This window comes from Colossoma macropomum, unplaced genomic scaffold, assembly GCF_904425465.1.
Source record: "Colossoma macropomum unplaced genomic scaffold, Colossoma_macropomum, whole genome shotgun sequence".
NCBI classification, from domain to species: domain Eukaryota; kingdom Metazoa; phylum Chordata; class Actinopteri; order Characiformes; family Serrasalmidae; genus Colossoma; species Colossoma macropomum.
Window position 1 is genome coordinate 22,951,283 of NW_023494795.1, and position 58,901 is coordinate 23,010,183.

The 58,901-nt window shown below is 38.8% G+C and overlaps 4 protein-coding genes across 5 annotated transcripts; 3 read left to right on the top strand and 1 right to left on the bottom strand.

Moving 5' to 3' along the window:
• Positions 1-215: 215 nt before the first annotated feature.
• On the top strand, positions 216-4,320 carry actc1a (actin alpha cardiac muscle 1a). The gene is made up of 9 exons (XM_036581900.1): positions 216-332; positions 1,437-1,587; positions 1,723-1,851; positions 2,104-2,214; positions 2,696-2,780; positions 2,922-3,083; positions 3,464-3,655; positions 3,794-3,975; positions 4,077-4,320. Exons 2-9 carry the CDS (start codon positions 1,459-1,461, stop codon positions 4,218-4,220), a joined length of 1,134 nt encoding a protein of 377 aa, XP_036437793.1. The 5' UTR covers positions 216-332; positions 1,437-1,458; the 3' UTR covers positions 4,221-4,320.
• A 7,365-nt stretch (positions 4,321-11,685) lies between these two features.
• Positions 11,686-15,074, top strand: LOC118815640 (neuroendocrine protein 7B2). 2 transcript variants are annotated; one of them, XM_036581901.1, is made up of 6 exons: positions 11,686-11,784; positions 12,220-12,459; positions 13,659-13,808; positions 14,083-14,195; positions 14,605-14,658; positions 14,783-15,074. In XM_036581901.1, the coding sequence occupies exons 2-6, from the start codon at positions 12,237-12,239 to the stop codon at positions 14,897-14,899; spliced, it is 657 nt and encodes a 218-aa protein (XP_036437794.1). In that variant the 5' UTR covers positions 11,686-11,784; positions 12,220-12,236; the 3' UTR covers positions 14,900-15,074. The 2 variants fall into 2 exon arrangements, with proteins under 2 accessions (XP_036437794.1, XP_036437795.1); XM_036581902.1 differs by having other exon boundaries at positions 14,086-14,195.
• Positions 15,075-15,564: 490 nt separating this feature from the next.
• On the top strand, positions 15,565-19,240 carry grem1a (gremlin 1a, DAN family BMP antagonist). Its single transcript, XM_036582680.1, has 2 exons — positions 15,565-15,689; positions 16,625-19,240. Exon 2 carries the CDS (start codon positions 16,627-16,629, stop codon positions 17,149-17,151), a length of 525 nt encoding a protein of 174 aa, XP_036438573.1. The 5' UTR covers positions 15,565-15,689; positions 16,625-16,626; the 3' UTR covers positions 17,152-19,240.
• Positions 19,241-19,863: 623 nt separating this feature from the next.
• On the bottom strand, positions 19,864-44,128 carry fmn1 (formin 1). Its single transcript, XM_036581903.1, is given in 18 exon segments — positions 19,864-20,475; positions 21,054-21,135; positions 21,931-22,080; positions 22,933-22,984; positions 24,737-24,829; positions 30,422-30,542; positions 30,638-30,697; positions 31,989-32,135; positions 32,316-32,445; positions 32,683-32,771; positions 33,076-33,137; positions 35,308-35,395; positions 37,029-37,170; positions 39,466-39,615; positions 39,617-40,191; positions 41,045-41,106; positions 41,729-41,834; positions 42,987-44,128. Coding segments are annotated over 18 exon segments (3,270 nt in total). The 5' UTR covers positions 44,103-44,128; the 3' UTR covers positions 19,864-20,430.
• Positions 44,129-58,901: the final 14,773 nt, after the last annotated feature.

Consider the following 58,901-nt stretch of genomic DNA (forward strand, 5'->3'; position numbering starts at 1 on the left):
AAAGAATAAAGACCCAAAGTAAAATAAGCAGCAGGCCACTACTTTTTTTTTTCTCTCAACAGAAGTGAATACAGTTCTCCACTGTTTATTTTTTGCTACAGGGAGGGCCATCTATCACCTAAGAAACCTCATTCCATTTTTGTGGCGTCCTGTCGCAGAAGATCTGGTATTCACTTACTAGTGGGCCATTTTTTAGCAGTTCTTATTTGGTCATGTGTGAACCCCTGAGCCCGCCTCTAGCCCCCAGCCCTCTGCCTACCGTCATATTTAAGGGGCATCCCTAACCCTCACCCTTTGTCCCAGTGGAATCTCCAGTCTTGCGGTACAACTTGGTGAGTGCCTTCTACTGACTTTATTTCCATGGACTGCTGCAGGAAGAGAGAGCTGAACAGGGTTTTCTACAGTGTTAGGATGCTAAACTCATCTACATGGGAAGAACACTCTGACTTACAAGTTAGGCCTTTTGTCGGTCTCTCTATGCACACTGGTGCAATGGTTCTTTGGACTGATGCCATAGAGGAACCACTTTTGGTTCCCTAAAGAAGCTTTCAATGGATGGTTCTTTGAAGATGAGATGTACAAACATGGAGAAACTTGAACAACCTCAGCATAAGGTTTTATAACAATTAGAGGTTTTTTTCTGTACTGTGCATCCAAGCCAAGAACCAAGCCAGGAACATTTATTGTTAAAACTGTATAAAGTCTAGTAGTGTTCTGTGGGGAAATGGTCTTCTATAAGAAGCAAACAGTAGAAAAAGAGGGGTCAGGAAAGAAAGATGAATCTGTAGACTCTAGAAGTGATGTCTTACTGACTAGCAGCTCTGCTATTCAGGCTAAATATGTAAACATTGTCTTGTACTTTAGTGGCTGAGTTACAGTTCAGCTCTGCCAGAAGTCTGGGCCTTATTACTATTGAGGATTTGAGTGAAAGAATTTGTCAATGGCAGCAGTAGTACAGCACATGAGTTAGTATGTGTGGACAGCTGAGCCAGGGGCCTGCTGTCACTTGTCAAGCGACAAACTCCTTCAGCTGTGAAATAACTTTAGATAGGGGGCTTAGTAGGGGGAATTACAGGAGCTAATGCCAAAAATAGCATTCTGCTCTGGGGGACTGTGCTATGCCCCTTTTTGGCCTTATTGTTCTGGACTAAAGTCATAGCTCACTGCATACTGTGAATTCTACAGTAGGCTGCCATTGTCGTGACTGCTTGAACAATAGCTGACTTCTTTAGACATTTAGTACATTTTAAGCCTTGTATTTTTAAGTTGCCCTACAACATTTGCACTATAAAAATATATTCAACTAATTTGGTCATTGTATTCATGCATAGCCAGGGTCAGCAAAGAAAGTTATGCTAAAAGAACTGTAGCAATTTTTGCTTGTCCTCCACCATTTGCTATAAGCATATTTTAATTTTATCTTTTTTGCTTTAAAGACCATCCCAGAACAGACCAATCATGTGTGACGACGACGAGACCACCGCCCTTGTGTGTGACAATGGCTCTGGCTTGGTCAAGGCTGGATTTGCCGGTGATGACGCTCCCCGTGCTGTCTTCCCTTCCATTGTTGGAAGGCCCCGTCACCAGGTAGGCCAGCAACGGCTCAATATAAGACCACAATTTTGTTCAAATTTAATGGAGAACATTTTAACACAAACTTGTCTGCACTAATCACCCAGCAAAATGCTCCATGATTTCTGATGTGTAACCTTTCCACAACAGGGTGTGATGGTGGGTATGGGTCAGAAGGACAGCTATGTGGGAGACGAGGCCCAGAGCAAGAGGGGTATCCTTACTCTGAAGTACCCCATTGAGCACGGCATCATCACCAACTGGGACGATATGGAGAAGGTACCGATGACTCAAAGACCTCTAGAACATCAATATGAACACACATACTAATTATTTTATAAATTACAAATAGCAATGTTAGTTCCACTACAGTCTGTATAGGCTGTTGATAGTTTTGATGCATTATCTCAAAAATAACTGCTTCCTAAGAAGAATTGCAAACCAGACTACATGAACCAGTCTGTCAGCTTTAGCCAAATGAATTGCAAGGTTTCTGACACTCTTTCTTCCTTTCTTGTTTCCCTTTTTCAGATCTGGCACCACACCTTCTACAATGAGCTGCGTGTGGCCCCTGAGGAGCACCCCACTCTGCTCACTGAGGCCCCCCTCAACCCCAAGGCCAACAGGGAGAAGATGACCCAGGTGAGAATAGACCTCCAGGGTATGCTAAACTAAGGGTGGACAGAATGGCAAAGACATACTTCAAGGCACTTTCACAATAAAACAATTTATAATATAATGTTTTATCTTTCTAAGATTTAACTGGACAAAATGCAAAAGCAGTGCTACATGTAAAACAGACTAAAACTACTAAAAAACACAGGAGTACTTTTTGATAATTCAATGTTTGCAAAGATAAACTGTTTGAGAAGGAACAAGAAGGAAAAATAAACAAATTATAAACATTTAATAAAATAAGCTTATTAAGCCAATCTGTTTATGGTACATGCAGTTGCTCGATGTTCTAGAAGTACAGACAATATCCATAATTGACTCAGAGAAGCATATTATGATGTGATTTATCATAATAACAATTACAAATCGTCATTTGTAATACGAACTTTACACTCTAATTGTTCACTGTTGACAGTACTGAAAATGACTGGCCTCCTGTTTCTTGTAGATCATGTTTGAGACCTTCAACGTCCCTGCTATGTATGTGGCCATCCAGGCTGTGCTGTCCCTGTACGCCTCTGGCCGTACCACCGGTCAGTATCCCTCAAAACTGAAACGCTTACATTCAATCATAAACCTGGTTGTACTTCATACAGAATCTGATTGTATTTACATGACGTTTGTACTGCTCATATGAGCCCAACTTTACACTCTCCTGTGCTGCTGCTTCACAGGTATTGTGCTGGACTCCGGTGATGGTGTGACCCACAACGTCCCCATCTATGAGGGTTATGCTCTCCCTCACGCCATCATGCGTCTGGATCTGGCCGGTCGTGACCTGACTGACTACCTGATGAAGATCCTGACTGAGCGTGGCTACTCTTTTGTGACCACTGGTGAGTACAGAAAAGAGTAACAGGCCTTTACAACACCCATACAATTCTCTTCAGATTAAAGGGGCACTCTGGCCAAAGTAGACGTTTTTCATCTGTTGCAAACATGGCTACCCATCCTTTTAGTGTGCCAGACAGTGACAGTTCAGTATTAAATGCTAAATGCTAGTGCTACATGCTAGTTTTAGGTCAGAATGCCTCTTTAAGCAAACCATAGGGACATATGAATTACATACCTAGCTTTTTAAAATTAACTTTAGTTCTAAACTATTTAGAAGGAATGTCCAGTAGAAAACTTCAAAAAAGCTTAATTATTAAGAGACAGAAATGCTGTCTTCATGTACAGAGCCTGTGAAGTAACTCATTGACACATGTTTCCATAGCTGAGCGTGAAATCGTGCGTGACATCAAGGAGAAGCTTTGCTACGTGGCTCTGGACTTTGAGAATGAGATGGCCACCGCTGCCTCTTCCTCCTCCCTGGAGAAGTCCTATGAGTTGCCTGACGGCCAGGTCATCACCATTGGCAATGAACGTTTCCGCTGCCCTGAGACCCTCTTCCAGCCTTCCTTCATTGGTGCGTCTTGCCTGACCATGAAACTTACTTCATCAGACTGTGGCCTGCTGTTGGTGTGGCCAATATTCTATATATTATCAGACATGGTTAATTACATGCATCACTGATGTGCTTTTCTCTGTTGGTCTACGCTCATAGGTATGGAGTCTGCTGGTATCCATGAGACCGCATACAACAGCATCATGAAGTGCGACATTGACATCCGCAAGGATCTGTACGCCAACAACGTCCTGTCTGGTGGTACCACCATGTACCCTGGTATTGCTGACCGTATGCAGAAGGAGATCACTGCTCTGGCCCCCAGCACCATGAAGATCAAGGTAAGAGGCCAAGCAGATTAATGAAGCCACACTTCAAATGAGCGGTGTGAATCTTATGCCTGTTTCGCGCCCTCTCTGATAATTTCTCTCCTTGTATCCAGATCATTGCTCCCCCTGAGCGTAAGTACTCCGTCTGGATCGGTGGCTCCATCCTGGCTTCCCTGTCCACCTTCCAGCAGATGTGGATCAGCAAGCAGGAATACGATGAGGCAGGCCCCTCCATTGTCCACAGGAAGTGCTTCTAAACATCCTATCCCACCAATCCAACTACCTTTCTGTCTGCATTTGTACCGTTCCGTTTACTGTATATACATGTACTGTTGTAATAAAAATAGTTTCCTGTAACAGTACTCAAATCTCTCTGTCTCTTTTGTTTATGAGAAGGCATTAAAGGATGACTGCAAGAGATGCATACAAAAACGTATGAAATTTAAGGAATGGCTTTAATTTCTCCCCACCTAAACTCAGCCTTTTACCTCGATCTTCACAGTTGCATTTATAAAATAAACATGTTTGCAGTGAACTTATCTTTAACCCATAACAGCTTGTAAAGCTTAGTTAGTAGTATTTACAATTTGAAGAAATGCCATGTATCAGAGCTGTTACAATACATTGAGTGACAGCCATCTATATCCTTTGCCCACTAGTTGATGTGGAAGTAAATTTAAAAGAGAATTTTAAATCTCAAACTACTTCATAGCCTTTAAGGCCTAAAAAGTCTTAGTGCTTACAAACTGTTCATTTAATTAAATTATTTTGTAGTGGTATTTAAATGAATCCTTGTATCCTTGTATATCCTTGTAGCTGTCTAAGACTCGTGATACACTGCAAACATAATGCACACAATACAATAAAGCAATTGAAAAAATGCAATAAATTATTGTAATGGTAATAGAGGAGCAGAAGATGGGTCACCATCTGTCAAGTGGTCTGAAGATGGCAGAAGATGTCAGCTTCTTATGCAAATGTAATTGGCTATCATTTTTCTTTACAAGCAGTGTTAGTGCTGGTATTAAAGGGCCCCATGAAATACAAGTTACTGCATGTGTTGATGTTAAAAAACTATATCAAAATATACATACATTTTGAAAAATTGTAGTCATTATTTATGAATGGAAATGCCACCCCATGCCTCTGTTCATGGTTAAAATGGAATAATAATCCATGCTGTACATGATGACACAACTGCATAACTGCGTTTTAGTTGTTGAGAGGGAAAATGTTAGCATTAATGTTAGCACAGAGAACTTCAGTGTAAAGAAGTAATCCTTTACAAGATAACAATGGGATTACGCTACTTATTACTTCTCTGAAAAGGTAACCATCTCTCTACCGATTACTTTAAATCTGCTCTGTACCCAACTATCTCACTATATTGGCAAATAATTTTGCTCGTTTTAAGCACTATTTCTGAAAACAATCAAAATGAGCTGCCAAAATAGAGATATCATTTCACCAAATAAAATACTTATAATAAGTGAAAAATGTTAGAACAATCTCAAAATAAGAAATATTAAATATATACACTGCATTAAACATGATTTCACTTGCCAAAGTGTGTGTAACCATGAGGCCGAATTCCTGTTTTTTGTCCCAGAATCACTAAATCTGCCCCAGGTAGTTATTATAGTTATATGGCTAGATATTTGGCTTCCTAGCAGCAACATTAGCTATCTGCCATCTTTCTTCAATCACCAGTGAAAAAAAGAGAAAAGAAAAGAAAATTCAAAACAGCCTGCCTACTGAGAATCCACCCCAAAGCAGTTCCTGCACCTAAAACCGTGTACTACCACACTAAGTGTGTGAAAAATAGTACACCACCAGTATAAATCCATTCATTAGTGTAGTATGTGTGGTATTGTAGTATCTGTTTTGACGTTGCTCTAGTTTTCCAAGTTTCTCCCAACCTTAAGTAAATCATCAGAAGGGGTTTCATAGTCTTTAAACCAGAAAATAGCACTTATACTATCACTTACTTAAATCACTCAGTTTCAAGCACTTCCATACTAAAGTGATATTTTCTGATTGTTATTGTTATCAATATCAGAATTTTTTATTTGTGATTGTTATCTTGTTATTGTTATCAGAATTTTTATATTTTGATTGTTATCTTGAGATCACAACTTAATTTTATAATTAAGTTGTGATCTCAAGATAACAATCCAGAGAATTGTAACTACCTCATGGCCTCTCTGGATTTCCATACTTTAGAGACTACTGCCGCACTACGATGCACCTAAGCATATTTACAACTGATACAGTGATCACAACTTCTTAATTGTTGGCTGTCCCTTTAACATGAGTTACTTAAGCTGAATTGACAACATGCTGATTTTTTAACCTTGAAGGACATAAATGATCGTTTGCTCATTTATGCTAGTTAGCTACTGTGTTTCTGCTCGCTAACCATAACGTTTGGCTTCGGTTATTCTGTTGTTCGTTGCTCGGTTACTGACGACTACCGACATCTAGTACTCTAGCTAGTCTTCTTGTTTTGACTCCCTAGGTAGTGAAGTGTTTACCTGTATTTTTATAGTTAGCGCTTAGAGAGGAACGAAACGAGTGAAGCATTGTGAACGTAACCGTCTCCCTACAGAAGAGACCACGCCCTTATGATCACGTGAACACCACGTTAATTAGGTAGTTTGCCCTAGCATTAAGAGCGAATAACTGCTAACTGCAACACGGCAGCGTTAGCTAGTTAAATGTCTGCTGTGGGTGATATTTGCTTCATATTTTATTCGAGAAGAGAAAGAAATACAAAATAAAGTGCGATACGAAATGAAAACCCCCGACAAAAATGTGCTGCGAGTAGCTGTGTTGAGGCGCCTGCGTTCAGTATACGGAATTCACCTCAAGAAGAAGAGGATTTCTGAAAGGTTTGAAAGCAGGAAAACATGGAAGACATCGGCATCTCCACAGGTAAGTAGACCCCACAGTCATACAGCATAGGGATACCTAAAAGCATGACATGGAAGGCTGAGTTTGTTTATCCGGTGTATTTACATGAGCTCTCACCTTTGCTATCTGCTGGTCTTGATTTGGCCTGATCTGTAGTCCATAGTCTCACTAAATACATTGGCGGAGCAGGCTAAGCATGTGGACCCACATAACAGATCCGGTAACATAGATAGGAAAAGAAGGTTAATTAAACTGTTAGAACAAATGTGTCTTTCCACTCCTTTTTTCAGGTCAAGGTGTTTGGTGTGCCTCTGCATCACTTGCATATGAGGAACATAGCTGGTTATGGTTTGGTACCATGGTAAGTCCATTGCAGAGCACTGACACTACTTAAACTAGAATGTTATTCAGGTCACATAGCAGTATGATGGGTTTTTATTGTACTGTCACTTATTTTTTTGTTTTTTACTAGTTTCTTAGTAGATTCTTGTAAGCATCTGTTGAATCATGTTGGCTCTGAGGGCCTGTTCAGAAAATCCGGCTCTGTTGTGCGTCTGAAGGCTTTAAGAGTGAGTAACAGAGCATTTTTGTACATTGTAGCCAAAACTAAAGAAGCCTAGAGAGAAATGTACACATTTCTAATCTTCCAATAGGCAAGGCTTGACAAAGGAGAAGACTGTTTATCCACCGCCCTGCCATGTGATGTGGCCAGCCTGGTGAAGCAGTTCTTCTACGAGCTTCCGAGCCCAGTTCTTCCCACAGGTTTGCTCCAGGCCTTCACAAGTGCTCAGCGGCTGCCCACTGAAGAAGAGCGGCGTGCAGCCACTCAGCTTGTGTCCTGCCTTCTGCCTGAGATTAACTCATCTACTCTCCACTTTTTCTTCATTTTCCTCAAGAAGGTCTCTCTAAGGTATGTGGCCTCAGGTATGCTACCATCAAGAAAAGCTACATGATGCACAAGGGTTAACTTTTTGCTTCCTTTTTGCCGGATATTTGGCTTGGAAAAATAATTTTGAATTCTTTAAATCCAGTGTTTACTCTTTTTTTTATCTTTTAGGGCTTCTGAGAATAAAATGGACAGCTACAACCTGTCAGTGGTCCTTACTCCAAACCTCTTTCACATGCACAGTACTCCTGAATGGAATGATGTGCGCCACAGACTTCATATTGCTGTTATTTGCACCCTCATCGAAAATGCGCACACTTTTGGTATGTCATAGTGGTTTCTCAGACCAGTCAGAGCTAAATATGAGTAATAGTGGTAAACTTTTTTTTTCAAAAGGTCTGGTTCCTGACACTATTGTTGAGAACGAACTTACTGTAGTGGACTCCCATCCACCGTATGAGACAGACCCTCACTTTGGGTGGAAGAGCAAAGGAAGGAGACCTTCAGAAGGTAGTGCAAATGAGCCAAAATCTGATTTGTGATTCTTCTGTCAAGTTACAACTAGCAGCCCTCTCCTAATATTGTGCCTGACTGTCTGCAGTCCTGTCATTAAGCGCAGCTGGGACTCCAAACCTAAAGGAGAGGATTCTGTCCGATGGTGCTGGTGATGAATTTTCCTGCAGGAAGCAGAAGTTTTTCAGAAGAAGTTTAGGAATGCTGCCAAGTGTTTTGTTCGGCTGTTGTTACAATTCTTCCTCAAGTAAATATATTATGCTGTATGGAGTACTTTTTGGCTAATATAGTTATTTACAGAGAGTGCTTGGATACTGAATTGGAATATGTTTTCTCTGTAGAGGAACAAGATTCAAGTCCTCCTGCTGTCTTAAACAGGCAATTTAACAAATCAGCCCAAAGAGGAACCTGTGGAAGGGTGTGTAAAAATGTGAAAAGGTAGGTGTGATACCACAGTCTTATTTTCTCTCTGCATCACACATTACTTAAAGTTGTATAGAGGAGATACAGTATTATTTGTAAGGGGGGGCGGTAGTTCAAGGTGTTCAGATGTGCACAGCTTTTATAATCTCTGTAGAAAGTGTTGGCAAACATATGGGACACTCAGGAGCAGCTGTACGTAAGCCTAAGGCCTGTTTCACACATACTACCGTGTTACCTGAGCGAGGTGGCTATGTGACCACTTGCATGCATCGGTCATTCACAGTGTTTGTGCTGTGAAATGGTACAGCAAGCTTCTACAGACATCCTTTCTCTAAATGGGTAGATGGTTAAATTGGTTATTTTTCTCAGTAAAATAAAGTTCACAAGAGAGAATACACTTTTTATACTTAAGTACGTTTGCTTACACTTGACAGCTTTCTGACTGATTGGGCAATCGTTTCAAGTCTGGTAGATGAAAAATTGAATAAAGCACAAATTGTTCAGCTAATATTTTGTTTGTTCAATTGACTGTGTCTTGCTGCATGGCGTGTGTGGTACACAGGAAAAAATAAAGATTGCCAATTTTCTAAATGCTGCTGCTTTGGAGACACGTCTAGGATGTAATGCCACACTCTTCAAGCCAGCTGTGTAAATGTTGTGACCTCTTAACATGGGTGCCAAAATAAAAAGCAGGACATTCTGAGCTACTCACGCCACACAGAGGTGGATTGTGTGAAAAAGCCTGTGTTTTCTGGAGCGATGAAGCTCCTTGTAGTACCTTTAGGATAAGTTGGAGTGGCGTTTGTGATCCAGGACTAATCATCCAACATCAGTACACCAATGCTCTTGTGGTGAATGCAGTCAAATCCTCACAGTAATATTCCAGCATCTAGTATAAAGCCTTCCCAGAGCAGTAGAGGCTGTTACTGTAGCTAAAAAAGGACAAACTCCCTATTAATACCCTTTATTTTAGAGGAAGACTTGGACAAACAAATTTTTGCAAACTTTTGGACATAATTTAGTTGTGTGCTGGCCAAGTGCTCCATGTAATAACCTGTTTCTCCTGTGGATAACTTCAGTAGACTTTTGAAGTATTTCTTTGTCTTTGACAGTAATAGGTCACAAGTAGGGGTTTTATATGGAAAGCTTGATGAATATTGACCTCTCTGTTTCTGATAGAGCTATATCCAACACTTTTGGTTGTGTTACATCAAGTCCAAGAGACAAGACCCCTCCAGAGTCCCCTGTGGCTTCATGCTGGCTTCAGCCCTACCAGGACACACCTGTTGGCCTTTGTCTGAAGAAGCAATATCCTAAACTAGAGTCTGTCTCTAACAAACCGCAAGCCATCAGAAGTGTCTTCAGGACCCTTTTCTGCACCCCAGCCACAGTCGGTCCAGAAGACCAGCAGTTTCTTACTCAGGATGAGTTCTCTCCTCCACTGTGCAATTCAAATAGTACCTCCACATGTTTGGAAAATAATGTGATTAAAGACAATAGCACCACTTAAACCTGGAGGAACAAAGCACTCCAGTTGTTGCTGCTGAGCAAAGACAAGCAAACAGAGAAAAGGAATCTATCCTTCATGTGAAATGCTCAGATTCTAAGTGTTTGGGGAAATTGACCAGCAAATTTAATTTACTCTCTTCTTCCTCAAGCCCACTGGTAGCACTTGAGGGCGATGCAGATAGCCTACAGAATACTTGTGGAGTTCGTCTGATGGAACTGAGTGGCTCTAAACCATTGAATACAGCAACACCAAGGACTTCCAAAGTGAGGGTGGTGGATCATGTTGAAAAATTTGACAAGCTTCAGGTAAAGCCAATGGGGCCTAAAGTGATTCGGCCTCCCCTTAAGTTTCAGCGCACCCCTGTTTACCAATATGTGAAACGGATCAACTCTCGTATGAGAGAGGCAAAATGATCAGTGTTCAGCCATCAAACTGTGAATGTAGTTTTCGTTTCACCAGACTGAATTCTTGAATATGACCTATAAGGTATATCATAAAGTAGAACAGTGTATTGACTTAAAAACTAAGAATCAGAACCAGACTTATAACATCATTTATGCATGTGTTTAACGTATAGAGCCCACTAAGAGGGTGCAGAAAATGCGTTGTGTCATTTTAATGATATATATATAATGATGTCTGTTGATGTTTTGATGTTGAAAGCTGTGTATTTGGATTTCATTTTTATTATGAAGGCCATCATAAACAAACATAATCTTAAATATGGTTAGGCTATAGTTAGGTTGAGGTTTGCTGAAATAGATGGGGAACACAGCTTTTTTGTATGTCAGTGACTTTATTGTTTGCTCAGCATTGCATGTTAAATGTGATATAATATCCAAGCACCTTTTGTTTAAAATATTTTTTTGAAGGAAAAAAATTAAAATAGACAGATCTTAATTACAGTGTGCTGTGTAAATTCTGTTCAAACAGGTATATATGGATGCCATGTACTAATAAAAGCATGGCAAGTTATAGAGGTTATCCAGTAGGCAATCCTGGTTAGTTTAGAATAGCAGAGCGCTCCGTAGGGCTGTTCGATTCCAGAAATTGTGGAGTCGACTGCTTTTCTGATTCAAAGTGAATGAGTCGATTCAACACAATGATCTAAGAAGAACATCTGACATTAGTATAATATTAATTATTCGTTATATTGGACAAGAGAATTTGCAGAGTTAATGTTGGCTCAATTAACTTAGCTGACTACCGGGTGCTAGCTAAACTGTACATGGATCTCCGGTCAGGTTAGATGCGTCAGCACTGGCGATGTGTGTTCATTTTTGTTACAAATGAACTTCTGAATTTTACTTTGTTTTCTAAATATTTCAAGTAAAATACAGTTGGAGTATATATGTGCATTTGTGGAAGGACACGTTTCTCAGTCAGGTCGACAGAAGAATGTCTCACTCTTGAACGTCTCTGTGTGGAACCGAGTCCAAAGCTTTGGAGTCGACTCTCGATTCCCAAAGCCTGGATTCGGAGGATCGACTCGCAGCCCTAGTGTAGATGAACCGTGCTGGAGGATCAGCATCCTGAGCCTGCCAGCCTCTTCTCTTCCAAACAAACACAATACGTGGTAAGATTGTCGTTTTCCCTGTATTAGATCAGATTTGTATTATTTATTGCCATCGTAGTCACATTTTTCTTCAAGATAAAAAATAAGGATGACGCAGGCAGACGGCGCGGTGTGTATCTGCAGCAGCTCATCCAGCCTCTGTTTGCTAATGGCGGAGCTGAGGATGGATATCTAGATGATATCGTAAAACAGCGATGTACACCTTTTCAGTTTACCCACCTGCTTCATATTTTTGTACAAAAATGAAGGCAATTTATTGTTTACATTGTCGAAATACTATAAACAGGCTGTAGTCCAGTGTGTGCGCCTTGTTGCTGTCTCCAGGTAGGTTAGGTTAGCCCACCGAGACATCTTGTGAAAATAGCAGGTCTTGTTTATCAGCCCAGCAAAATCAGCATGTCGAACATTTTCTGTCGTTTTTCTTTCACTGCTCAGTGCAGTGAGCCCCAGCGATGGCTCTGGCTGCCAGGATGTCACACTCGGTCGCTCTGGGTCTCTTGGTCAGTTTGACCGCCATCGTGTGCGGCCGCAGCCCCCGCACGGCCGATCAGGTGTCCGAGGCCGACATCCAGCGCCTGCTGCACGGCGTGATGGAGGAGCTGGGCATCGCTCGGCCCAGGGTGGAGTATCCGGCGCATCAGGCCACTAATATAGTGGGTCCTCTCAGCATCCAGGGTGAGAAGAATCATTTAATGGAGATTATAAACCATGTAATTCATATTCAGGATCAGAAATCATAGATCTAAAATGATGAAAAGCAAAAATATCATAGTATATTTTAAATGACATTTTAATATTTTCTAATGTATAGTTGTCACATTTATCAGTATATTATAATTTTGATTAGTGATATTTGATTAGTAATATTACTGTTTAATACACTCAGTCCAAATGTGTCTAAACACCCCTTTAATTTGTGAATTCAGCTGGGTTCGTTGCTGACACAGGAGTCCAACTACACACAGGTTGTAAAATCTTCATACAAAACCATGTTCAGTACCAGTTGTTGGCTAGAGGGGTGTAAAGCCCCTCAGCATTGGGCCGTGGAGCAGTGGAACTGCGATCTCTGGAGTGATGGAGAGCTATCATCCAACATCATCTTGTGACTGAATGCAATCAAGTCCTCACAGCATTGTTCCAGCATCTTTGCAGGGGTATTGAATTTAATTTGTAAGGGGCCGGCGTGGCTGCAGGTTTTCATTCCAAGCAGGCTGGAGCACACCTGATTTGACTTGTTTTGTCAGTTGGTCTCTCATGCATGCCCTTGCTTTATTTGAATGAAAACCTGCAGCCACACTGGCCCCTTTGCAATTGGCCACCATTGGTTGGTGTAGTGTAGTGGGTAACACCTCTGCACTGTAGCCTGGGCTTCAGTCCCCTGCCTGGGTAAGCACCCTGCACTATACCAATGAGAGTCCTTGGGCAAGACTCCTAATACTACCTTCGCCTGTGTAAAATGATAAAATTGTAAGTCACTCTGGATAAGAGTGTCTGCTAAATACCGTAAATGTAAATGTCTCCTCTGATCTGGTGTAAATCGTTCCCAGAAGAGTAGAGGCTGTCACTGAACTCCCTATTAATACCCTTGATTTCAGAAGAAAGATTGGATGAGCAGGTGTCTACAAACCTTTGGACAGAGTGTGTACTATTAAATGTATTATTAATTAATAGTATTTAAAATAGTATCTAACACAACTGCCCCGATTTTAGGCAAGTGTAGTATATCCAAGGCTGTTTGACAAGAAAACTGTCATAATTGAATTTTAAATTTTGCCCCACTAACTGAATGTTTTGGAAGGAGCAGTGTCTGTCTTTGATAATAAACATTGCAAATTAGGTCTGCATTTTGGGTAATGTGAGTGCATGTCCACTAGGTGGTGCTCATGAGGGGCTTCAGCATCTTGGACCTTATGGGAACATCCCCAACATAGTGGCAGAACTGACTGGAGACAATGTTCCAAAAGACTTCAGTGAAGATCATGGCTATCCTGACCCTCCAAACCCCTGCCCTCTGGGAAAAACTGGTACATAATTAGTTCAGAAATCTTATCTCTTGCTACATTATTATACTTATCATTTCTGCTTTTATTATATCAACCATATGAAGCCAAAGAAGGTATTTTGCATTTTTATTATGCTGCATTTAGCTTTGTTTGTCTGTGATGCAATCAGAATAAGTGGAGATAAATTAGATCACATTTTCTAAGAGGACTAATTAGAATCCAGTACGTCAATGTGTGTATGTCTATACATTCAGTGCTACTCTCAGATAAAACATGGAAAATGCTGTGTTGTTAGCAGCTGATGGCTGTTTGGAGAATTCACCAGACACAGCCGAGTTCAGCCGCGAGTTTCAGAAACACCAGCACCTCTTCGATCCAGAGCATGATTACCCCACGCTGGCCAAGTGGGTGAGTTTTGATATGGGATCAGATTTTTCAGTCTAGGATACGGTTGTTGTTTTTTTTTTTTATACATCGGTGCCAAAGAGAAACACTTACTGGAGCTCACTACATGCTGGAGCGGAGTACGTGGAGTGAGACCAGCAGTGCTGTAATTATTTTTAAAGTTAATCTGCTTTTTCTCTTGATGTCCTCTCAAATCTGTTTTTTATTAGTTTGGGAATGGGAGTGGAAATTTCATTCCAGTATTATGAGCAATATAGAACATTTTGCATACTTCTTATACCGATTTGTCTTTGTCAAATATTTTCATGTTTTACCTTTTATGGAACATTTTCTTCCAGTCTAAAGTAAAATTTAAAGGAGAAAATCAATGTAAAATGAAAAATAATTGTTCTACCCTCTTTGTTTTCCGCAGAATAAGGAAATGTTGTATCAGAAACTGAAGGGAGGTCCAAAAAGAAGAAAAAGGGTGTGTTGAGATTTGAGATTTAAGTATATTTCTGTCCAGAATGTGGGATGTGAATTACAAGACAGTTTGTGTTTGTCTTATGTCAGTGAAAACCATTTATGGACAACCTAGTCTTTTGTTTCAGAGCACCAACCCATATCTGATGGGACAGAGACTGGACAATGTAGTGGCCAAGAAGTCTGTGCCACATTTCCCAGAGGAGGAAGAAATGGAAACGGCAACAAGCAATATCATGCCCTGAGCCTTGTATTATATAGACAGCTGTATAGTGGAATTGTGGTACTTCATCATAATTACAACCACTAAACCTAGACCATCAGATGTGATGGAAATGATGACAGTGGTGATTATTTAAATTGTTCCTTATCATAGTTTTTGCTTTGAAGAGTAAAATAAAAAGTATATGTTCATGTGCACGTTTTTGATGTGTATCTTTTCTCAGTCCTGCATGTCATGCTAGACGGGGATTTATAAGCCAGTTCTGTTCACCTTACAAAGTGCTCAGATTTTGGCTTGGAGAATTTGTTGACTTTTCAGTATTCTCACTGTTATGGTCTCCCAGTTGTTACACTTTGGGGGCACCACTGTTCTACCCAATTGTGGAGTTAAACAGCACAATAACATAATTCACAATAATGTTTTCTTGAGAAACCACTCTGTTTCAAGCAGTTTTAGGACATTTATGCTGTGTTCATTATATCGTGGGTTGGAGGTTCTTGCATACAGAAGAGGGCAACGTGCTGCCAGCCAGCCACTTCCATCAGCTTCAGTGTTTTGGGAAGTTTAGCCACAAAATGATCACTCTGAACCTCTGAAATCCCCTATGGTGTTGTCTTGTTGAGTTGGGGGCGTGGTGGACTGCCATCATCCTGCCCCATCCACTTAAAGGATGTTCCACACGCTCTGTCTCGAGTTCTGGATTTTGAATCAGTCTGCTTTCCGTTCGCCTACATTTTCCAAGGCTTCGTATTACAGTAAACCCAATGTAACTGGGACTTCACTCGGAAAGGCGACATCTGGCAATTTACACGGTAAGAGAACCACTGCACTGTTCATATGGAGAGAATATCAGTGTTTTTAAAAAGTGGACAACCTTTTTCATTATACTCTCCGTGAAAGCAGAAAAAGAATACAGAAACTGGAGGGACTCGAAAATTAGCCCTGATAGACTAACTAAAATGCACAGTGAAGGAGAGTCATTGTACGTGTTGGTACCGTTTGGTTTTCTCACACCTGTAGATTCGCCAACTTTTCTCGACACAGACTAAAATATGCGTCTAGATTTTTATTTAGTATTTAGCCCTTTGTGGGGACCAAATTAACATGTTGACGTCGTGGTGAGATTAGACTGGTCCCCATGAACTAAATGACCCTTGACACTTTGAAAAAGCAGCTTTTGTAATAAAAGGTAGCCTAAAAATCTCTTTTGGTTTATGAGGTTAAGGTTATGGTGGGTTAGGTGGTCTAGCACAGCGGCATTTAGCAAGTCACATAGAAGACGATGGGGAAATCCTACAAAGAGAGGAATACAAACCTGTGTGTGAAGCCAGTGCCCAGCTTCACTTCTAAAGTGTTAAAGACAGTATTTCTTTTCCTATGAAAGAAGTTTTATAAATATTACTATTGCTATTATTACTGTTAGTACTACTACTGCTAGTCGCAGCAGAAGTATTAAGATTATTAAAAGACGTTCTTTTCCTATGAATGGATGAGGTGTTACAATTATTGTTAGAGGCAGTAGTAAAATAATATTATCATTGTGACATTCTTTCTGTTTTTAAGAAAGAATTGTAATAATTATTAGCATTTATCGTAAAAATAAAAGTTGTAGTAGTATCGTTCTTATTATACTCTGTTTCAATGACAGGGTGTATAATAAGAATAAATAATAATTATTATTAATAGTAGTTTTTATTGTTATTATTATTTATGTTGTTGTTAAAGTGTTTCTTTCTTCTCTTGTAAGTCATGGCTGGCGGTGCTCCGGTGGTCCTCGCGGCTCTGTGTCTGCTCTGCAGTCCGCTGAGGTGTTTGGCTTCTTCGGGCTTCCACGGCGCCTTCCCGCACCCCAACAAACCCCCTGTGCCCGGCTGGGGGCAGCAGAGCGCGAGCAGCAGCAGCAGCAGCAGCAGCAGCGGTCAGGTCGCGGACGAGCCGCTGGACTCAAGCCAGGAGGCGCTACACGTGACGGAGCGCCACTACCTGAAGCGTGACTGGTGCAAGACACAGCCGCTAAAGCAGACGCTGCGCGAGGAGGGCTGCCTGCCGCGCACCATCATCAACAGCTTCTGCTACGGCCAGTGCAACTCCTTCTACATCCCGCGCCACGTGTACCAGGAGGACAGCGCCTTCCAGTCCTGCTCCTTCTGCAAGCCCAAGACCTTCACCGTGGTCACCTACACGCTGCTGTGCCCGGGTCAGATAGTCCGCAGCAAGAGGAAACGCGTGCGCCGCGTCAAACAGTGCCGCTGCACCTCCATAGAGCTAGACTAGCTCTGCTTTGTCGGTTTCACCCGAGAAAGCAGCCTGTAAAACACGCCACGGCTGGACACAAAGGGCGTGGACTGGTTTCTCTAAGCGAGCGCCCCCCTCTTCACTCTCAAACGGGATGCGTTAAAGAAATAGTTCAGTGAAAAATCTAATTTATCCAGTTTTTCTCCTCCTGCCCTGGTATCGATCAGCCAAGCCCAAATCTGGCTCCTGTAGTTTAGATCTGGACCAGCGAGGCTAATATTGCTAACGATCACTAAGACTCAGTAGTCACCCAAATTGCCCAAATAATTTCTGTAAAAATACATCATCGAAACTTATTTGGTCCTACACACACCACCATCACCCGTTCATTAAGGTTGCACAGACTTGTTGGTGGGGTATTAAGACACAGTTTGACTTTTACCAATATTTTACTATCATCACTGTTACATATAAAAACTCAGACGATAGTAAATTTAATTGGATAGTAAATTAGCTGGCTTATTGTATTTGTGTGGACATTGTGACCCCTGGTTCCTGTTACTACCAATGTAAACAAATCTGAGTGGGAAAGATTATCTACAATGAACCATTTTACATCAAACCTCTCTGAATGTCTTGGTGTACAAATCAATGATTGAAAGATGAAGAATTTTTTTAAAAATTGGTGGAATTCTCCTTTAACACAGAAAGCCAATACTAAACAGAAAGCTATTGGAATAAACCTCTCCCTCACTCCTTGCCAAGCTGGCTGACAAATTGAAAACAAAGCTTTATGGTGTTCTATAAAAGTGAGTTACATGGCGATTACAACCAATTACTGTTGGAACGTTTTTACCTTAATAAGGGGGCCTAAGGGGCCTGTGCTCACTACTTCAGACTACCCTACACAACTTCTTATCACTGTTTTCACATTTTGTGTCACATATTGTTTTTAACAGATTGGTTTTGAGAGTGTTAGAGAACTTTTATCTCAAGTGAAATGCAATGCATGCAGCGTCTGCACTTTTAGCTTTTTAACAGCCTCTGCTACTTTAGCCTGTTCCACACAGACTCTGCCTGTGTTTGTTGTGCACGGCTGATGTTTATTACATGTAAAAGTCATGTAAGCCATTCGGTGAAACAGCCTGTCAGTCTCCACTATGTGGACACAAAGTTTGCTGAATGCTGCAAATCAGCTTTTTTTGCCAAATATTAATTTATGTACATAGTGTATTTTCATAACTGAAAGATCAAAAGGTATTTTAAGCTTTGATATAGAGATATTTATTGCATTCAGTCTTGTTTCTTAAGTAAAAAAACAATTGAACAAAACAGATGTGTCGTTCTTTCTTAATATGAACAAAATGAATAGAAATGAAAATGGACATATCGGTCAGAAGCGTGTCATCGAGGCAGGTCAAATAAAATTCCATATTCATAAGTTTACTGTATGTACCATATCTCTGAGATATGACACTTTATGTCATGTGGCATGTTTTTGGTGTCTGAAATGTAGCTACACATTTCAAAAATGCAATATATTAAATCTACAAATAAAGATATCAATTGTTCTAAAGTTCTCTGTGTACATTCATAATTTGTGGGTCCTCGAGATCCAATCTGATAATGGTGAATGGACCTGGCTAGAGGAAACTGAAGACTATATAACATGCAGGTTTTCTTTGTATACACAGAAGAAACTGAAGATAATGTTCAATCTATGCATTATTTTAAAAAGCAATCTAGCCACTTCTAGCACAGCTAGAGCTTTTATAATGGGTCGACACTGGAAAAAAACAAGAGCGGTTAATAATGTTGTTCTGTGTATATATTAGCTCCGTTATTAAGATGTTGTGAAAATGTATAAAATTTACTGAATCTGCATGTAATTTCCACATAAATAAAATATCAACACAATAACTTTCAAAGGTAAATTGAGAGACAAAACTGTATAATATATTCTGTTCATTAAAGAGGAAATGCTGTACATAGGGGTGGGCGATATAGCAAAAATCTAACATCACAAAACGTTCACCCTAGACGATACCTATCATAATATTTTGTATTTCTGAGATTTGATAAACTGAAACTGAAAAAATCAGAACCAGTATTGCCACATTTAAAAATATTTTGAAAAAAACTGAATACAGTGATTTTTGTTCATTGTTTTGTTGCACTAAATACAATTAAACAGGACTTATTATGTTCTCCTTGTAATGAAACATACAGCTGGTCAGTGTTCTTGATGTACTGACGATATCCATTATATGCTCTGTAAAGCATTCTGTAGCGTAATGTCTCATGATAACAATAAAATACTGTCATACTGCCCACCCCTAGGTTTACACATTTGAAACAAGTAACTGCATCACTTTCTTTCAGTGTGAAGAACATTTACATTCAGCCCACATTTTAGGCTGTTGAAGTTACTTGATTAGGTTGCTCTCATAATTGGTCCTTACGAGTCTTATAAAGCTAGCCAAACAGCAAGGTAAAAAGTAACATGAAGAGTGAAAAATCTTTGGCTGGGTGACAAGTTGATCTAGCTTTATCACAAGCATGAGTTTGGGCACCCCTGGTCAAATGATGTTTTGTTCATTTTCTAAGTAAAACTATGTACACATCCTCTACACACTTTTGCACAATTACTGTTATTTTGCTGAATTTAAAGTATTGAAAAAAATAAAACAAAATGTAGCCATTGCAAATGTTATGGCACATTTTACATTTTATTTTTTCTAAGATGATAAACTCAGCAAATAAATAGAAATAGTGCCACAATTAAGTTTGCTTCCTGAAGAGGATGTGTTAAATCATTCACACTTAGAAAATGAACAAAAAACACAATTTAGACTGTGTTGATATGACTGCATTTCACTTAGCACCTGACATACACATGAAAATAATTAGTGTGACAAATGATTAAAGTCAAGTAATTTTGAAGAGTTAACACATCTCCCCATAGCCTACTTCATATAATGCTCACAGAGCAGCCCCTGGCCACTCCTTGGCTACACCCCTGTTAATGCGCAGGCCAGAGTTCTTAAACTCCATCCTTTAGCTCTGTTGGAGCTGGATTAGTTTTACCTGGGGTAAATCTAGGAAGAATCTTAAATGACCACAGTTTTATAGCATGACTTTTATAACTGTGGAGTGAATGTCCTTCTGTAATCGGCTGAATCCAGAGCACCCTCATATATAGCGGTCCTTTTCCAATCCATATGCAGTTCCCACAATACCTGGATCAAAACTGCCACCAATCCCATTTGTGAATGATGTAAAGTAAACCTTGCATTAGTGTGAAGAGTTGGTTACGTCTCAGGTGCTGCCTAGACTCGCTTCTTTCTGACGCAGTCTTTCCTTCTGTTAAGAAAACAAAATGCTTGTCAATTCGAAAATTACACATCCTTTCTAGCATAGGCATCTTTGTCATTCATGATTAAATAATTACATAAATCTCTACTTCTATGATGTTGACTAACTGCCATGATAGATTTTCCTTTTGCTTTAGAATCACTAACTTTGTAAGGGTCAAAGACTAGCTTGTTGTGTTACAAGAAAACCTTATTTTACTTTTGTAAAAGTTACATTCAGATATCTTTCTTACATTTTTTCCTTTCTCCTTCGTTGTATGAGTGTCTTTATAAGTGTCTGTATCTTGTCAAACTACAGAGCACTATGAAGAGAAAGCTAAGCACTTGATTCTGCCAGGTGACCATGAAAACGAGCCAAATTGACTCAAGTGTTGCTTATAAACAGTGTAGAGGGAGGACTTGTGGTCAAGTGTGTTTTTGCGATGAATCTCAAATGTGAATCTCAGTAGTTGGCTCATCACCACACTGTAAAGTCAGTGCATTTGGTAGGATCCCTAAAGAGTGTTTATGAGGCATTTGCATGTTTTATGCCTTTTTCCTCTTCTTAATATGAAGACTGACTCTTACCAAGCCATTTGCATGGGCCCTCCTGGTCTCCACTTTCTTCTCTGCTGTGATGTTACGCACTGACTGCTGGGCTTCTTTCAGTCTGAAGTTTGATAAGAATACATAGTCCATACATTACTGCTGGTCAGAGCGATGGCATATTTACATCATAAGAGGGGATATATAGAGTAATTCCACTCATTTACAAAACTTTCTGCGTGATGAAACCTTTAAGATGTAAACAGGTTATTCAGAGTGGTTTGATGTGAAATGCCCCATTCTAGAGAAACTCAGAGTTGTTCAGAGTGGTGATGATAGGAACCAGACACTTGAAGAGTTTAATGTTTATAAAAGCCAACTTACAGAAGGTTATAACATGAAATGGTTATGAATACACTTTCTGATGCTTCAGAGTTTTGAGATGAGCTTTTGGTGTAAAATATGTCTTTAAAAATACAATCAGGAGGGAAAGGTACATGCAAGACATTCTGAGGCAAAATAGTACCCCCAAAAAAACATATGTTTTTTAGATTTACCACTATTTTGTTTTGGAAAGTAAATAAAATGGCTGTATTTGTATTATAGACATTGCAACTCCTGGTTCCTATCACCATTATTGTAAAGAAATGGTAAGTCAGTTTTTCTACAATGCACAACTTCACATCAAATCACTCTGAATGACTTTGTTTACATCTAAACATCTGAATTATGCAGAAATTTGAAAGAGTTTGTGGAATTCCCCTTGAAAGATGAAGGTCAAGATTAAGTAGTTAAGAACTGCTAAAAACAAAGCTAAGGGTAGAGTCAGACTGCATTAAATAATATGAATCTGAATGTAGATGAATGTGTAAGTCTTGGTTTAGGCCTTGGACAGCTATGGAAAAAGTCACTTTTTCACCTCTCTTTGGAGATGACCTTGTTCTCCCTCTTCCATCTGGTCTTGAAGTCATTGCAGAACTCAAACCAGAGCATAAAAACATGGCCAGGCAGGATGTCCTGCTCTCCAGAACGTGGCTTCAGCCCAAAGTATTCCACCAGGTCACGGAAGCTAAGAAGAGGAGTCAGCAGGGATGGAGAAAATGGAAGAACAACAGTTCACAAGCTGCAGGGTTCCTCTCATATTATTACAGATGTACGATACACAAATGTCAGAATTTGATTCAATACGATACAGTAGTGTCTTGAAACTATGTATTTTTCAAAGCAGCAAAAATAAGGAGTGTCTGATATTACTATGGCAATGTTTGTATCATGCGTACAGCTACACACATTCACAGTAGAGACATTCTAATGCACATATGTTCAAGTTTAATGCAATTTTCAGTTCTGATGTGAAAATTCCAGTCGATTTATTTAACAGCTTATATGTTAAAAATGTTAAAAATGAGTCTACAGAGCTCTAATTCTATACTACAGATTGATTTGGCTCAGATAAATAAAAGTTCTTCAATGGAACTTCTTCAGTACCTGATCCATCACCCCCCAAAAAACTGAACCCTGAAAATCACAACCCCTACAATTTAGAATGGATTTATAAAAAAATCATTTGCGCTTAGATGTGTACATAGCCCCGCCCACTTTACTCTGATAGGATGCATCCAGAATCCTAGTTTGGATCACTGATCACGGTTTCCATGACAGGTGGTAAATGAGAGACGCTTGAAAGAAACCCAGGGGTGTATCGGCGATACAGTTTTACATTTTGATACACATTTCAAATTCGATTTTTCACAATGGATTGAAATCACTCCAGCCTTACATGTTATGCCAGCAGGTTATTTTGCAAATGTTCACAAAATCACTGTATGACACTGTAAACTGCTAAAAGCATCTAAAAGCATTGATGTTATAATTATAAAAAAATAGTACAGGAAATAAATGAACAAAAATAGTGACATACCTTTTTTGAGCCCGTATTAGATGGTGTTCAGTTGCTATTTGTTCATTTTGAGCTGCAAAAGCAAAAGTATTTTCATGCTGAGAATATATTCTTTACAATTGCTCCTTATAATTTAACCCATGTGTTGTTGCCATAAAAACCTTTTTTTTTCTTTTTTCTACATCTGAAAACATCAGCTACCCTTTACATTACGTTAACATTTCATGATGTATATAGACCAATTGATGTATAGACCAATAGAAATAGCCAAGAATGACTCGACTGAATGAAAATAAAATTTCTTCAATTTTTAAGTTAATTGCAAGCTAAAATTTCAGAGACAAGAAATTTTTGTTACACAATATATTATATTCTCTATATGTTCCCATATACAGCTGTACGCAAATGTTTCAACACTTATTAAATTACATTTTGTTGTTTTACTAAGTGAAAATAATTTAATGCATCCTCTACTGAGAACACACTTAAATATGTCATCTTTCTGCAAATTTTATCGCACAATTTGAAAGTATTTTCTGAGTTTAACATATTACAAAAAAAAATATAAATTTAAAATGTGCCATAAGTTTTGTTTTCCCAATATGTTAAATTCAGCAATTAAACAGAAATAACGCATTAAATTGTGCAGAAATTAGTTCTCTGTAGAGGGTGTGTTAACATATTTTCACTTAGAACAACAAAACATGTAATTTGACCAGGGGTGGCCAAACTTTTGCATATGACCGTCCTTTATTCTCTAATTTAATATTCAAAATGAGTCTCCATGTGAAACCCTGCTTTCTATTAAAAATAAACATTCCTGGCTTAGATGTACAGTTCTGTAAAGAACTTTTAATTGGTACAGAAACTTTACATTAAGGAGAGGTTCTTTAAAATGTAAAAAGGTTTTTCTCACTTGCACATTTACAACAAAGGTTCTTTAAAGAACCAAAACTTCTTTAGGGAACAAATGGTGGTTCTTCTATGGCTTTGCTCCAAAGAACCCTTTTTTAAGAGTGTAGTGAGCCATCTGATGAGAATACGGTCAGATTTTCATCTCTGCTTTTCCCGTTTGCTTCAACAGACAATACAATTTCTCTTTTCTCTGTTCACTCACTCACACTGCCTATCGCTCCATTTTCAGACTTTTTTCCCACTCTTTTATGAATCCTCAGAAACAGTGCTGAAGTAAAGTACAGTCTTGACTCAGAAGTCTCCTTCTTTGCCAAAGCCTTCCTGATCCCTATCTGTCTGTCTGCTTTCTGAACCTGACGGCCAGCTATCTCCCTCAGGTAAGGAAGACCACAGACACTTATCAGGTCCCCAAAAGGGCCAATCAAAGATATTCTCCATGGAAACACAATGAGCACATTTTACTATGCAGTAGAGATCATGGACAAGTGCATTTTACAGAGAATTGTTTTTTCAGTTATTGTAAATGTCACTGCAGTGTATTAGAAATAAAGCAGCTAAAACATATGTACTATAGAATGATATACTTGATAACAGTTAGTACATCTCTGGACCATTACATAGTGTCAGTTGCATTCAGTTGCTCTGCTCAGGAGCTGTTTCTCGAGTTTTAAATGAGCGTGTGTGCACATCCGTCCATTCATCTTGCTTGACGAGCGGCGAAACAAAACAAATCCCATATCATATCTAGAGACCAATCTGTATTCCTTCCCTACAACCTCCCCTGTGGAACCGTCCGTGCAAGCTGACAGCTACACCATGGCAAAGACGGAAAAGGAAGACTTACTCCTGAGGGTATTTTAACTTCATCTGTTCTGACATTAAGTGTCTTGTGTTCTGATGTGTAGCTCACCAGTTGTTATAAAAGCCTCCATTTTCTCCTTGAAGGGATGGATGAAGATCTGAGCTGTTTTGGAGCACACGCTCTGGACATCCTTCTCGCAAGCTGTAGGAAAAGACAAAACCTAATTAGTTCTTATTTCAAGTTCAGCTTTGACTACAGAATATCATCTTCAGTTCTTACACTGACAGAAGAACAGGGTCTTCATTGCTTACAGGGGAATTTCTAGAATAATTACATTGCTAAGGTTATTCATTATAGAGAAACTCTGTAAAAATCGTTCATAATGATGGTGTTAGGACCAGACATGCAAAGAATTTAACGCCTTTAAAAGCTACATCACAGAAAGTTATTAAATGAAATGAATTGTTTTACAATAGTTTTGAGATGAGGTTTTGGCCTAAAACATGTTTTTTCAAAGCCATTTATGGCAGAGAGGTACATACAGGATATTATGAGGCAAGATACTCCCCAAAGAAATTTAATTTTTTGGATTTACCATTATTTTGCCATTATCAACATTTTGGATAGCAAATACAATGGATATATTTGCATATTTGTACACATAAAGCAATCTGAGTAAGTCAATTTTTCTACAGTGCACTGTTCTGCATCAAACAATCTGAATGACTGAATGAATGTTTACATTATATTGACTGAATTATACAGAAACAGTGGCAGTGGCAGCCCCGGTGTAACTATGCTAAAACATCACTGATTCTTTCTAGAAATTGAATTTTTGCTATTTTGCTATTTGCAAGTTCGCTATTACTTGCTTCTAGCATTATGAAGACATAACCATATGAACAAACTATCATTCTAATTCCAAGTTATATCTCTTCTGCACTCGCTCCTCATTTACATTCTGAAAAATAAAGTTGTCAGAATGGTTCTCTAGGGTAATATGCATGTGTTTTGAGTTTTTGAGTCAGTGGGTTTTCTCATTTTTGAAAAAAAAATGCTGGAGTATTTATTTAAAAAAATCCACTGTAAGGATCTCTGGGGAAATGAAGATGGTTCCTTTATGGCATTGCTCCAAAAACACTTTTAATACATTTATCATTAAGAGTGTAGTCTTCTCAGTGCATGTAGAAGGTGAGAGTGCAGTGAAGCACTGGCTGGAGCTCCACCTGTGGTGGAGTCAGAGGTTATCGCCTGTCTTTTCCCCTGGATAAAGGCTGTTTAGAGGCACCTCTGATGGCGGCAGCAGATAGCCGATACACCTCTGTGGCACCAGGCCGCGCCGTTTGTTCATCGTCAGTCCTGCTCCAATCCCAGGATCAGAGGGGCCAGTCTCCTGCCCCAGTCATAATAGACCCTGATGGCAGCCTGGGCCTGCTGGATACACTCCATCTGCATCTCCCTCTGATAAGATTACACACGCCACTGTTTTCATTCAGCATTTGTGTAAACTGTGGAGGCGACCGGCTATGTAGAAATCCCCCCAACTTTTCTAAAGGATGCTTGTTTCTTTAAGGGCTCACATTCTACATTTTTATGTATTTTATTTCTTTTGCTTAAGTCTACTCATAACATTTGTGTGGTTTTATGTACCAAACACAGTGATATTTCATTTTCACATGACTATTTTCCAATTTATTCTTTGTTATTGTGCCTTTAAGACTGACCAGTTTTTAATGGGTTCCTATACTGAGTCTTATTCAAAGAGCAGTTAAAATGTATGAAACAAACTTCATACTGAAATTCTGAAATGAGATGTCTGAAAAAAATAAAGTTACTTCTGTCACTGCTTTCAGATCCTTAAGAAGGCTGCAATGATACATTTACTGTCTGAGAGCCAGGAGCAGTTTAACATTTAATTGTTTCCTCAATATCTTCCAGTACAATAACTCTAATACAGACCATCTGCTGTAACAACACTGCTTATTACTTCAATGAAAATGCGTAGAGCTAATAGGCTAAATTTGTAGTCATGTGTTAATGTGGTTATGGTTTTGACATCACGGCCATGATAAATTCAGTTGAATTTATTATTTTGCTGCTCAGGCCGGATTTACGCAGTAAAACTTTCATGCAACTTTACTTGCTTCTCAACTTTGTGGAACAAGTTTCATGAAACAGCCAATCAAAATACCAATAGCGCAGCACATTATCACATCTAATGACATACTTTGATAAGACTGATTTGACAGGATCAGTGGACAAGAAAACAAAACAGACAATAGCTTATTGGGTAGTTGAAAAGGAGACCGTCTGACTGAATCAAGGCTGGTAGTTTTTCATTTTCTCAGTTTCCTGAGCCATAACAATGCAGCTAATATTTCTTAAAGTTCATATTTCCATAACTAGCTGCATTAACAGGCCAGCTAATGTTAACAGATGTTTAAACAGCTGCATGGGCCACCATTTATTCTTCTAGCCTGCTGTTATTGTGATTCACATTGCTGGATTTATTTTCTCCTGTCCTGTCGTCCTCTAATTTTACACAGAGCTCAGATTAATTTATGAAAATTGTTACAGATGGGGATGGCTTTACAGTGAGAACGATATGACATATTAAAAAATACAACAGAATGCGTTGCGTGCAACTCTGATTGTTTTTGAATTGCTTTGTGTAACTGTTGGGTTGCATGGAAACTCACAACAACTAGTTGCATCAAAGTTTACAGCGTAAAGCCATCTTCAATTTTATATATGTACTTTAAAGACTATGGAGTGAATGATATGTTTTCAAAATTTTAGGTAAATGTGGTCATGGTTCTGACAGCGCAACCCTGATGAATTCAGATGAATTTAGAGTTCTAGCTTTGCATATGGACTGTGTAGACTTGGTAGTGAATGGTATGTTTTGAATTTTTTTACAGTCTTTACATAGTACATCAAACTCAAAACACAGGCAAGGAATATTTAATTTTCCATGACGGGGCCCTTTAAGCAAGAATAGGGTCATCTTCCATCATATAAACAGTCTGTGTGTATAATGCTTGTGTGACAGTTGAATGATGAGAAAGCATCTCTAGAGCTGCAATTTATCTTCACTCTGTGCTATATTCAGACAACCTTTCTCATTCTGAGTAATAGTCGGTCCGGCCGCTGCCACGCACCAAGAAATTTAAATACAAAGAATTTTGTCTGCAATGCTGTCATTGCTGTCTTTTGGCAAATGGCTGCAGAGAGAATAACATTCCCAGAGTGACTCATGAGAATAGCTCAGCAGTTCCCCGTGCCACAGAATAATGCAGGAGACAAATGCGGTCACCTTGAGCAAAGCCGAACAGAGAGCATAAACTATGTGCTCAGGGCAAACAAACTAACCACAGCGTAAAAAAAAAACAAAAACAGAACAAAATGGTACACAAAAGAAAGAGAGACAAGGTTCATCCCAGGCATGAGGGAGGTTCAAACAGTGGGACAAAGGAGAGAACGCGATGGGCCAGATTTGGCAGTCTCTCAGTCGCCCGATAAGGATGGCTTGTTGAGAGGTAAAGAAAAGAATCTCTGACACACATCTGCGGGGCCACACTGAACTAGAGCTGATACAGTGTAACAGGAGAACAGCGGTGCATCTACACGGAGATAGAGCGCGGCCCGCGGCCGATAAGCCGCTCTTCCCTCAGATTACATAAGAACAACGGCAGTGCAAGCCAGTGAGCTTCTCCAGCCACATGAGCAACAAAGGCTCAAAGACTCATACAATGCCAGAAGCATCTGATGGGCAGGATTAAAAACATATCTAAAAGGCGCCATGGCAAAATCACAGAGACTCCGCTTCGTCTAACGTGCGCGCGTGATCACAGACACACATGCTAAAGGGAGATAGCAAGCTTTTGAGGGGTGATGTCATATGGACACAATTTACAGACGTTTGAAACAAGATTTATTCTAAAAACACAAGGAGGAAAAAGAAAATAAACACTTAAAATCCCTTACTGTCCTTATCTTTATGATATCTTACAGCTTGTTATTCAGTAATTGGAGTGTTACAATGAATCATGAGATCACTAAACTGGATAACGCTTTACTTTAACCCTGTAACATAACACTGACATAACCTTGCCTCAAACATGTAATGGCAGATGGCACATGGTGTCATGAGTTGTCATCACAGTGTTTGTTCAGTAATGTTACAGTGTTATGATACTAATACTGGTAATTGCCATGAAAGATGTAATAATGTTGAGTCATGACAGCTTATATCACATGCTGATTTTTGCTAAGTCTACTCTAGTTAGCCATTTTGACATCAAACATTATGACATACAGTTGTAAGGTTGAACACCTGTAGTCAAATTACATGTTTTGTTGATTTTCCAATTGAAAATAAGTTAACACATCCTCTACAGCGATGAAACTTAAATATGGCAAAATGTAATACACAATTTCTATTTGAATTGTTTTATTCCAAAATGCCAAAATTTTTAATATTTTGAAAAGAATAACAGCTGATGTTTAATGGAAAACACATTTATATTTCTCTAATAAAGGTGGTATAATATAATATAGCATAATACAGTGCTGATATTTCTTTTATGTGTAACACCCACTCCCAACAACATATCATGAAAAAAAGAACATTCTATAAATATACTTTGTAATAAAAAACGTTATGTATTTGCTGAGGAGAAAAATGGAAAAAACATAAAACATATAATAAAAGTGTGCCCCAACTTTTGCACAGGCTATGTTTTATTTTTTATTTTTTCCCAATATCTTAAATTCAGCAAATAAACAGTAATTGTGTATTAAAATGTGCAAAAATGTGTTCTCTGGAGGAGTTAACTTATTTTCACTTAGATAATCAACAAAATCACAGGAGCCGAGGCGTTTGCAAATGACTCTACATTATGACAATTAACAGTAATGGTGACATAAAATTGTTATATTGCTGAACCTAATCTGTCATAACAGCATGTAATATCTGCTATGACATGTTTATGGCATGGTTATGTAAATGTGATGTAGCAGGGTTCAAGTACAGTGTTATCCAAAACTGTGACAATATGCATTGTGGAGAATGGACAATCTATTCATTTTGCCATTTAATGTAACTGCATGTTTTGAACATGAATAACACCTTTCCATAACTCACTCCAGAACTCCGCCTGCCTTTTAGCTCTGTTGTCGTTAGTAAGTTATGGAACAACAAGTCATAATTTTTCTTTGAATATTTTTGAGAAATCAAGAATCGAAGGAAATCAAATCGCAGGCTGAGCGTATTATTACACTCATACTCAGCATCTACTTTGACTACAATGCAAGCTTACTATTCAGTTATAGAAATGTGCAGTAAAAGTTTGGATTTTAGGGGTTAAAGCACAAAAAGTGTCTTGCATTCGAGCAAACATCATCAAAGCTTATCCTCAACTTTTGTGGGCAATGGCAGAAAACCAAACTTGTTGCAATACGATGCTTCTCAATCTGGCTCGATTAAAGTAAAGCCAGGCAGTGGTAACTCTGTCTTTTCCAGTCTGGGGGTAAGTGGACCACTGTGAGACACTGACGGCGTTACAGTCAGTCATCAGAGCATTCAAACCTCAAAACACAACTGAAAAGCCACACAATAACAGGATGGAAGCTGATTGATTACAGGCATACAAACAGTCCTGGATGAACATCTCTGCCACACTGACTGATGGATCTTACGGTGATACCACAGGATTGTGAAAGACACAGCAATGCAAGCTCAGCTCTGCTCTATTTTTTTTTTTTACTTTGTCTGTGAGGTACTGCTCTCACCCGCCAGGTCTTTCCCCAACTTCCGGAGCTCCTTGCTGAGATCCTCAAACTTAACTTGGGCAGCAAGGAAGACATCTTGAGGCTCAGGTAATGGAAAGATGCAGTTTTCTGTTCCAGCATTCTAATAAGAGTTGAACAGTTAGATTAGGACAGTGAGATCAGTCGTGAGTTACATGCAGCAAACTGTTATAAAAGGAAAACATCACATATATCTACCTCATCAAGGTTTTGTAGATAATAGGACACCACATAATCCAACAAACTTGTCTGATTATCCTGTGGAATTTTGGGGAAAATCAAAATCATATTTTTTATTAGCCAAGTATGTAGTCACATGGAATTCGTTCTGCTGTGTGCTAACACAAAGACACCAAATATAACAGAAAACACAGCTGGGCCATTTCTTAACATTTGGCATCCCTAAGCAACACCCTACCTGGAGGGCTCCTGCACCCCTTCCAAACCAACCATATTGTTTTTTATGCAAGAATAGAACAAAAATGGATCTTGATCAAGGAAAATGTAAGAAAATCTCTGGACTAGTGCACTTTTTGACAAATAATATTAAATATATTTTAGAAAAATACATTCACCGTGGCTCAGTGACATACCTGAGCCTTAAGGAACTGCTTACATCCCTTATCCCTATAAACTGACAAAATGGACTCAATAAAGGAACCAAAGGGGCAGTTTGACACTAACTGTAATTGCATTTTATGTTGAGGTGATAAAACACCTATATTGTAGGTGTCCAAAAAACATGTGCATATATTACATCATTTGAGCTTTATTTTACATTGTGTGAAAACATCATGATAAATGAACCAAATAAAAATGATCTAAAATCACTTGTAATAAAATCTCTCTTCTCTTGTAAAAAATGCTTTTGTCTCCTGCTATAAAGGTACTATTTTGGAGATGCTTGTTTTTTTTTATTTGGACAGGACTGATATATAAATATTTGTATAGTACTGTGGTGCAAAAGTCTAGCACATTGTTAAAAATTTATCTTGCTATCTATAAGTGTATTTTTTGCTCATATAAACACTATATATCAATAGAATAATTGCAAACAAACAAACACAGAAAAAAGTAACAAGAATTTCCTTTTTTCATAAAAAGCGGTTGACATCTTCTGAGTTAGTTTAAAGAACGGAGTTTGGTTCCAGAGTTCTCCTGCACACTCCCGGCCATCACATAAATTTGTTAAAGTTAATCACCAGCACACTTGATTTAACACAATAATTCATTGATTAGCTAAACCAGGTACCTAATTATAACTTCTTCGAGAACAGGTTTGAAAATGGTTAAATTAACATCTGATAGACATACGTTAAATCACTACTGAGTGTACCGTTATTTGTATTTATTCTTATGTTATATATTCTGTAAATATCTCTTAGAATTTTCATTTTCTCAGGTGCCTAAAACTTATATATATATATATATATATATAAAATATTACAAAAAGCATGTATATATACATATATAAGATGTATATGCTGGGATGACCCAGGAATGATTGTATTGATCAATGTGTATAGCTGGACGTAATCTCTAATCTTACTCTGCTCTTAACGTCTTTGAGCTTGGGAAGAACGTCTAGGCCGAAGCCGTCTGCCTGGCCTCGGGTTCTGCTCCCTCCATTCATGTAGTTCCCCAGAGCTAGCACCAGTCCCAGCACTTCCTTCACACTGTCCCGCTCCAGCAGATCCTGCAGGTTAACATATTACTGTTAACAAATCAGCCAATTAACTGGACAAACCTTGGTCTTTGTAGAGCTCATTTATAAAAATGAGAGTTTTTACATGTGGGAGAAAGTACAATGGACAAAGAATACTCTACAGTCTTTCTCAAGTTCTCACTGGACCAACATTTGAGTAAATCTTTGTACCTTGCACACATGGAGGACTATCTCTGTTTTACGCCTGATAGAAGCAATGGCGTCACCGAATGTTGACTGGAGAATGATACAGTGTGCTCTCAAAGAGAATTCAGGAATACGGGAGAGTTCATACAGGAACCTGGAAGAATAAGACATTAAATACACCAGCAACTATCCACTAAAGCTAACTTTGGAAATTTGATTGATGATTTGTTACAATCATCTGTCCCACTCTTTTCAGTACCTTAACAGGCTAGACTTAGTGTACACTGTGAAATAACTGCCCAAGAGCTTTCTCTGCTGTTTTATAATCATTGCCCTGATGTTCTGTTTTCTAAGATAAGTGAATGTGTGACTGATCTGGTTAATATCTCACCGTTCAGGCTTGTCCAACAGTTTGACTTGCTCTTCATCTGAGGTTTCATAGTGTTTTCTTATTCTTTCCAGTTCTTCAGGCTGAGCTCTCTGGGGACAATAAAAGGCACAGACACTCAGTTCACAAAGTGAACACAGACCTTTGAAATATGCATAAACAAAACCATTGACACAATTATGAAGCATACATAATAGTTTTGTTATGTGTGCTTTTCGGAGCAGACTACTTTGAGTACAAACCAATAATATACTAGGCCATGACACAGTACATGCTACAGCCATTTAGGCTGGTGGGAAAGAGTTTTGGTTAACAATTAGGCCCAGTTATCAGTTATCTCTTAATAATACATAATAATATATTTCTATACATTACAAAAAAGTATAGAGTGCTCACATTTTCATAGAGGGCTTCAATAGCATCCAGGTCAACCACAGAGTTGTCCAGCATCAAAACAGCTGAGCAGGTGAAAAAGCAAATGTATTTTAGTTTCTAGAATTGCAGATTGACTAGTATCTTACAAACCAGATGTTCAGATGTAAGTGCCATGAGTGAAAGCTGCAGACTGATTTGTGATGTGTGCTTTAACTATAAATCCAGATAAAGGACAGGTTTAATGCTTTGAACCAGATCTCTTTGGTTGCATGCTGTTTTATGGCACAGTAAGTCCCCTGCAACTGATGTCGGAGAAAAAGAGGCAGCCAGTGACATATGTTATAGTTACAAACCCTGACAGCTTGTTTTGAGCTTTCTAGATTACAGTATACATACAGAATCTTAGGCATATAGGCCGTATTCTCCTAGGGTATGTCTTTATAGTTGCATACAAAAATCCATGCAAACATATGAGGCAGAATTGACTTCCTATTCACCAGCTTCTTATTAAAATTTTCTCTTCCACCTTAAATGCTAGGTGTCAGAATATAACTGCTGCATCATTTAAGGTGGAATGGAAAATTTGAATAACATGTTGCTTTGGCTGGTAGCACCTAAATACACAGCTAGGGGGCAGTCCCACCTGTGTGGAACAGGATGTGGTAGTACAGGAAGAGGAGACTAAAAGTGAGGAAGAAATAAAAGGGGAAAACTGCTAATGAATGAAAGGGGGTTCCCTGTCAGTATAATTTATAAGTCTTCTTTTATCTGAATTTGTGTTTCTAGGAATTTGCTTTAAAGTTTAAGTTTTGTCTTTATTGAACTACAGCCTTTAGAGGCTGGGTGTCTGTCTGGGAAGTCGCGTTTACTGTGCATGACTTGCCATAAGCAGGACCTTAGTTGAACTTGGTCATTTGTACTGGATCATTCAGTACAAATGGCTTTTGGGGTGCATGAAAGGTAACAGTGGCATTTGGCAGTGTTTGGAGTCTTACAATTGTGAGAGGTAGCTCCATTTTTGGAAGTTAGTACCTTGATGATAACCTACATTAAGCTGCACATTGAGCTTCTTGTAATTGTGGAAATTGGTTGGTGTATGTGGAGTTTTACACTCTAAATTGTGTCAATTTGGTCACATAAGAGTTGTTAACGTAATGATTCAGCAAAAAAAATTCCCACTTACTCTAGATGTAGCCAATCAACATGTTTGGTGTTCAAATTTTGTTTCGTTGGTTTGGCACAGTAGTACAAGGCTAATGTAATCAATAGTCACCCAAATCTTCTCTGTAAAAAATGTCTAAATAAACCCCCCAACTCGCTCAGTTTGCCTCCAGGTCTTCATTCTTCAGAGTTGTCAGTGTGGTTTGGAGCACAGTAAGATTTACCATGAAACTAACAAAACTGAACAAAACACCTTTTGTCTAAAATGGTGTTCAGCTACATGGTGAAGTTTTGTTTATTTTTATAGTTCACAGTAAGTGCTCATACTGTGCTCTAAACCACACTGACAAGTTTGCATGAGCTTAATGAACACCTGGATGTGGTTTGAGTTGAGTGGAGAGACATTTTTGTGATGTATTTAAGGGATGATTTCTAGCGTTTGTTAGCAATTAAACAAGTAATTAACAAGTTGAACAAAGTGTGTTTGAGCATGGAGCTGTGCTCAAGCCTCAAGCCCTCCAAGACCAACATAAGCCTCTGAAGTATAGCCCTCACCATCCCAGATGGATTCATTTTGTGAAGACATAAATAGAAAATGGTTTAAATGTAAGCTAAGCAATAATGTAATATTCACATGGAGTAACACAGGCTGAATGTGTCTTTCAGCCACTGACCATCACTCTGCACCACTAAGAGATTTTAATTTGAGGAAACTTTTACATTTGGCTGATGAATCTAACATCTGAGGCTAATTTGAGAACGAGTGGGTGGTTATTTAATACAAGCAAAAAACCCTGACAAGACCTTGCCACCCAGCCAAGGCAGCTTATTTGTACAGAATGAGAGGCAATCAAAAACACACTTGCGTTTCCTGTTGAAAGAGGCATAGCTGTCTGTACTCAACCACGAGACTTGACTTTCAAACCATCAGAGAGATTACAGATGAATCCCTGGCTCAAATTAGCCTATTTTGTCTTAGCAAAGATAGAACTGGTGTTTCCAGCTGTGCTATTCATTAACAAGAAAGACCGCGTTTTACTGAAGCAGCATGTAAGTTTTGCCTCTGTGTAATGTTGTTTTGGAGTCTTTTACCCTGTTGTATGTCCTTCATATCCAGATGGAGACTTGAGATTAGAATGCCCACTGCTTGAGAGCGCTTGCCATCCAATAACTTAATGATCTGGAATGATGGAAAAGTTTTAAAAAAAACAGTACACAGTAAAGAATACTAATACAGTAGAAAATAATCACAGAAGAAAAAAAGGTCACTGAGAAAGAAAATTCCCACTCTTAGGCAAGGGAGGGAACAATGAATAACAACAAAGTCTACGGAAAATTCAACCTCTGGCCAACAGTAACAGTAAGATGATTTTGTTTCATAAACCATTTTAAATGTTTTGGAGAGAAACTGCGAGTTTTCATCCAATTGCCTTTGTTCTCATACCCACTGTAATTACATATGTCAATTTCAGAGATGACAGCAGAGGCACTTGTGGCATCCTGTTATTAGATATAAAAAATGTCCCCCACTCAAATGATTTGTTCGGTCTGAACCAAAATGGAACTAGTAATTTAGCTATTAAAGTCAGACATTCAACAACAAGACAGTAGTCAATGAAACTGCATCATCATCACTACTGGGAAAGCTCTGTTAAGCATTTTCAGAGGAGTCTATTTTCATGTTAAGCTCAAGCAGTAATGACAGGAATGTTAGTAACACAGGCTCTGAATGCAATTCTGTTCAAATTTTCATTCAGGATAACCAGAAGCATGTCATTTAATGTAGAAACATTTTAGTGTGACAGATTAGGATCATTCTCACACACTAATACACATCACTCATTAAGAATTCTCACATTAAGAATTACTCATAATGCTGACATTAGGATCCCGTGGGTAATAAAACAATAATAAACCAAAACAATCCTGTAGATATAAAAATCTTATTTTGTATCAGTAGTAGTTAAATAAACCTATATTGTATCAGTAGTAGTTAAACTCACATATGATGCCACTTAGGAATCAATTTTATTGGTCCATTTATCATGAAATGGGCAGCTAGTGTAAAAAGATAAAACACTGAGTTAAAGATTTTTAATATGTCAGTGACAAAATGCTTTTTTAAAAGGTACAAAGGGGATAAAGTTGTATGCAGAATGTGTATCAATGTTCCTGTACGTAAACGTGATGTGTATAAAGAGTTGGGCAGTTTGAATGGCTGACTTTACATAATGACTCAAATGGATAAATCTTGATAAATCACTCCAAGAGCTGGGTACAGTAGTGCGCTGGATGAACCACCTTCATAGAGATGTATGTAATACTAGTCAACTGCATCAAATTCTCGTGCAGGAAACAATGCTAACTAGAAGAGGCTGAGATTCACCTTAAATGCTGCTGTATTACAGCTCATTACAAAGAAAAACGGGACACTCTCGAGTATGCTCAAGCAGCAAATCGGTTTGAATCGCATGCCAAGTGTTTATAGGCTTGTAACTTCGCAATCCCCCCGGACAAAAGAGACACAGGACTTTGATGCTCGCTCTGGCCAAACTCTGCTGCTATGCAAAAAAGTATTTGGATACTTGGAAAGCATGATTAAATGAAAAATAAAGAAAATGAATCACACTGAATGTGCATCGACTGAATTGCATGCACCTTCATAAACAACAATGTTTTCAGTTTTTTGGAGGCTGTGCAACATGGCATGTTCACTGGCCTTTATCGGTACAGCATGATGTGCTTGCCTGGGTGGGAAATCAAACCCACTATGCTATACCAATCTGGCTATGATGATTAAAAGGGTTTTATACCTTCTTAGCTTTGCCTTTCTTCTCATAGGCCTCAGAAAGGGGTTTCCTTTTAGCGGGTGAGGACATCTTAGCGAACAGCTCTGCGAACTCATTGGTGTTTATTATGGCTGGCTCCTTGAGTGAGCTCCACAGCGTATCATTTCTAGGAGAAGAGACAGAACAGAGACGAAGACAGACATTCAGACACCACTCAGTCTCGCTTCTGCAAGCTGCCCCCTCCCTTCCTAGTTTTAACATAATACTCAGTCATTTTTTTCCTCGCCCTATAGAGCTTACAAGCTTCAGTTTTCATACTTCAAAGACAAAGACAGGCAGCCTACCAAAATCCTAACTAATACAAGCAAATGCTCATATTAAAGGAAACACACAGTGTTAGTGTTGCTGGGCAACCAAGCCTAAAAGCACATAAAATCAATAGGGGGTCAATACGAGTATTCTGGCTTGCTACACTTTTGCTCCCATGAAAACAATTAGAGAGCCAGCAAGACGCTACAAGGCTAAGCTTGACTGGGTTCAGCTTTGGCTTGCTGGATACTCAGTGAGGGAAGAAAGCTTTCATGAGGAGTCAAATAACAGCAGCAGCAGAGCGATGGCCGGGGAACAGGATCCCACAGAAATCCACACCACCACTAGAGGTCCAGGAAGGCCTGCTGTAGCCTATGGCTGGCCCCACACGCAGACCTCAGTCTGCAGTGGCTGCCCCTAATCCTCCCCGTGAGGCCTGAGTGGGAAGACTCAGAAAATGTCAGCTTCCTGTTTTCACTCACGGATCACCGTCAGTGATGAGTGAACTATATGATGATGATGTTCAAAATATGTTGTCTGAGCATTTTTTATGTAAAGGAAATATCTTTTATGTGAGGCTAAGAATTACAGATGGCACAATACCAATGTTTTTTTTCTTTCATATGGATACCAACACTGAAACCTTGAGTATTATCCACTACTAATGCAATATTCACTATTTAAAAAATGTATTAAGCTAAAAAATATTTTATAAAATATCTACAGTATCTAGCCATTAAGCAAAAGTTCATTTTTTTCAGTCTCAGAAAAAAAGGAGAAATGTATATTTTAACAGGAACTTACACATGAGCCAACAACTAAATATAATATTAAAATGTTCAGCATTTAGTGTGTCATCCTTTTGCCTTTATTACAGCTTCCATTCTTTTAGGGAGATTTACTTTCAGGGTTTTAAAGGAATCTGCAGGGTTATTTTTCCCTCTCTCAGTTCAGTCTTAACAGTGTAGCCTTAGAATCTTGTTGCATTTTCTGCTTTCACGATCCAAGTTATCCCAAATACATTCAGTGTTGTATAGGTCTGGACTCCAATGGCTTTTTGTTTGATTTATGTATCAAAGATGAAAGTTTTACGTACTGTTGATCAGATAATGACAGTTTTGGTGGTCTTCCAGGTCTTGCGTGGTTGTTAGGCATCCCGTTTTCTCTACATCTTTCACTTCAACTCCTGTTTTTTTAGTTATTTTCTTTTGACTTTCCTCTTCCTTATGAAAGTGGACCATCTTATATCTTACATGCATATGGCTGTTTTGACATATGCATGTAAATTAAATAAACAAAATGTGGTCTCTGACTTTTGTGTGTAATTATGTAGCACGCTCAGACTACTCAAACACTATTCTATCCCAACATTTACTGCTGTATGTAATGTGATCATGCAATTGTGGATGTTATAATGTAAATTACTTTACTTCTCTCTAAGATTTGTGCTGTTTTGTGTTATTTTGTTCCATTTTTAAGCTAGATTTTCTGACAGAATTTGATTGCATTCATTATTTTTTCTCCAATATCTGATGCAGGATTTTCTGCTGGGTCTATCACTGATCGGATCATTTCCATCTGTTGTATAAATTTAGTAGTTTTTGTCTTTATGATAAAATCAGTATAGCAGGGTCAAGGTCTAACAGAGAAACTCAGCATCTCAGTACAATATATACTCATTCAAATGTTTGGAATCACTTGTCATATTAATTGTTGTAATTTCATTTATTGTTAACCTTTAGACCTTATAATTGATATAATATATATATATAATATATATAATATAATTGATGAGACTCTACTGTGATTATTATTTTATAATAATACTTGCCAAATAAACAGCTTTTCAATCTGATTTTGTCCCCACTTTTCAAATACAAGGTGTTGTGAGTTCTGACTGCATTCTCAATGTACAGCTTTCTCAATCATAATGGATTCATTTATAACATTGTTCACTATTTTGGATGTTTTTAACATGTCTTTGTTTACACCTACCCACTAATTATTAAAAAATATGAAGTGTTACACAACCAGCATCACATTATAATGATTTTATCTTCAGTAAAACTGGTTTATAATATTTCCAACATTTGAATGATAATGTATGTCAGAAGTTGTGCCAGTGAACTTCTCTGACAGCGTTTGGTATTACCTGTTGTTTTGAACCTGTATGCGTGTCCAGTAGAGTGGTTTCATTGGGCAAACTGGCTCCACTCTCGGCTTCCGTTGCGGCCACTCTTCACCTTTAGAGAGTAATAAACCGGCTCCAGTTGGAGGAGAGGGGGCAGAGCTTGATATAGTTTGGAGGTGGAGGAGGAAGACCACATCCGGCCATAGGTGGAGGTGGTGGTGGAGGGGGTGGACCACCGCCTTTTTCAAGCGGCAGGTGTCTGTCCAAAGACTTGTCAGGCTTGGAAAAATCATTATCGTCACAGTGACCAGGTAATGATGGTGGAGGGGGTGGGGCTCTGTTGGTTTCAGATTCTGACTGAACAGGTAAAGGTGGTGGTGGGGGTGGGGGTGGCGGAGGCGGGGCAAGAGAAGGAGGCAGACCTTGCTTGGCTTCAGGCTGTTTGCCAGAAAGGCTAAGATTAATTGAAGTGAGATCAAGTTTTTTAGGCACAATTGGTTGCGGACAAAGGCCACTACTCAATTCTGCATCCTCCACAGGCTTGATGAAGGTTTCTCGGTCTGTCTGGATGCACACGGTGCGAAAGGCACGAGGCGTGACATTGTCCTCTGTGGACACAGCCACATCGCGAAGGTCACCATGGGAACGCTTGGCCTTCTCTTTCAGTTCTGCAATGGCTGCCTGCAGTCTGGACAGAGATTCTGCATTCTCCTCTCGCAAGCGGAACAACTGGAGCTTAAAGTCAGCCTGTGCAAGATAACAACAGTCAGAGAGCCATGAATACTTTCTATGGTAAAAGTGATTGCCTGTGTGTGACTTGTTAGCAAATGAGAACCACAACTTTGACTTAATTTTTGATAGTATCAAAAACATAAATCAAGTTACACTGCCATTCAAAAGTTTGAATTCACAGTACAGTTTTCAATAAAATAAAATCAGCTTTGTTGCAGCTACAGTATTTGCAAAAAAAAAAAATTCAGTGAAAATGGCTATTATGTACAAGTTATTCATTTTTCAGCATAAGAAAAAAAGCAGAAAACATATTCCACACAAAATTACATACTCCTAAGGACTAAATATTACTTTTTCAGAATTTAGTGTGTCTAGCTTTTGGCTTTCAGAAAAAATGCAAAACTAACTTCATAAAAAATTTCATAACTTGTACTTAATGGCTGTTTTTACTGGAAATTAAATAAATGAAGGGTGGGCTCTAACTTTTGCATAGTGCTATATATGCATAAAATTATGTGATAAAAAATTATGAAACTTTAGATTTGGTGAACAGTGCTGCAGATAACTCTAAAATGACTGAGAAATCTATATAGCTTTAAGAATAAAGTTATAATCAATTTTATATGTAGAATTCCTGAATAAAATCAAAGTGGATATCTCAGCAAATAAATAATTAGAATAAATAGACAATTATAGTATATTATGTCATTCAATATCATATTGCTTAAAAAGTTGAAAATATTTAATACAACATCTGAAAACACCTTCTGGTGTCTATGTTAGTATATTTCAAGTTATTATCGAACAGCAACATCAGTTACTAATATGACAAGCAATTCCAAACTTTTGGAACTTCGGGCTGACTTGCCTCTAATGATTCCACCTCCTCCTTGCACTCTCTCTTCAGTTGTAGAAGAGCTGCCTGGTGCTCTGCATGGGCAAAATGCAAATGAACTCATCAGAAACAGTTCACACACTCTTTACAAATAAAGCAGTGCTAAGTCATGTAAAATGAAGTGCAGCATTATTCAAGAAGCATGCTGCATATTTCCACAAGGTGGCAGTATATGTACACTCTTAACTCAAATGTTACTTTCCTTTGGTGCATGATTTCAGCACATGCATGGGTGACAGCATATCTGAGATATGGCTATTCTTTTAGTGTGTGCTAAGGTGTGTCTGTAGATTCCACACCCTGTTAGCTTACAGGATTTAAGACTACACATAGAACTGTAGCACAAGCAGCACATGATGATGAATGGAATAACAACAGTAATAAAAGTGTATATAATAAATTTTTCCAGGAAGTATTTTTAATATGTTTTGCCGTTTCAAAGGTTGATAAAACCAGAGACTAAATAACAACCACAAAAAATGACATTTAATTAAAAAAAAAAACTAAAAACATTGCACGTTATCTAACTTGCAGAAGAATTACTGAGGGTGGAGGCACATTAGCATTTGTTTGGAGAGCGCTGTACCATCACATGCAGGGCAAATATATGACTCAGGGCAAACATTTGCTTTTGCTGTTTCTTGCATACACTCTTACCAGCCTCTGTGTATTTCAGTCCTATCTTCTCCTCCTTGTCTTTGGGCTTTGGTGGGGGCCAGACGGCCTGGAGCCGCCCCGGGGTCCTTTCTTCACTTTCGTAAGACTGTAGGAGATGACAAAACCAAATGCATGCATATAATACAGCGTCGCATATTTCAAGTAATCAGTTTTGTCAGTACTGTACAAAGAGTTTTAAAAGTTTAAATATAGTTCACACAGGAAAATATTCTGACAGCAAATACTCATGTTTAACAACAAAGCTGTTCCGGCAAATTTTGGTTTGTAAAGCACCTACAACGTGATTACATGAATCCTAAAGATCTAGAAGGTCAATAAGCACTGTCAAACATGGCTATTTTTATGTGAACATTTCTGTTGGGAACTTAAAGGGCCCACCCAATTTAAAGGACCATTTTCCTCACTTTTGTAAAACTAAAGAGTAGTATGTAAACACTGTTAAAGTTTCAAAAAGTAATATATAGTCCATATAATTTATGGAATCTCAGCTTCAAAAACAGCCCATTTTGTGATGTCACGAAAACAAATGCATTTACATATATCCGCCTATTCAGCCTACAGCAGTTCAGCCCTGCCTGTTCACTCTGATGTTATAGTTTCAGCCTGGACAGCTTTCTGAACGAGGCAAAATACTGGGCAGGTTATCAGAATAGAGCTCATTTACATATATCAGTCTTTAAGGCACAGCAACATAAACAACCTGTTGAATTGTAAGGGACAAAAACAAGGGTTTGAAAAACGGTCATGTAAAAATGAACTCAGCATTTGTTAAATAAATTTACACAAATCATAAGCAGCCCTCTGACAAAAATAAATTAAAAGACAAGAAAAATGTAAAATATAGGCCACTGGACTGCGTCAGCTGAGCCCTTTGCAATGAAAAACAGTATATGTGACATTTTTGTAAGCATGGTACAGAATTGTTCGATGCCCTGTATTTTAAAATAAAAGGGTCACTAAAACATAAATAAAGCACAGTTTGGTGCTTTGTTGTAAAAGTGTACAGATGTACAAAATAAGATAGAAAATAAATTAACTGATAATCTAGAAAAGTGTAAAATGGTTGATATATGGTTTTTCATTGGAGAGATCAAGCTGGGTGGGTGAAAGCTAGCATGTGCTTCCTCCAATTTGTGTGAAACACTACAACATCTTTTTACTGTCTTTTTTGCATCTTAATTCTTGAAACCTTTAAAAAGATACGATGACAAAAAACAGTTAGTACACAGGTGCATACTTTGGAATCAGAGAGGTTCCTGTTGTCTGGAGACTTGCTAGAGCTCCTGTCAAAGATAGCTTGGATAACGTCTTTGTTTAGGGTCTTCTTCACAGCTTCTGGATCAGAGGTGTCCTTTTTGGGCGGTTTAGGGGTAAAGAATGCCTTGAAGGCTTCGAGAGCTGTCTCTGCATTTGGGGATTTGCTACCCTCTGATGACGCTACCTTAGGCTCTTCTACAGTTTCAACTATGGTAAGCTTCTCTGCTGCTGGCTTCTGGCTGATGGGAGACATTGGAGGACTTGTTGCAGTTTTCTGTTCTCTTTTTATTTCCAATTTGCTGGCATCAAAGCTTAGGAGCTGGGAGAGCTGCTCAAGGAAGGTCCCCTTCACCTCCTTTTTGGAACGCTGTTCAGAGAAAAGTCCTCGTCTAACAGACATTCGCTTAATCAGATCAGGGCCTTTGTGTTGCTCTGGGGTTGATTCTCCCTTCTTCTGCTCATCTATGTCTTTCTTTAGCCCTTTAAGTCCACTGAAGAATGAGGGTATCTGGCGAGGTTTCTCCAAAACTCCAGAATCTGGAATTGGGCTAGAAGTGTTTTCAGTGGTGGGTTGATTTTGAGGGTTTCCAGAAGCAGAGGCTTCATTTAAAGACGCTGAGGTGGTATCCCCTTGCTCTTTCTTCATCTTTCCAGTGGTGGCTTTCTCACTGTGAGTATCATGTTCTCCTTCTATTTGTGCCAGGTTATCCCCCTCATCTTCTATCTTCCTCTCTTCTTTCTTCTCCATATCTGGCTTCCCTGCCTGTTGTCCATCTTCATTAATTACTCTTCCTTCTTGGGTTTTTTTCTGACTGCCTGGAACTGCTGGTCCTAATTTTTCTAACATCTGTTCAGAATCGCATTTGGGAAATGTGTACAGGTCATTCCCTTTTTCAGTGACATGAAGATCTGATGAGCTAACAGAACGCTCTCCAGCTTCTCTCATCTCAGCTAGGTTAGAAGAGGGGGTAGTATCCTGAGGGGGCGTGGCCAAAGGACCCTCCAATGAACTGGATTGCGTGTATGATTCTACACTGCCTGTGTTACATGTCTCTGCACTGATGGAACAGCGGGCATCCTCACTTCTTAGCTCCATAAATGCTTGGACAGTGGTTGCACCAACATTGGTTGGGTGCACTACTGTTGGTCAGACACTGCTGTCTACATCTGGGTGTCCATTGAGGGTATTGACATCAACACAGCTGAGAGTTCGAGGGCATGTAGGCAGAAAACTTAGATCAGTGGTGTAGACTTGGCCTTCCTGAAAATGAGTGGTGTCTGTTAATATGCTCTGACCAGAAATTTCAGTGGATAATTTGTGGTTATTAAGCACATTTGTGGCAATATTTCCATTAGATGCAACATGATTGCTGCCAACAGTTGACACCACCTGATCATCTCTGTAAAGCTCAATACTGATGTTTGTAGATGATGTCTTAGAGTCTACAGTGGAGGGTGGATTGTCAATGTTTGCAGAGCTCACATGACATTCACACTTGGTGTACAGCTCATTTTTGTTGATACTTGATGCTTCCAGCGTTTGACTGTCTGCATATTTAAGTTCTGTTTTCTCCTGAGATTTGCACTCATCGAGCTCTTCACGAGTGATATTAGTTGACAGAACAAGAATTTCAGACCTTTCTTGACTCTCTCCAAGCTTGCACGTATTTTTGTTCCCAGTTGCATCTTTATCATTGCCCTCTGTCATATCACTAGCATTTTCTGGTGATCCCTCTTTACTGTTTAGAAGAGCAGTATGTTTACTGATGTCTGAGAAATTCCCACCGCTATAGCTTTTTGCTGGCACTGAATAGCTCAGGCTATTGGTTGACTCCTGACTAAGTGCTCTGGTTAGCATGTCAGCTTGACCATCTGCTGCCTCCTGGTCAGCCTGGCAAGCTGACGATGAGTCTTTGCAGGAATTCCCTTGATGCACATTAACTTGTAGGTCCATATTCAGCTCTCTTTCTGTACAAGATACCATTTCATTACTTGGGATTTCCTCTGGGTCTGAGCTAATGCTAACCTCAGTTTCAACATTATTACCACTCCATGGCTGATTAAGTGATCTCTGTTTCAAACTGGTATGGGTGCTGCACTGCTCCGTAGGCTTACCTATCCTTGTTAATCCATCTTCTGCCTCCACAGAAACCTCCTTCTCAGAATATGTTTCTATTGAGTTTGTGTTTGTAGTTTGGCTTGACATTTCCATACCTTTAACATCTTGTTTGACAACTGAATCATTATGACTTTCATCGGTTTGAGGCTTTTGGACACTGCTGTTCCCAAATGTATGCCCTTTTTCAGACAGAGAGCGAAAAAATGCAAGAACTGGTGTGTCTTCAGCCAAAATCTGAGGATCTCTTTTTTCTATCTGAGTGAAAAAGTTGGTGAATTTGTTAAAAAATGAAGCAGCAGGATCATTTTCCATTTTTTACAGCGGTGTCCGAGGCTCTTTAGATGAAAGCTTCCACTAAGTGAAAAAGAAAGACTTTACTTGTGCACACAGACTTGCATTTCTAATTTTGCTGCATCATAACGATTTAATTTACTTAGCATGTTAATTTAAGTAAGCCTTTTGCATCCTCTTGTTAAACAAATATATTTAATCGCAATGAACTTCATGCATTCTCTTGTCAAACTTAGCTTCTGCGTGTGTAATGCATCACCAGAGCTGTTCTCCCAGGTTTCATTTTCTAGTATGTTTGCAGTTACTGTAACGTCTTGACTTCACTGAAGTTTCCAGAAAAGTGAGGCCAGGAAAATCATGTTATTAGAACCACACAAAAGCTTCCTGCTGAGTCAGATACAGCCCAAAAGCAGTTATAGATGTGCAAAAAAATCCATAGCACTTTAAAAGCAAGCTCAGACTCAAGTCAATCTCCAACTGCAGTGGCATTTATTACTTTCCTTAATCTTCCATTGAGCTTCTCTTATATCCAGGCTCCAATGGTATCAGCAAAATCAGCACGTTCTGGTTTTAATCCAAAAGTCACAACAGAAACACACTAAAACGCACTCCCTCATGCACACACGCGCACGTTCTTTTCCCTGCAGTGAGCGCTCCACCTTTTGTACTTTGCTAGAAGCCACAATATTTGACTACACCCTCAGACTTCCCTGAACCACAGATGGACAAACACATGCACACTGGACCCTGTACGGCTCTGCTGGAGGTCTTTTCTCCTCAGCACACATTAAACTCTATAAGATTAGCCTGTCTCACCCCACCTAACTAGACACACAGTCCACTGTCAATCTGCTCTGTGTCCTCTAAGGTGACTCATACTTTTCTTCTGCTGCTCCCAGTAATAATGTGAGCAGAGTTACTGCTATCTCAAGTCTCTCAGGCCAAAAAGCGTTGTTGTTTTATTAAACGTACTGTGACTTCTGCATATAGACATTATAGCGATTATTTTGTGCTTAGGTTCATGTGTTTACTGCTTAGTGAGTGCAGTAGCATCAAAGACCAAAAATTCCTAATCCCCAGTATTCACGAAGAAACAGGTTCATGTTGTAGTTTGTTTCACATCAGATGTCTTAAAATAATTTAACATTTCATCGCTGCTGAAACAAAACCTTTTATCTCCATTGTGTCAAAATTTCATAGCAAATAGACCAATAGAAATGGTTCTTTTAACTTATAACAATGTTTCCAAAAAAGCTGGAATGCTGTGCAAAATGTAAATAAATACAGAATGCAATGATATGAAAATCATTTACAGTGTATCCGGAAAGTATTCACAGCGCTTCACTTTTTCCACATTTTGTTGTGTTACAGCCTTATTCCAAAATGGATTAAATTCATTTTTTTCCCACAAAATTCTACACACAATACCCCATAATGACAAAGTGAAAAAGTTTGAATGTTTTGCAAATTTATTAAAAAATAAAAAACAAAAAATAAAAAAATCACATGTACATAAGTATTCACAGCCTTTGCCATGACACTCAAAATTGAGCTCAGGTGCATCCTGTTTCCACTGATCATCCTTCAGTTGTTTTGACAACTTGATTGGAGTCCACCTGTGGTAAATCCAGTTGATTAGACATGATTTGGAAAGGCACACAACTGTCTATATATGGTCCCATAGTTGACAGTACATGTCAGAGCACAAACCAAGCCATGAAGTCCAAGGAATTGTCTGTAGACCTCCAAGACAGGATTGTATTGAGGCACAGATCTGGGGAAGGGTACAGAAAAATTTCTGCAGCATTGAAGTGGCCTCCATCATCCGTAAATGGAAGAAGTTTGGAACCACCAGGACTCTTCCTAGAGCTGGCCACCTGGCTAATCTGAGTGATCGGGGTAGAAGGGCCTTAGTCAGGGAGATGACCAAGAACCCAAGGGTCACTCTGACAGAGCTTCAGCATTGCTCTGTGGAGAGAGGAGAACCTTTCAGAAGGACAACTATTTCTGCAGCACTTCACCACTTCACCAGGCCTGTATGGTAGAGTGGCCAGACGGAAGCCACTCCTCAGTAAAAGGCACAAGACAGCCTGCTTGGAGTTTGCCAAAAGGCACCTGAAGGACTCTCAGACCATGAGAAACAAAATTCTCTGGTCTGATGAAACAAAGATTGAACTCTTTGACCTGAATGCCAAGTATCATGTCTGGAGGAAACCAGGCACCGCTCATCACCTGGCCAATACCATCCCTACAGTGAAGCATGGTGGTGGCAGCATCATGCTGTGGGGTTGTTTTTCGGCAGCAGGAACTGAGAGACTAGTCAGGGTTGAGGGAAAGATGAATGCAGCAATGTACAGAGACATCCTTGAAGATAACCTGCTCCAGAGCGCTCTGGACCTCAGACTGGGGCGAAGGTTCATCTTCCAACAGGACAATGACCCTAAGCACACAGCCAAGATGACAAAGGAGTGGCTTCAGGACAATTCTGTGAATGTTTGTGAGTGGCCCAGCCAGAGCCCAGACTTGAACCCGATTGAACATCTCTGGAGAGATCTGAAAATGGCTGTGCACCAACGCTCCCCCATCTAACCTGATGGAGCTTGAGAGGTTCTGCAAAGAAGAATAGGAGAAACTGCCCAAAAATAGGTGTGCCAAGATTGTAGCATCATACTCAAAAAGACTTGAGGCTGTAATTCCTGCCAAAGGTGCTTCAAGAAAGTATTGAGCAAAGGCTGTGAATACTTATGTACATGTGATTTTTTTTGTTTTTTATTTTTAATAAATTTGCAAAACATTCAAACAAACTTTTTTCACTTTGTCATTATGGGGTATTGTGTGTAGAATTTTGAGGGAAAAAATGAATTTAATCCATTTTGGAATAAGGCTGTAACATAACAAAATGTGGAAAAAGTGAAGCGTTGTGAATACTTTCAGGATGCACTATAAACCCTATATTTAATCAAAAGTAGTACAAAGACAACATATCAAACATTGAAAATGAGAAATCTTGGCTCCTGAGTGGCACAACTGTCTAAGCGTTGGCCCCATCATCAGGAGATCGCGAATTCGATCTCTGGTGATGCTACAGCCATCCATGGCCGGGAGTCCTGCAATGCTAGTCAGCGCAGGCGTCTGTCAGCTGGCGTAACAGAACTGGCAACTGCCATTTTCTTCCGAGCGCGTTCAGCTGTCCAATTACGTTGCATGACGTTAGCTGCAGTTTGAAGAGATGTGGTGGCGCTTCACAGCTTGCTAGCTTTCACCCTTCTAGTGCTGGTGGTGAAAGAAAATGAGAAATTGTATTGTTTTTTGAAAAATGTATGCCCATTTTGAATTTGATGCCAGCAACACACTTCAAAAAAATTGGGACAAAAAAATAGGCAACAAAAGACTGGTAAAGTTGTGAAATGCTAAAAAAAACACCTGGTGGAACATCTCACAACTAATTAGGTTGACAACAGGTCAGTAACATGATTAAGTACAAAAAGAGCATCGCAGAGAGTCTTTCAGGAGTAAAGAAGGGGAAGGGTTCACCACTCTGTGAAAGACTATGCAAACAAATAGTGCAACATTTTAAGAATAACATTTCTTAACGTAAAATAGCAAAAAACTTGAGGATTTCATCATTTATGTTATATCGTATCATTAAAAGATTCAGAGAATCTGAAGAACGTGCCAAAAGCCAAAAATGTTGGCTTGCTGTGATCTTTGGGCTCTCAGGCAGCACTGAACTGAAAACAGACACAATGCTGTAGTGGACATCTCTCTATGGGCTCAGGAACACTTCCAAAAACCACTGTGTGTGAACATAGTTTGCCACTGCATCCACAAATGCAAGTTAAAACTACACCATGCAAAGGGGAAACCATATATAAACAGGATCTAGAAACACCGCCACCTTCTCTGGGCCCAAGCTCATTTAAGATGAACTGAGGCGAAGTGGAAAAGTGTCCTGTGGTCTGACAAATCAAAAATTGAAATTCATTTTGGAAATCATGGACGCTGCATCCTTCATGCTACAGATGAGAGGGCCATCCTTGCACATCTGTGAAGGCACCATTAATATATATATAAAATATATATATAAAAAACAAAAACTTGCATCTCCGAAAAGATAACTTTACAGGACAATGCAAAAAGTCCTTAACTTTTAATGGAAGATAATGAGGACATTTTATTTCCAAGTAATTTCCGACTACTTCTGTTGGCCCATTTATCATGACACTTTGACACAACAAAGGCCAACTGGCTTTTTCACAGTTTGTCAGAAAATGAAAAACGGAGATATGAAGTTTCGTGTGGACAGCGATGATATGCTGGCATCCAGACAATGTCTTTTTCAGGGAAGGCCTTGCTTATGTCAGCAAGAATGCCAAACCACATTCTGCATGAATTACAACAGCATGGCTCAGTAGCAAAAGAGTCTGGCTAAATTCTCTGGGCCCAAGCTCATTTAAGATGAACTGAGGCAAAGTGGAAAAGTGTCCTGTGGTCTGACGAATCAAAAATTGAAATTCTTTTTGGAAATCATGGACGCTGCATCCTTCATGCTACAGATGAGAGGGCCATCCTTGCACATCTGTGAAGGCACCATTAATATATATATATATATATATATATATATATAATATATACAGATTTTGAAGCAACATCCATCAAAAAACAAAAACTTGTATCTCCAAAAAGGTAACTTTACAGGACAATGCAAAAGTTCTTAACTTTTAATGGAAGATAATGTCTTTTTCAGGGAAGGCCTTGCTTATGTCAGCAAGAATGCCAAACCACATTCTGTATGAATTACAACAGCATGGCTCAGTAGCAAAAGAGTCTGGCTAAATTGGCCTGCCTCAAGACCTGTGACCCATTAAAAAACATGGCTCATTATGAAACAAAAAATAAAACAAAGGAGACGCCAAGCTGTTTTCGCTGTTTTTTGTTGGTCTCCTCAGTTCCCAAACACTTACAGAGTGTTGTTAAAAAGTGCAACACAGTGGTAAGCATGCCCCTTTCCCAACTTTTTGGAAACCTGTTGCTGGCATCAAATGGGCATGTATTTGTCAAAAAAACAATGGAATTTCTCAGTTTCAATTTGCCTAATAGTAAAATGAGGAGGTACAGAACATTTAAAAAGGAAATTCTACATATTTTTAAATATTTATACATATACTTTACAAAAATATAAATGCAACACTTCTCACTGAAAATTTTTACTTAAATCACACAAGTAACAGGGTGAGTCGTGAAACAGAATTCCCATATTATCTGGTGTGACCACCATTTGCCTGTAGCAGCGCGACATTTCTAGGATTGTTTCATAAAACTGCTGCAAAATGGGAGCAAAACCAAAACCATTGCATTTATATTTCAGAGAAAATTACTGAGCCAGTGATTGTTTACAGTGGTAGTGATAGGAACCAGGCGTCTGAAGTGTTTAATCCCTCTAAAAGAGGGCTAGTACACTAAATGGTTACATCATTTTACGCAAACAAACTAGTAATCAAAGAAAAGTATTTTACCATTATCAACATTACACAGAAAATCTCATGTGTAGGTTCACTGGTCATTTTGGATAGTAAAATAAAACGGCTATATTTGTGTTGTAGACATTGTGATCCCTGGTTCCTATCACCGAACTGTCAACAAATCTAAGTCAGTACATTTCTCAACAGTCTACCATTTCACATCAAACCACTCTGAATGATTTTATATCAAACTCCAGGCCTGTTATTTTGGCCAAGAAGACAAGTATATCCACTTTTTCTTGCTTGAGGCTTGAACGTTGAACATGTGCTAGACTGCCAGTTAGTTGTGGTTGTGATGTAACAGCACAATGAAGTTTGTTTTCTTCTGATTTGTTTACATCGCTACAGTGTAAATGATTGATTTATTCAGAAAATTTGAAAAAGTGGTGGAAAATTTAAGATTAAATTTTTTAAGGTAATCAATGCAAATTCCAGTTCTGGAGCTCTGTATGCATGATACAAAGCCTGTGGATTTCAAAAGCATTTATACCATTAAAGGGTTAAGCACAGGGAGGAGATTTAAGGTTCAGTGTTCAGAGTGAGTCAAACCTGACTATAAACAGACTGGGTTAAACCCTCAGGAATTTAAGCTTGTAAATAAAACCATAACTTATCTTAGAGCTCATTACATTTACTCTGAATGCAGATCAATACAGATAATTTGTTAATTGCAAGATATATACTGAGTAAACACTAAACAGAAGCATCCTGACCATCACATACACAAACAGGATTGCAAGGAGACCCACATTACTCTGTGCATCCATTGTCAAAGCACAAAAAAAAACCATGAAATTTTACATGCATTTTCATTGTTTTCTTTTTTATATTAATTGCATGCAATTTGCTTCAAATAGTATAATGTAAAAGTTCTTACAGTTAATTCCAGTTCAGGGGAGGTAAGTGGGTCACTGCTGATGTCATGCTCAGCAGGGGTGGTCCTGAGGAAGTCGCTGTGGTGACATTTGGAGGACTGGACCACAGACTTGTAGTGGGACACACACTCATCCTGATCCAACAATGACGTGTCTTCCCCTGCAGAGACACACTGAATCATAGTAACAGGTTTTGTACTATAATTATTAGATTTGAGAAACTGATGAAGAAAGTTTTCCAACCCAATTTCTATTTGCTGCCTCAGAATAGAGCTGATTACCACAGACAGTAATGTATATAATAATAATAATAATAAATTGCTTATAATAAAAGAACCTGCTCAAAACACAGCTTCAGCACCTGCCCATTAGCTTTTATATAAGCAATTTGATTCAGGTGATTTTTTTAATTCATTGGGGTTATTCATTATTTCAAGTTGGGAACAAAAAAAATATATAAGTATATAACATATAAGTGTTTATTTAGAATATTTTCATAATGTTTATTAATTTTTGTTACCATTTTTATACTGTTTTTAATATATGTTATCGGTCTTGATATTTAATCACTACATTAAATATGAGGCATTCTGGATAGTTATTTATTAATTATATTTCATTCTTGGTGTATTTTAAGGCTAAATGATTTGGGGAAACTATCTAATTGTGAATTTTCTGACCAGTATTTCAACTGCGATGTGAATTGTGATTATTTTCTATAAATCAAGCTCCAGGCCTGTTATTTTGGCCAAGAATAATTCTTTTTTATACTTGAGACTTGAACGTTGCACATGTGCCAGTGTGCCAGACCGCCAGTTAGTTGTGGTTGTGATCTCACAGCACTTGGGTGTTGGTTTCTTCTGATTGGTCAACTTATCTACATGCAGTTCACAAGTTGTTGGTTCAAATTTCACCACATAAAATTTAAGATAACATTGTTGGCAATGTAGGCTAAAATTAAAATTGCAGCTCAATTCTTCAAACTGCAATTTGGATTGAAAAACAATGAATCTTCTAGCCCTGTAGGATAAGTACAATATCTGATATTTTCAGGTACATATCAGCCCACACTGATACATCAACATTTATAAAATATTAAACTGGGAAACTGGAACTGGAAACTGGGCCCAAAAAGTAGGTTCACAAAAGCAGTAAAACACATAAAAGGGCAATATGAATACAAAAATGAATAAAATCACACTTAGCATAGTAATCCAGCGTCACCTAAACAGTCTGCTCTATTGAAGTATGATAAAAACATTATCAAATATTAGTTTGAAATGTGAAGTATATTGAAATATTAAGCAATCATCTGCAGATACTGATATGACAGTTTTTTCAGTAATTTCGGATTCATGCATAATCCTATGCAAAAGTTTAAACACCCCAATTTTAGTGTTTAGAGTTTAACATATTGGATAAGCTACAACATAAAAAAGAAAATGTAATAACTTTTGCACAGGCCACATATTGTGCTTTATTTTTCCCCAATATGTTAAATTCAGCAAATATACAGTACCTGTGCATTAAAATGTGCAGAAGTGTGTTCCCTGTAGAGAACTTCTTTCTGAACCCATCTAAAATGCCATTTTTCTTGTTATAATTATTTGAAACCTGTGATGTTGCACAGGACTAGCAAATTAGAAACATTTTATAGATTTATTAACTTAGATGTGACGACAAAACCGCTACAAATTTAGTTTATATTACATTATTTTAAAAAATGATCCCAAAGAAAAAAAGTTGATCCCAAACTTTTGAATGTTTGTGTATGCTGGAATGGCATACTTTAAATATATAAGAAAACCCAGTCAAATGTAATCGCATGAATATAACTGTGTATGCACAGCTTACACATTTAAAAGCAGTAGCTCTGTGAATTATCTGAGCTGTTTACTCTTCTTCTGCACTATCATAAGAATATCTAGAGCACCACACAATGGCTATTAAGAAGTACTGCAACATCTAGATTGGTCAGATTTAGGTATCATCATCATCATCATCATCATCATCATTGTACATCAAACGGATGTGACGTTTATATTTCATGAAAGAGCACTTTCAATAATTCTAGACAACTTCTGCTCAGAGAAAACATCTCTCTATATCACAGACCACTAAATTAAACCAGGCAAATCAATAGAAAACTGAAGTAGGTCAGTCCCAGCATGCTGTCAACGTCCATGGATCAATGACCTTCTAATGTTATAAACAGCTGAGGGTGAGCTCTCAGATGAGCTGGTGTCCCTGAGCGTACCCCACACAGCGCACACACCAAGGCCCAATCAATACCACAGCTCAACACAAAGGGGACAATTGCCATTATTAGATGTCACAGAATATTTCATTCCACTGTGCTAACAAACAATCTCCAAAGCTTTATCATGCCATTACTGGAGCTGATGCTAACACAGTCCTGCTATCAGTGCAACACTAATATTTCCAAATGGATGTATGTTAACCAGATAACATCAGGCGGCCACACCAGATACTTTGCTGTGAGCACCAGATATTTTCAATTAGGCATTAAATTATCACCTGATATAGTATCAGTATAGTATATGGTGAGCACATGTTAGTAAATGGTGATCATCAGATTTTTTTACCTAAAAAAATACACTACAGCCTTTCAAAGGCTGTAAACCTGGAACCCCATCATCTCAAATTCATTCAGAAGCCAATGCTAAGTGTAAACATACACAAAGAAGTGGATTTACTGTGCCACAATTTACAATCTAATCTCTTTTTTTTGGTGATAATTGCATTAGAGATGGTGTGGTAGCTTAAGAGATTTAATTTCCTGAAAGACTGAAGAGTCAGAAGCACTGGCAGCAGCTTATCCTGCAGGGTTAAACAAAGCTGCTGTTGACGTAATGTGGGAAACGTTGGATCTAAATGAAAATGCTAGTTTTCAGTGGTGACACTTCCAGTTCACACAAGTGTAAACTACCCTGCACAAATATAGTGAACATATCTAATATTTCTCATTATGAAATTATTGTTAAAATATTCTATGATAGAATTATCTGCATTGCTTTGTGAAACAAGTACATTACATTTTCAGTAGATTCAGTAGAAAGTAAAATTACTTTAAACACATAAAAAAACATCTAGAAATAGGCTGAATAATCCTATAATTAGGATTGCATGATGATATTGTAATCCCTATCAGCATCAGCCCACAATTCCCATTTTGGTGCATTGCTATTTATAACATTCTCACAACAGTCTCATAATGAAGAACGTTCAGAATATATTGGCTAGATTTACACTCACCAAGATAGCATTATTTTTAACACGTATATCTCCATATCAGTGTAATGGTGTGCAGAGTGCAAATATTCACTGAGTGACACACTGGTGGGAGTGGTGACATTTACCCATTAACTCCTGAATGACCAGAAGATCAAATTTCACTCTACTTCATACACTATATGGACAAAAGTATTGGAACACACCTTTTAATTATTGAACTCAGGTGTTTTATTCAGTCCTATTGCCACAGGTGTATAAAATCAAGCAATTAGCCATGCAGTCTGCCTTTACGAACATTTGTAAAAGAATGGGTCATTCTTAAGAGCTCACTGAATTTGAGGGTGGTATTGTAATAGGATGCCACCATTGCAACAAGTCAGTTTGCGAAATTGTTTCCCTTCTAGATATTCCACGATCAACTGTGAGTGATATAAAAGTGGAAGCATTTAGAAACCACAGCAACTCAGTCATGAAGTGGCAGACCATGTAAAGTTACAGATTGGGGTTGCTGAGCACTGAGGCACATCAGCACAAAAACTGCCATGAGTTTCATGGAGTGGGTTTCCATGGCTGAGTAGTTGCATGCAAGCCTTAGATCACCAAGCACAATGCCAAGAGATGGAGTGGTGTAAAGCACGCCACCACTGGACTCTGGAGGACTGGAGAAAGTATTCTGTGGAGTAATGAATCATGCTTTTGGCAAAGCTGCCTGACTGTATTGTGCCAACTGTAAAGTTTGGTGGAGGAGGGATAATTGTATGAGGTTGTTTTTCAGGGGCTGGCCTAGGACCCATAGTTCCAGTGAAGGGAAATCTTAATGATGCAGCATACCAAGACATTTTGGACAATTGTATGCTTCCAACTACGTGGGAACAGTTTGTGGAAGGCCCTTTTCTGTTCCCACATGACTGAGCCCCAGTGCACAAAGATAGGTCCATAAAGACCTGGCTGGGTGAGTTTAGCATGGAAGGACTTGACTGGCCCGTCCTGACTCCATATTATTGTCTATGGATTTAGAATGGGATGTCATAAAAGCTCCTCTAGGTGTAATTTATAGGTGTCCCAATACTTTTGTCCACATAGTGCACGTAAAAGCTGCACTAAGTAAGATTTTTTTTTTTGTTAAAATTGAAAAAAATAGCGTTACTGAGCCCGGAAAAAAATATATGAAAATATAAAATATGTGAATCACCTTGTAAAGCCTGAAATAATAATTTAAACATCAGAGGTATCAGGTTGAATTTCTTGGGAATTTTCCAGGTACATACATCTTTAAAAATGTTCTTCCACATGTTGCATCCAATTACACATTTCTACCAGAGAGATCTCCAAATCCTCAAAACTTTGAATTGACTGAAACTACTAATCCCTCTTTTTCATTCTTCTCTTCTTCTCCTTTTCATGTCTGGTAAAGTCACGTGTACCTGATGTGCAGCAGTGTTTGAGCAAAAGCTCTCCCACGGCCTTTAATGCATGGACAGCCAGACACTGTCTACATAGACTACATAGTTCACTCACAAAAGAAAAACATCTTTGGCAAACCATCACACTATAATACATTCTACTCATTGTGGAAGTAGACATGAGTTCCTTTTTGTGTCACAGTCACAGTTTCCATATTGTAGTGTTATCATTGCAGCTTTACCAGAGTTCTTTAAACCGCAAACAAGCTAAAGAAAACATACAAGAGGCATCAGCAGTTATTCATCTTTAAACGGCTGAATCTAGAACCGTTTCACAACCCCAAGAATTATTCAGGAACCATTACTAAATTTAAGCATAGCTAACATGCATCTGGATTATGAGACAACTCCTGTGCAGATTCAGCCTCCAGCTGAGATCTCAGAGTTCAGCCCCACTGGACATCTTTGATGTCTTCCATCACATGATAGTTTGAAAAACTGCTTGACCAGACACAGTATGCAGCCCAGCCCACCAGGGAAAAACTGAATCATGTTTCGGATTTCCACCAGTGCTAATCTTTGTCATAACAGCTATCACAAGGTTCAAGTTGAGGATTCCTGTCCACCTCAGTGAGCATGAGGTATGCAAAAGGTTATAAACTCATCCATTCCCAAGCCTTTCTCCACATGTCTCTCCTTCACATATAACAAGCATAAAAGGTAGAAATGGCTTTGTTTTATATTATATTATTATTTAAAAAAAGTCTATTTTCTTGTCATCTGCTTTCATCAGAACATTCAATGAACAACTGATATATGATAAACAAGCAAAACTTTATATCTGCGCAAAAGTCAAAGACCACCCTTCATTTTTTTACATTTTAAAATGGCCATTAAGTACAATTTATTCGTTTTTCAACATGTGTCCATCTCTGTCACCTTTATTGCCTGTATTACAGCTTTCATTCTTTTTGGGAGACTTGCTTTCAGTTTTTCAAAGAAATCTGCAGGGCTATTTTTCCAAAGTTCAGTCTTAGATGGTTGCATTTCTGCTTTTTGTCATCCAAATAATCCCAAACACATTCAGTGATGTTGAAGTCGGGACTCTGAAGTGGTCAGTCCATTGTTCCGAGGACACCAGTAGCTTTGTTTGATTCGCAATTCTTTTCTTTTTTGTTTATTTTTTTTCTCAGTAACAGCTTCTTGACAGCAACACATTATTTCAGACTCATAGTGCCGAGTTGTCTTTTCACAGTGAAGGGACAGACAGAAAAACCTGTGGATTTTTCAGATCTGAAGCAATCTTCTATCTCTCAAAGATGAAAGCTTTAAGTACTGTTCGTCTGATGGGGACAGTTTTAGTGGTCTACCAGGTCTTACGTGGTTGTAAGAAGTCCCATTTTCACTATATCTTCTAAGACTTTTTTGAACTCCTTATTTTCTTTTGACTTTCCCCCTTCCTATGCAAGTGGATATCTAATTTCCACAGAAGTATATCTTAAAAAATGAATAACTTGTACTTGATGGCTGTTTTTACTAGATATTAAATACATAAAGGGTGGCCTACAGTGCTGTATATAGATAAGCATGAGAAACATGAGGAGCAGTATACCCACCTGCTGTAAGGGAGATGAGCATGGTTGGTAAAGTAGGTGAAGTCTGGTTGTTATTCAGACTGTCCAGAACAGACACAGATCCACTGAAGCTGGTGCCATCCACTCCTGGACTCTTCTCTTCTATTAGCTGCATCTTCTTGTCTTCTTCTCTCTCTTCTTTGTGTAGGGGCAGGACATGGTGCTGTAACATGGGAATGGAGTGATTTGAGGAACAAGGGGAACCCAAGGGGGGTGTACTTTCCAGGTCGTTGCTGTAGCTAAGTAAGTATATAAAGGCAGAGCATGAGGAGGCTGTCTTGCTCTCTGGTTTGCTTTGTGTTGGCATCACTGAGTTCTTCTGGCAGACAAACATAGGTTCTTGATTGACAGTCTCTGGATCTCTCCACACTGAGGTCATCTGCTCCATTTGTGGACCTCTAATACCCTCACAGTCCTCACCATAGTGTGCAAAGAATGCACCCGCCTTGAGAGCTCTCTGAAGGCTTTGGTCCAGGTCTTCTCCCAGAAACTGGAGATTCTCCATGGGCAGAAACTTCTCTTGGTTGATGTCTTTGATCTCAGACATGGGTAATTTGTCATCTGTGTGTATCAATCCACTTGTGGTAGAGGTCTGATCGGGAGAGTCAAGGCAACCTCTGAGTCGGTCCAGGGTGACTATACTATTCTGTTCAATGACACACTCCAGCTGCCCTATCTTCATTCTAACTTTTGATGTGGCTGATTCCCACAAGCTTTCTTTCACCTTCACATCTCTCATCGAAAGGGCCAGCTCTTTCTGTCCAATCGCTAAATTATTTTGTGAATCAATCTCTCC

Excerpts from the sequence above, each read along its gene's own strand:
- grem1a (XM_036582680.1), top strand. The coding sequence starts at position 16,627 with ATGGCTGGCGGTGCTCCGGTGGTCCTCGCGGCTCTGTGTCTGCTCTGC.
- LOC118815640 (XM_036581901.1), top strand. The coding sequence starts at position 12,237 with ATGGCTCTGGCTGCCAGGATGTCACACTCGGTCGCTCTGGGTCTCTTG. Across the intron at positions 12,460-13,658 it reads GGGTCCTCTCAGCATCCAGG|GTGGTGCTCATGAGGGGCTT; the intron begins GTGAGAAGAATC and ends CATGTCCACTAG. Across the intron at positions 14,196-14,604 it reads ACCCCACGCTGGCCAAGTGG|AATAAGGAAATGTTGTATCA; the intron begins GTGAGTTTTGAT and ends TGTTTTCCGCAG.
- actc1a (XM_036581900.1), top strand. The coding sequence starts at position 1,459 with ATGTGTGACGACGACGAGACCACCGCCCTTGTGTGTGACAATGGCTCT. Across the intron at positions 2,781-2,921 it reads CGCCTCTGGCCGTACCACCG|GTATTGTGCTGGACTCCGGT; the intron begins GTCAGTATCCCT and ends GCTGCTTCACAG. Across the intron at positions 3,976-4,076 it reads CCAGCACCATGAAGATCAAG|ATCATTGCTCCCCCTGAGCG; the intron begins GTAAGAGGCCAA and ends CCTTGTATCCAG.